A 72,089-nucleotide genomic window follows, 5' to 3' on the forward strand; every position below is an offset into this window, starting at 1 on the left:
ATCGAGTGGAATGTTGTTCCACTCCTCTTCAAAGGTGTGAAGTTGCTGGATAAACTGGAACACACTGTTGTATACGCCGCCTCTCCAATCGAATGTGAGCATTTGCCCACTCAATTGGATTACGATGACAAACTGCAGTCGGGTCGAGACCCCGGGCGACGAGCGACGAGCATGCAGATGAGCTTCCCCAGCCTGGTCTCATTGTTAATACGTAGTTATTAATACGTAACTTTAAAAGACACAAAACGTACATATTTGTACGTTTTGAATGGTGCTAAAACGTACAAATACTGACGTAATTATGGCACCAAAACGTAAACATACTTACGTTTTTACTGCGAATAAAACGTAAAATATTTATCTTTCATGTCATAAAAATATATGTATAAAATATATATAAATGTTCCCTTTTTAACATTTTTAGATGAATTTAATATCCCTAAACCCCACCCCGAACCTAAACCTACCCATTTTATACATAATGTTAAAAGAATAAATCATAATGGACAGAAATGTGTAGGAAAATGACAATTTTAGTAAAAATATGACATTAAAACGATATTTTGAGCAATCCTACACCTACCCCTAAACCTACCCATAACAATTTCTTAAAACTACATAACGTTACTGTTAATAAATGAAAAACAGACAAACAAGCGTAACGTTAATCACAATCATTTATTTTTTGCAAATATGTCAAAAGTGGTACCAAAAGTTAAAATGATGATGAGTTCCAGTCGCAGTCCTCTCTGGCTGTAACGTAATAGTTTTTATAGGGTACAGAGTAGAATATAATTTATTAATCCGTGAAATTATGAATCTGTCTTCTCTCCGTGAAGGCGCGCACTCATTTCAAATGTCAATCCACTGAAACACGGCATATCGCAATCTGCCACGAAGCAGGTGAGAACCAATGAGCGTTCGATATCAGTGCCGTAAATCATGTCGTAACGCTTCTCGAGGGTGGCGCAGGCGCACTGGCGCTATTTTTTAAATTTGAATCATAACGTGCGCGGGCTTTGACTGTGACGGTCGCTGTTGCTGAGAATGAAGGTGAAGATCGACAGATAAAGGGCTGAATTTGAATCTGTTCCTCGCAAACATATGGATTCTAAAGATATGGAGTACAGCAAACAAATGAAATGGGTGTGATTTGTTAATTTATGTTGTGCTTTGGTGTATCTTATGGTTGTATTGTCAGTCACTGCATAGGAAAAAAATCTCACAGCAAAATATTACAAAACGATTATAGAAATGTTATTCATTTTAAGGTTTCAAAGTGTAGTCTCTTTAACATTATGTAACGTTAATGACAATTGAACACAACATATTTGAATCATTAAAGCCACGATTTTAATATTAATACATGGTAATTCATATACATTCACACTTTACGTTAGATGTTTTACGTTTTTTAAGCTGCTAATACGTAAGTATTTGTACGCTTTAGTGCTATAAATACGTCAATGTTGTACGTTTTTGTGTGTATGAAAACGTTAGTAAATGTACGTGTGGTAGAACCACACCTCACGTAAAAATACACACGTATTCTCATGAGATCACGTTGGCTTCCCTGAGACGGTTTCTGACAGTTTGTGCAGAAGTTCTTTGGTTCTGCAAACCGATTGTTGCAGCAGCTGTCCGGGTGCTGGTCTCAGATGATCTTGAAGATGAGGGTTGAAGATGCTGGATGTGGAGGTGCTGGGCTGGTGTGGTTACACGTGGTCTGCGGCTGTGAGGCCGGTTGGATGTACTGACAAATTATCTGAAACGCCTTTGGAGACGGCTTATGGTAGAGAAACATTGAATTCACGGGCAACAGCTCTGGTGGACATTTTGTGCCAATTTCGTGCCAATTGCACGACCTCTGTGGCATTGTGCTGTGTGATAAAACTGACCATTTTAGAGTGCCTAAGGCTCACCTGTGCAATAATCTGATCAGCATCTTGATCTGCCACACCTGTGAGGTGATTGATTATCTCGGAAAAGGAGAAGTGCTCACTAACACAGATTTAGGCAGATTTGTGAACAGTATTGGAGAGACTTTTGTGTACATAGATCTTTGAGTTCAGCTCATGAAAAATGGGGGCAAAAATAAAAGTGTTGCGTTTGTAATTTTGTTCAGTGTAAATTAAACCAGCAGCTGGCAACAAGTTATCATCTTTATTTTTTTCCTCGCTGAGCTGTATTGTTGTATGTGGTTGTTTGATCTGTGTATATTTAAACTGCAGATAATCAGATGTTTCTTCATTCAGTCTCTGTTGATCCACACAGATCTGTAAAGTGTCGATCTGAAGCATGAGCTGAGATCAGGAACATCAGAAGAAATGATGTGTGATGTCTGAAACTACATTAACTCTTCTAGATTAAGGCCTATCCTGGCTTAATTTAAACCCTGTCTGGGAAACCCACACCCCTATATTGAATTAAATGTAAGATAATGTTCAGAGATCATATACTGCAGCTCTGATGATCAGCTGATTCATGTTTTCTTTATATTTCAGCATATATTGAAGACGATGAATCAGCACTCTTTAGATTATTATAAATATTAAAAACAAGAACTCATGCAGTGTAACAATACTGAGAGACGAGGCAGAGAGAGAATCCACCGGCACGCACATGACATACAGGCACATTTGTTGCTGTATATATAGAGCAACAAATGTTGCATTTTATTTATTTCTGTGGCATTTTTGCCCCAAGTTCGTTAATTTGTGACCCCGTGTGTGTGCGGCGTGATGGTGGAGCTCTTTTTGAGCACAAGGGGAGGCCCCTTCTGTCCAGAGGATCGTTTCTAGTGGTGTAGTAATATGTAAGGCCTGACCACAGATGGTTTAAGGACCCTATTATAATTGCTCAATTCTTCTTCTCCGAAATGAACCACATTGAGGGCCTAAAATGTGCTCGAAATCTCATGCAACTTCTTCAGAAGTGTTGAAAATGTATGTCTGATATGGGTCTCAGAATTAGGTGTGTCAAATTAGAATTAGGTGTGCCCCATGCGCAATGTTTCACGTACAAATATGAAATTCGGTAGACACATTGTACAAAAAAGTCTCCCAGTACGAAATGAGATCATTTGAATTTTCTTAACAAAATTGGTGCAGTTTTTGCCATTTTCAAACGTACTTAAAGGGGTAGTTCACCCAAAAATGAAAATAATGTCATTAATTACTCACCCTCATGCCGTTCCACACCCGTAAGACTTTCATTCATCTTCTGAACACAAATTAAGATATTTTTGATGAAATCCGATGGCTCAGTGAGGCCTGAGCAATGACATTTCCTCTCTCAAGATCCATTAATGTACTAAAAACATATTTAAATCAGTTCATGTGAGTACAGTGGTTCAATATTAATATTATAAAGCATTGAGAATATTTTTGGTGCGCCAAAAAAACAAAATAACGACTTATTTAGTGATGGATGATTTCAAAACACTGCTTCAGGAAGCTTCGGAGCGTTATGAATCTTTTGTGTTGAATCATGATTCGGATCGCGTGTCAAACCGCCAAACTTCTGAAATCACGTGACTTTGGCGCTCCGAACTGCTGATTCGACACAAAAGATTCATAACGCTCCGAAGCTTCCTGAAGCAGTGTTTTGAAATCATCCATCACTAAATAAGTCGTTATTTTGTTTTTTTGGCGCACCAAAAATATTCTCGTGGCTTTATAATATTAATATTGAACCACTGTACTCACATGAACTGATTTAAATATGTTTTTAGTACATTAATGGATCTTGAGAGAGGAAATGTCATTGCTCAGGCCTCACTGAGCCATCGGATTTCATCAAAAATATCTTAATTTGTGTTCTGAAGATGAATGAAGGTCTTACAGGGTGTGGAACGACATGACGGTGCACAATTAATGACATTATTTTCATTTTTGGGTGAACTAACCCTTTAAACTTTTCCTAGAGCTTTAATCAGACATCATCATATTTTGGTCAGTCTAATCTTAAAGGCTTTTGCGATGTTAAATTGCGTGTTCGTGGCGGCCTGACAAAGTTCAATGTTTTGCCATGAAACAGGAAGTTGTAACTTGAACATACAATGTCCAATCTGCCCCAAACTTCACGTTTTATTAGAGTCCTGACCTGAACACATCTACATGGCAATATTTAGTTAAGCGCCACCTGTTGGCAGCAGGAAGTGTGGCACTTTGAAATGACTATAATTCTCCTGTATTTACTCACTTAAATGCATGTCGCACACTGTTCACTGTTTTCCTAAGGCCAGCGGGTGGCAGTGAGTCGGGTGCGAAGGCCCTTTCATCGCTGCTTGCAGCTTTAATAGCACTTTTTCTTTTTTCTGATACCGATACTGCCAGCTGATCAAACCTGTGCTCAGGGACTATATTCATAACATCTAAAGCTAAATGTAGATCTAAACAGACTGAATTAGATGGTGATTGACACTAAACAGTAGAAAGTCAGTCTGTCATTAGCTGTTAAAGTCTTTCTAAATTGACATGTTAAACAGTCTTTCAGAATGCTCATGTAGATATTATTGTAGTCAGTGTGGTTTTGCTTATATGGCGTGTTGTCTGGGAGGTGTGAGTATGAGACAGAGGGAAAACCACCGTAACTCTCATGACAAAAAAATAAAAAAAAATAGACCACTACTGGTCCATTTCCTGCTGTTGTGTGTGCGGTTGATTTTTTTGGAGCTGCAGCTCGTGTTTTTGCAGGTTTGTTTAAAGCGATTCACTTCAGTGGCCTGTTGCATGAAGCTACCTGAACAAACTCTGATTTGACAAATCCAGATAAATCCAACCTGGTTTAGATCAGGTTCAGTGGGCTCACAACGCCGGTATAAACTTTCTCTGTGAACTCGGGTTTGATCCAGAGTTTGAGATTAACTCTGAAGCGCGTGAACCTGAAAGTGTGACACGTGCGGCAAACAGCCAATCACACGATACATGGAGAGCGTCAGTTTGCAATTAACTTCTCTTCTGAAGATTAAGAGATTGTTATGAAAAATATCAATTAAACACATTTACAAAGCAGGAATAAACACTGCTGCTGCAGAGAAAGATTGAGAAGACAACTGAATGAATATCTGACGATATCAATGCATGTCAATCAAACAAATGTGTCTCATAATTTATATGCCAAACCTTTTTTTATTTAACCTATCTCAAACTTACCTGGACTGAAACCTGATTTGTGCAACAGGCCACAGAAGTTTCAGAAATGAGGTGAAACTCACACTTCATATACAGAGACTGAATAGAGTACAGTAACTCTGTAGAACTGACACTGACAGAAATGTGCTGTTATCTGTGACAGCACTAATATTCCTGCTGCCGTCTCTATAACAAACACTAAACAGCAAAAGACAGAAAATTCACTCGTTCTTGACTCTGTAACTATATTTGTAATATATATTTTATTTATAAAGTGCAGTTTTATTTTACATTTGATTGCAGTTTCTGTACTCAAACCAACTTATTCTGGATTTATTTGTCCATTTTAATTACGTATTTAATGTAAGTATTTAATAATGCTTGAAATTTACATTAGGCTAGTTTTTGCTATGGTATTTTTAAACCATAAGCAAAGGTTCCTTGTGTACGAGTTCTTTAGCCTGTTGATTTTTGTTCATGACTTGCTCCCTGAGAAAGTCAATAAAAAAATTTAAAAAATAGCAAGAGACACCAGAATAGACCATTATTAAAAATGTGCTTCATGTGCCTTTTTCTATTTGCTTAGAAGCATTTGTAAACTCCAGTACTAAAGTTCAGCAGTAATAAAATAACTTGCAATTTTCAACAACTTTTCACATTATGCACCAAATTTATCGCAACATTTATCAGAGCGCTTTTTTCCTGTTTATACTCACTCTTTGACATGTGAAGAGTGTGCTTATTGTGCGAACCTCTTGACTCGTGGGACTACACCTTCGTTTTTCTTCTCACCTCCTGTTTCTATTATTCATCTGGGCAGACTACACACTCTCTGACACAAAATATACCATCATTTAAAGCTCAATATCATTTGAAGAGACTGATTTACAGTCATAAAACCAACCTTAAAAGGGCACCTATTATGCAAAATTCACTTTTACATGGTGTTTGACCATAAATGTGTGTTGGCAGTGTGTGAGCAAAACCACCCTAGAATGAGAAAAATCCACCCAGTGTTTTTTTTACAATCTCAATAATTCATAAGCACTGTCTCAGAACGCCCTGTTCTAAGATTGCTCTCACTGTGACGTAGAATTGCGCTAAGCCCCACCCACGTGGTTTGATTGACAATCTGGTTTTGGCATAGACCCCGCCCTCGGTGATCTGTCAACCATCCTCCATTGTTTCAACGACAGCCGGTAATGTCTCCTAAGAAACATAAGTGTTCTGTTGTGGGATGTAATAATGAACATAGTAGTTTTCACTTACTTCCGACATCAGAGCCACTGAAAACGCAGTGGATGGATTTCATTTATGAAGGAAAGGCGCCACTCAAAATTCCAAAATACGTTTATGTTTGCGCGAATCATTTTTTGACTGACTGTTTTGAGAACGAGGGTCAATTCAAAGCAGGTCTTGCTTCAAAGTTAATCCTCAAGTGTGGATCGTTGCCTACTGTTCGCGATCCAACGTCACCTCCAGAAGAAGTAAGTGTATTTAATGTTTTTTGAGCAAATAGTCATTTCAGTCGATGTCAGCCAATTCAATAACAAATGCGTCTAAAGTTGTTGTCGTCGTCGTAGAATGTCTGTGTATATAATTTAAACCTTGTTTGTATAGTGTGTATCTAACGTACTTAGCAAACGTTATCACAGTATTTGTGTTTGTTTAAAAAAAATGCGCGAACGTTATCACAGTGTGTGTGTGTGTGTGTGTGTGTGTGTGTGTGTGTGTGTGTGTGTGTGTGTGTGTGTGTGTGTGTGTGTGTGTGTGTGAGTAAAAGGGGGACGTGATTAAAACTCTATAAGTACATAAATGTATCAAACATTCAGAGACGTCCTGCTCCATTCTCAATAGAGTGCCCCAGGGATGACGCGTTTTTGTAGGCAAAACCCGGAAGCGAGTTAGCATTTTAGGGCTTCCGGTTCCAATGCTGTAAAGTCTATGGGTTTTTTGAATGGGTTTTTGCTAAATCGCCTGAAATAAGGTCTGTGGTAAACAAAGCCTCTAAATACTTTCACATTTTCACGTTTTGATCTATCACATAAAACACATCAGTTATAACCCACTTGTGATTTTTTTAAAAACTTTTACTGTGTCTTAAATTCGGCGGTTGCTAACAAATTGCTAAAAGGGACTACTTCCTTTGGCAGGGACTTTAGACGTCATCATGACAAACAGGACATTTGGACAGCATTTCTCATGAAAAAGTGGATAAGTATTCATACACAGCGCAGATCATATTCAGCGAGCATGTTTTTAAATAGAGTTGTTTTCTAAATACAGTTTGAGGACGCTTGGTGGTGACGACGTTGATCCGCGACCATGGTGTGCTGTAGTCCGTTTATAGCCTACTGTTAGCCTTTTATATCTGACGACTTTATTTAGGCTTCAAAATCTATAAATGTTGTGTTCACTTGTAAAGATTATCTTGATAGACAAAACATGTAAGTGTCATAACCCTTTGTTAAACACAGAGCTTATTTTCTGCGATTTTCCAAAAGTCTATGGGAAAAATGCATAGGCTTTCAGTCGAGGGAATCCGTGCGCTGCTAACTTCCGGGTTGGCCTACAAAAACGCGTCATCCCTGGGGCACTCTATCGTGTTTCTTCTGCCGGAGTCTCTTCATCATCTGGGTCTGATTCCGGTTCAAACATGTACGGCTGAATGCCATACAAAACAGCGGGTCTCTCACTCTCAGCCATTCTGCTTCTACCGTATGCAAGTTACGCCCTCATCCAAAGGCAGGGCGGGGATATGCAGCTCATTTATATTTAAGGTGGTACACACCAAAACAGCTCTTTTTAAAACAGGCCCCAAAAATGACATTTTCAAATGGTTATAATAAATTAACTGTGGTGTATTTTGTGCTGAAACTTCACAAATACATTCTGGGGACACCCAAGACCAATATTACATCTTGTAAAAAGGGGCATAATAGGTGCCCTTTAAAGGGTTTATGTAGGTCTGGGGTTCCCAAACTTTTCCGCCCACGACCCCCAAAATAACGATGCCAGTGACTCGCGACCCCCACTATCCTCAGAGGTGGTTAAAGTACAAGCGTTGTGTGCAATGGCACGCGTGCACTAACGCCTGTTTCACACATACTCCGTTTGCTATGGAAGCCCGTTTCTGCCCTTAAATAAAATAAAAACAGAAATTGCAACTTTTTATCTCAGTATTCTGACTTTTTTTCTTGCAATACTGACTTTCTTGCAATTGCGAGTTTATATCTCAGAATTGTGACTTTATAACATGCAATTGTGAGATAAAAATTCAGAATTCTGAGATAAATCAGAATTACTCTTTATTTTTTTATTTAGTGGAGGAAATTGGCTTCCATAGTTTGCAGTGCGCATGCGGTGCATATTTTTTTATGGCAAAGCACTTTCTCATCTGCTTGTAGTAAATAGTAGGCCTATATATAGTGTTGTGTATCTTGTAAAAGATGCATGTTTTCATGTTAAGTCAAATAACCCTGCCCCAGTAATTGACACAGTCTTGTCTGTGTAATGCGCATATAATGCACTGAATAAGTATTTAAACAACAGGACAACCTGAGAATCAATTAAAAATGGTCCCTCTCAAAGCACTCCATTTACCGCTCTCATACACACTTCCTGTCTAGTTCTCGTATATATCCTCAGTCTCATGCACTATTTTTGGAAACCTCTAAACACATTCTCTCCCACAAAAACACACACTGTGATTCGCTCGTGATGCAGAACAGTAAACAGAAGCTGCAAAAGATAATCTTCAACACAGTTGTCATCATTTACACACAACAGCTCAGCATTGTTTCTAATGATGTGATCAAACCAACTGAATGAAATATGAGCCGTTCAGAAGCATAACAGAGGAGAACTGATGATGATATGAACAATCTGAGAGAGAGAGAATGAGGAAGATGAATGTGTGAAAGTGTGGTTAGATCGACACACTTTTCCTCATCATTTCCAGTAATGTGAACAGTGTGACAGTAGAGTATGGGGCGGGTTTATAACACACACAGCCAAACCTCAGTTTCTTTCACTTTTCATCAGAGCGCTTTTATAAAACTTGTTCAGAAGCTCAAGCAGCAGCATCAGCACAGATCAGAGCTGTGTCGATGTTTCCTCTTTTCTGCTCGTCACAAGGTGATTAAAACACTTTTATATTTATTTTTTCATTACAGAAGTTACAGTATTGTGCACTTTAAATGTCAGTGGCAACAAAGCCTAAAACTTCTTTAATGTTTTTTACTCCTTTTACATGATGAATGTAGAAACATGTTTTATCTTGAAGTGTTTTATTGCTGAACTGGAAGTGATGAAGTGTAATTTACTGTCATGTTGTGATGAGAAGGAAAGAGATGAAAGTTCTGGATCTGATTATCAGTGTTGATCTTGTGTAAATGAAGACAGAATGATGTTCTGCTGAAAGAGATCTGTGTTCATGCAGCTGAGAAACATGATTTAAAGTGACGCTCGACTTTAACAACTACAAAAATACAAGAAACCAATTTACAAATTCATCTTTCTGTGATTCCTCCGTCCTTGTTTCTTTCCTCGTATCTATAGAGGGATGAAGAACATGAGGAAAGACTGATGCTGATGGTTCATGTTTACTGCACTTTATTTTCCTCTCTTCTGTCGTTCTTTCAGCTGGACATCTTCATGTTCTGATTCTACATTAATCTGACTTTAATGAATTAGTTCAGTGTCAAATGAAAATTAGCTCAAGCTTTACTCTCCCTCAAGCTGTCCTAGGTGTTTATGACTTTCTTCTTTCTGATGAACACAATCAGAGTTATATTAAAGTGTTAATTCACCCAAAAATGAAAATAATGTCATTAAGACCTTCGTTCATCTTCAGAACACCTGCATAGCCAGCAATGACATTTCCTCTCTCAAGATCCATTAATGCACTAAAAACATATTTAAATCAGTTCATGTGAGTACAGTGGTTCAATATTAATATTATAAAGTCACGAGAATATTTTTGTGCACCAAAAAAAAAAAAAAAAATGATGGGCCGATTTCAAAACACTGCTTCAGAGCTTTATGAATCTACGCATTTCACTGACTGGGAGTGGCTGAACAGAAAGCTGATCTCCCGTAGTACGAAGCTTGATCCTGGAGGTCAAACCTTTTACTCAATCCTGAATGAGACGCAGCCAGGATAAGAGTGATATGATCATATTTGCGCACCCTCATCAGGATCCTTACAGCGCTGTTCTGAATGTACTGCAGCTTCTGGAGGATCCCAATGAGGAGCGCATTACAATATTCCAGCCTGGAGGAGACAAATGTATGGACAAGCTTTTCTGCATCTGCAAGAGTGAGCGATGTTCCTCAGGTGGAAGAAAGAGGTCTTACACAGATGTTTGATGTGGTCCTCAAAAGTCAGATGAGAGTCCATTTTAAAGTTTAAAGTCTTGCATTTCAAAGTTACACTTCGGTTACGTCCTTCACCTTCCCAATTCAACTTACGGATGTAGCTTAATTGACGCCACGCCAGTTAATTCACTTCATAACTTGTGAAATATGGATATTTTTTCACACAGAAGGCCTTTATTAACCTTCCGGAGCTGTGTGGAGTACGTTTATGATGTCAAAATATGACCTTATAAAGCTCAGATGCGTCAGGATATTTATTAATATATCTCAGATTGTGTTCATCAGAAAGAATAAAGTCATATACACCTAGAATGGCATGAGGGTGAGTAAAGCTTGGGCTAATTTTTCATTTGAAAGTGAATTAATCCTTTAAAAGGTGCCAACGAATGTTTTTTTACAAGATGTAATATAAGTCTAAGGTGTCTCCTGAATGTGTCTGTGAAGTTTCAGCTCAAAATACCCCATAGATTTTTAATTAATTTTTTTAACAGCCTATTTTGGGGCATCATTAACTATGCACCGATTCAGGCTGCGGCCCCTTTAAATCTCGCGCTCCCTGCCCCCTCTGAGCTGTTGACTATAATACAGTGCATTTACAAAGTTCACACAGCCAATATAACCCTCCAATGCATCTTTACAAGATGTTCGTCATGATACTGCACGCATACATCGATTCATGTGAGTACAGTATTTATTTGGATGTTTACATTTGATTCTGAATGAGTTTGATAGTGCTCTGTGGCTAAAGCTAACATCACACACTGTTGAAGAGATTTATAAAGAATGAAGTTGTGTTTATGAATTATACAGACTGAAAGTTTTTAAAAATGAAAATAGCGCCGGCTCTCGTCTCCGTGAATACAGTAAGAAACGATGGTAACCTTAACCACATTTAACAGTACATTAGCAACATGCTAATGAAACATTTAGAAAGACAATTTACAAATATCACTAAAAATATCATGATATCATGGATCATGTCAGTTATTATTGCTCCATCTGCCATTTTTCGCTGTTGTCCTTGCTTGCTTTCCTAGTCTGATGATTCAGCTGTGCAGATCCAGACGTTAATACTGGCTGCCCTTGTCTAATGCCTTGATCATGAGCTGGCATATGCAAATATTGGGGTCGTACATATTAATGATCCCGACTGTTACGTAACAGTCGGTGTTATGTTGAGATTCGCCTGTTCTTCTGAGGTCTTTTAAACAAATGAGCTTTACATAAGGAGGAAACAATGGAGTTTGAAACTCACTGTATGTCATTTCCATGTACTGAACTCTTGTTATTCAACTATGCAGAGGTAAATTCAATTTTTAATTCTAGGGCACCTTTAACTAAACTGCTGTCTGTGATTGAACAGATTCAGATGGAGTGGAGAAAGAAAATCACACATCCAGAAAACTGCTGGAGCCTCAGAAATCACAGAGCAGCAGAAAACAAGAAGACAGAGAGAGAAATGGAGACACAAACCAGTGGATCACAAGAGAGAAGAGGACAGAGACTTGAGAGATGTGAGAGTATGGACATTATAAGGCCAAGCTGTGAGTATTTGATCATTATGGATTCTGCTATAGATCCATTATTTTTTTATTATTTTATCACTTTCTGCGGTCTGAATATTGAATCTATCTTACTGAAAGTTCACAGATGTGTGATTGTGTTTCATTGACAGAAAGTGTTATAGATTGAGAACATAAAAACAAACCCAAAACAATGAGATAATCTGATATATATTTGTGATTTCTAGTGTCATGTGATCCAGATGATCCTGTAAAGATTGATTCTGATGTCAAAACTGAGGAGAGATTCTCTCATCAAAACCTTCATCATGATCTCAAGAACACACAACATCACTGATGAAGACCTGAACATCATCATCATCACAGACTACACCCCTATCTCCTGGAAGCTTTTACAGACTACTGACCAAAAAAAAAAAAAAAAAAAAAAAAAAAAAAAAGATTGAGTTTACACTACACCGTTTTCAGCTAAAAATGTAAAACTTTAATGCGTTTTGACAGTGCCGTTTTGGGGGCCTGAAAATGCAAACTTTCTGATTCTCAAAGTGTACGTTTTTGAAAAGAATAACGTTACTACCTCTGTGTCAACTACAAAAACATGAATCTGTGAAGACAGTGACGTCAGGTGCACGTGTTCAGTCTATAGGCACGTAGTTTCTTTACACAGAGATATAGTGCCAATAGACATCATTGTCGTGTAATGTACCCTTATGAACAGACTTCTTCCTCAGGTCAGAGTCTCAATCCTGCACTGCTGCTGCACTTTCACTATCACACACTGGTGTGTCAGTAAACACAAGTTCATACGTACTGTACAAACAAACTTTATGTCTTCAGTTCACTAAGTATTGTATAATGATACTAGGAATGTGGCGTATCAAATTTTCATGTTGCTATAGTTGCTGAAGCTTCTATCACAGGATACAGTATTATCACAATATTGAAATAAGTTGCAAAAAAGTGTTGTCATAGTATAACAGGTTTAAGAACTCTCTTATAACGAAAAGAACTCTGAACATTTAAATACAATAATAATACATAAAATATAGAGAAATGTTTTAAACAGATTAAAGTGCAAAAGTGTTATAAAGAACAACAGGTAATGCTTTACAATAGGATCTCATTATTTAACGTTAGTTAATGCATTAACTAAGATTAAGAATGAGCAAAAGCTACATTTGTTACAGAAATTGTACAGGTATAATTTTTTTGTTAGTAATAACTGTATTATGTAAAATACGTTGCCTTAATCAAAAATGTTCATTAACTTCAGCATTACGTGATATTATTTCAAAGTGATTTATGTAATTTTGTCTGATAATAAATTGTATTTACCTGTGAAAACAAACCTGGAAAGAGACGTGAGGATTTGAGGAGAAAAGCAAGAGATTCTTTGTGCATTCCAGTGAATATTAATGGGATATCTCGTAAATTACATCAGGAGAACAGACCACAAATGTGCAGTATATGTTGTCCTTTTTTATACTATTACAGCAGAATACAAAGAGAAAAAAGAAAATAATCACGAGAAAGCAGCTGGCTTTTCCGGGGTAACCGCTGCATTTCTGCAGTTCCATCAGCGCCCTCAGCTGTCAGAGAGTGAACGTGTGCTTTCATTCAGTGCGTCTCCATTACTCAGAGTAATTCGTAATAAATAATTATTCACAGTATTTTGAAGTGTCCATGATAACAATTGTTCATATTCACGATCATGATATCGTATAGAGAATGTGAAGCCGACGAGTTCTGGGTAACTTTGTTTATCCGCCATGCTGGAAGGATCGCGCAGCCTTTCCGTTATTGAGTTTAGTGCAGTAATCTGTTTCCTGTTATGATGGTGAAAAATGTCACCATTGTATGTCATTAAAGGATTAGTTCACTTTCAAATAAACTTTCTGATAATTTATTCACCCACATGTCATCCAAGATGTTCATGTCTTTCTTTCTTCAGTCGAAAAGAAATATTCCAGGATTTTTCTCCTTATAGTGGACTTCAATGGCCTCCAAACGGTTGAAGGTCAAAATTACAGTTTCAGTGCAGCTTCAAAGAGTTTTAAACGATACCAGACGAGGAATAAGAGTCTAATCTAGAGAAACCAGCGGACAACTATCCGAAAGAACCGGTTCGTGGAAAATAACTTTTTTTTTTTCCATCACTAGTGTTCATGTTCTGTTTATGCAGTTTTTCTTTGACTATCTTGTGAATCGACGCCCCCAGAGCACTTTTGGATAAACTAATTACTGCAAAAAAAAATGAATGCGCATATGCGACCTGTGTGTACAAGTACGTGTGTGTACTCTTCTGATGACAAATTTCACGTCACATGCACTGTGCGCTTACGGGACAGAGTGTGTTTGAGTCTCTACAACGCCCCCCAACTGTGAATCTGTGGTGAAAAATGGAACTGCACTGCATTTGAAACCACCACACTTATTTTCTTGTTAGATTATGCTCCAGAACAAGCTGATATCAGTCCGCTTCAGCTGTGTGTCTGTTATAGTCTGCATCAGGTCAAGAACTAGTTGTCATGTATGTTCTTCATGTCTGTGGAGTAATGAAAGTATAAATCTTTATATAGTTTGACACATGGTGTTATATTAATAATCTCTCTTTGAATGTCACTAAGACTAAGGAGATGATCATCAACTATATGGAAGTAAGAGAGGAAGTACACTGATGATCGGTGGGGTCACAGCTGACAGGGTGAGCAGTTTTAAATATCTTGAGGTATATCTTACAGAAGATCTTTCCTGGAAAATCCACATCACTTCGTAAGGAGGGCAAATCAACTCATCTATCATCTACGATGGCTGGCCAGGTTTAAGGAGATTGTTGTCCAGAGTGGTAAGGTTCGCACAGAAAGCCATCAGGATTTCTCTCCTCGGCATCAAAAACATTTACACTCGGAGATGCAGGACCAGACCAAAAGAATTATTAAAGACTTTCACCATCCTGGATCCTTTTTATCCTCAGGGAATCCGGCTATTGAATGAGGACACTGGATGAGTCTGTAGAACTTTTAAACTTCATACATATTGACACAGACATTATCATATACTGATTTTATTTATACTTATGTTACACTTATGGTGTTATATATATATATATATTTTTTTATTTATTTATTTATTTATTTATTTTTTTATATTATTGTTAGTATTTTTGCAATGAGAACTGAACTGAGCTGGATGATGAAATCACTGTTTACTCCAGTGCTGATATAGATAAATTAATTTAATAACTATTGATTCTTACAACCGAATGAATCAACACTGAACTTAAGCTGGACAATGACACCATTTTCTTTAAGAGCTGCTGTGCAGCAAAATTATATACCAGTTATCAATGTAAAGCTGCTTTGACACAATCTGCATTGTAAAAAGCACTGTTGAAATAACGGTGACTTGACTAGGGAAAACCCATTTCACTACATGCATCACATGTGTCTGTGATAAATAAAGCACTTTGAACCTTGAGTGTAATACCGTGTGTCTTTTACCACATGCTGGTTTCACTCGTGTGTGTCATACATTTATAGGATTAAAAAAAATAAATTAAAAAAAACACTTATGATTGCTCCATTAATGGATATCTTTCTTTAGACTCAACACCAGCCACAGTTATATATAATTTAAGTAATATCTGCCTATGCAGAAACACACTGTAAAGCAGCAGATAAAGATCAGAAATGAACTCCGATCATCTCCTGAAGCTGAACACAGTCTCGTTGGGTGATATGAATGCCAGAGTTGGGGATGATGATAATATTTGGCCTGACTGCATTGGAAAGTTTGGTGTGAATCAATGAGAATGGTCAACGGCGACTTGAGCTCTGCTGCAGAAACGAGCTGTTTTACTAATACTATCGTTCCTGGAGACCACACAGAAGGATAATGTGCACAGAAAGGAAGTCATGAACACGTGACAACACACTGCTGACTGTGACACTGTCTTCAACACTGAACCAAAACCTTTCCATCGACAGGTGAAACTGGCTCAAAAGATTGACATTCACAAAACAAGAGAAAATACTGTAGCAGACATGAAGAAAGGCTTCAGAACAGAAAGCTATAAAACTGCAGCAGGACCTGCCAGACTTGTGCTGTGTTCATGAGGAAGATGATGGTTCATCACTGAAGACAAATCAGGAAAGCTTGTGTGATGGATAGAGCACTTTATACAGCTCAAATATCACCATCTGTTATGAAACTTTAACCTACAAGACTATCATCTTCATAACACTGATAATAACCGTATAGTTCAAGAGCTGAGCAGAGGGAAATCCACTGGAGATGATGAAAAACCAGGTGAGCTTCTCCATGCTGGAATTAAACCCCTTTCCCGCCATCTCCATCAACTCACGTGACACATTATCAGCACCCTGTCGAGAGATCAGGAACACTTCAACTGCTGGATGTGACTATAGGAAAATTAATTAATTATTTTACAGAATGACTTTTCAGAATGAATTTCACTGTAATGAATGTGTACCAAGAATAACACTTCATGTACAAATAAATATGAATAATATTTGTTTACTGAAAGGGTTTGGGTTTATTTTCATCTTTGTGTTTCTATGACTGAAGCTCAGTGAGAAAAATGTGTTTTTCCATCAGTGAAGTTTTTCATAACGTTGAGATCAGACTGATGTTAGTGCTGGTGTTTCTGAAGATCAGACATGATGAACTCCTCCAAAGAAACAACTGCAGCTCAAACATTTATCAGCTGTAGTCTTACAATAGCTTTAGTTAACTCAACAATACAGAATATTATCGCATGAAACAGAAGTAGGGCATTATATGAATCAAATACATTCATGTACTGCATATTTAATATTTTAATATGCAGAAGATCCACTAGACGGCGCAAATAGATTTGATCAAAACCAAGGTGGGAAAAACAAGTACACTTCAATAATGTACTGAAAGTGCTCTATTTTCGTGCACTAATTTTGTACTTAATATACTAAAAATCTTAAAACCTGAAAACTTCGGCCGACCGTCGGCTTGGTGTGTTCCTGCCTATAGATTTTCTATTCAGATTCATCAGATTGACTTCAAACTTTCTACACCAGATGATCCTGTAAAGATTGATTCTGATGTCAAAAGAGAGGAGAGATCCTCACATCAAAACCTTCATCACTGACATCATCATCATCATCGTCATCAAAATCATCATCATCATCATCATCAAAATCAGCATCATCAAAATCATCAAATTCATCATCATCGTCGTCATCATCATAACAATCATCAAAATCAAAATCACCATCATCACCGTCATCACAGCAATCATCATCATCATCATCACCAAAATCAGCATCATCAAAATCATCATCGTCATCATTCTCATCATCATCATCATCATCATCAAATTCATCATCACCACAGCATCATCACAATCATCATCATCATCATCGTCATCACAAATCATTGTCAGCATCATCAAAATCATCAAATTTATCATCATCACCATCATGTGAAGACTGTAAGTGTGTGTAGAGCTTTTGATTACCCAATGGGACACACTTATAGTGTTGTAAAAAAATGCAAGCATTTACAGAGCTTTTATTATTATTTATATTTTCAGTACTTTGCACTTCTAAATGTTCAGTGGTCACTATGTAACTAACAGAAGACATAATATTAAAATTGTGGTGCTTCTTTTAGTGATAAAAAGCAGTTGCAAATGATGCGCAAAATACACACAGCCCACTCATACTGCATCAATAAAATGTGCAACACTTTATATTTTACAAACAAATTATATGCTTTATATAATTAATTTAACTTAAAGTCAAATGTTTTCATTGACATCTTGCAATTTCAGGGCATGTGAGTTTCTAAACATAATGCATGATGGGATACGCTTAGCCTTGAATAGCGCTCCGAAGCAGTATTCAAGATAGTGTGGGTTTAGTGTGCATTAAGGGCATTTTAAGACACTGGACAGTCTTTCACACTTACTTCCTGTCACATGCACGAGCTCTCAAGACCGCAAGTGTGGGTATTTGGACAGGGCTTTAGTTTGACCCACTCGCAGTAATCAGCCTTATTTTTCAGATTCAAATTATGACCAGATTTAAAGGGAAAAAATAGATGACTAACTTGTAAGTGTAACGATCAAATCCACTGAAGATGAAGATGAAGGGAAGCTATTTTTGCCTGATCTGTTTCACTCAGGATTGGATGGTCTTTCTGAACGCTGTGCCCAGATGAAGATGAAGATGAAGATGAAGATGAAGATGAAGATGAAGATGAAGATGAAGATGAAGCGTAAACAACACAAAGACGGCCAACACACGAGACAGCAACAGAGCAAATGAAGGGACTTAAATACACACTGATGGCCAACTAAATGATGAACAGGGGCCGGTTGCATAAACCACTTAGACTAGTCTTAAAATTTAAGACACTTATGTTTTTCTTGAAGAGTGGTCCTAATTTTTTAAAGTCTGTTACATAAAAAGGTAGATTGGTGTAATTTGAATTGGAAAAATAACATTGATTACCCCTTGGTTAACTGCAAGTTGGTCAAACTAGTTCTTAAGACACAGTCTTAATATAGTGACTAAGTTTATGCAACTGGGCCCTGGTGTGTAGAAGTCATGAGTCTCCATGGTAACTGATGAGTGGCGGGAAACTGGAACAAAGGGAACATGTGACTAATGACAACAAACTGAAAGTCCATGAAAACTGAACAGAACAAAACTGTGACAGAAAGACTAAACATTTGATCATAAAGGCATTCTGAATGTTCATATCACTGAATTCACCATCTCTTATAGTCATGTGATCAATCATGTGTGGATCAGAGGACTGATCTAGAATCAGCTGATATATACTGTGTGATATTGCAGTTATAGTTATTTTCAGGTTTATCTAGTGGTTTGATGGAAACTAACTTTGATCTGAAGTGTGACTGACTATCTGCTGGTGTCAGATTCACAAATCCTCCTATTCGCTGTTATTAGTACATTAGCGCCACCTACTGATGAGCACAGACACTACAAACACTATTCAATGATTAAATCATTACTAGAATCGCCCTTTTATAACAATAAAGTCAGTGATTAATAATAAACTTTATTTAGATCTGTATTCTTCTAAATGTTAAATATTAGATTTCATTTTACATTGTAACTTATAGGCTTATATATATTAATAAAACATTACAATTTTACATCTGAATATAATTCTCTTCATTACCTTTCATCATTTTTGTCATAAGTGATGTTTTGTAGCTGCTGTTACTCAATGCCTTTCACATACACTTATAAAATATTAATAATAAAAATTGTACTATTAACAAAACACTACTGTTAGAGGACATGTTCAGTAAATTATGTTTAAAGGATTATATTTATTCATCTTTCTGTTAATGTACCAGAGAGATCAAACTCAACTGAACATAAGTGTGACTTTATTCAGTGGATGTAATAAACTGATCTGTTGAACACAGCGCTGTTGTTTTAATGAGCTTCTAATTAATAAGAGCTTAACAATATTAACTCACATTAACCTGCATTCAGCTGATATTTGAACATGATTATTGAATGCTGTCAATTCTGAAGATTTGTTTATTTGAGACTATAGAATAGCAACTGCATTAAATAGAATTCAGTATAATAAACGTTTGTTTCCATCTTTGTCCAAGAGATGGATCAACTAGATTTCACTATAAACTCAAAAGCCTCTTAGTTCAGATTATAGACAGTGATGAAGATGATGATGATGATGATGAAGATGATGATGGTCAGAGATCTGATATGAAGATGATGATGATGATGATGATGATGATGATGATGATGATGATGATGATGGTCAGAGATCTGACATGAAGATGATGATGATGATGATGATGATGGTCAGAGATCTGATATGAAGATGATGATGATGAAGATGAAGATGATAAAGATGATGGTCAGAGATCTGATATGAAGATGATGATGATGAAGATGAAGATGATGAAGATGATGGTCAGAGATCTGATATGAAGATGATGATGAAGATGATGATGATGAAGATGATGGTCAGAGATCTGATTTGAAGATGGGAGAGAATCATCATGTCACATATAAAGTGATTCTCAATCAAGGGAAATGATGATGAATCATTGAGGATGCTCCTCTAGGTAAGTTAGGCCCAAGATGTGTTTGACTCTTTGTATAGCAGTCGTTTGTTATACATTTTTTTATGTATAAGATACATATTATATACTTATTTTGTTACAGGCCACTGTCATGGTTCAAATCATACTTGTCTGACCGTTATCAGTTTGTAGTAGTAAACAATGGGATGTCATATCGATCACAAGTTCAATATGGAGTACCGCAAGGCTCAGTACTAGGACCGTTGCTTTTCACTCTGTACATGCTGCCCTTGGGAGATATCATTAGGAAGCATGGCGTTAGTTTTCATTGTTACGCTGATGATACTCAGCTCTATATTTCTTCACACCCTGACGAAAATCACCAATTCACAAACTTAACAGAATTTCCTACTAATAAATTCAGAAAAAACAGAGATTCCGAAAACTTCTTCACGTAATAATCTAGAATACTGTCTAACACTTGATGGCTGCTCTGTTAAATCTTCGTCGTCAGCTAGGAACCTGGGTGTGCTCTTTGATACCAATCTTTCATTTGAAGGCCATGTTACTAGCATCTGTAAAACCACATTCTTCCATCTTAAAAATATATCTAAACTATGACATATGCTCTCAATGAAAAATGTATAACATTTTAGGAGGATGTAAATATCAGTACAAAAGCCACTCTTTGCAAGAAGCAGCTTGGCTTTATGTCTGTAAAGAATAAAGTCTAATTTCTGGCATCAAAGATCTTTGGGAAGGATCTTTTTTTTTTACTAAGAGTGGAAACCACAGGAGCCCGCAGAAAGGTAGGAGGAAGGGGAAGAGATGAAGAGATGTAGAGATACAGCACTGCAGTTTAGTAAGAGTGCGAGTGTCAGTTTAGTGTATGAGTCACGACGAGGCAAAACAGCACAGATCTCAGATCACAGTGGATACTGACTCTTCAATGATGATCTGACCCATCAGTCCACAGCAAACAGGCTCTTAAGTAGTAGTAGTGATAAACTCACACCAAACATAGTGGCCAAAATTGATGTGCAAAGGTTTTTTATTTATTTATTTATTTAATAGCCCTACAATTTTGAATTAAATTTTAAATTATTTTTATTTTTTATGCAAAGGTATTTATCTGACAAAATGGTTTGGCAAAAAAGCCAAATTACAGATACAGGTTTCAGAAATACCAAAAAGCTCAGAAAAAACAACATAATCAGTCAATATTTCATTGGTCCTTGTTTTTTTGCAGGTTCATAATTTCTTTGTATGACATGCAGCCTGGCCAAAAATAATGTCTGCACAAATTCACGTTTCATTTCATTTTATTATCACACATGAAACAATTGACTCCAAGCACAGCTACACGATATGCTTACATCTTTTAACACATTTTTTAAAATATTTGAATTAAGTTTGAGAATGTCAGTTTTCATATGGCTGGACATCACAATTGGCCTCTACTCTATGGCAGTTCACTGACTTTCCAACTGACCATCAAACCATGCGGCCAAAGAAAGCCACGTTTCTGTTGACTGTTTTCCTGCAGTTGTTGGAGCCGTTGATGAACTCATGACACATCATTGCTCTAACTGTACATGAGGAGACATATATCAATAGAAAAAGATTCCATCAATACTAATTTGTGATAATTTTGCATAATGCAAAATAATTTTTAAAAATAAATTAAAACATTAAAGCATGTCTTTTTAAATGATTTTTTTCTTTATATAATAAAATTAAATGATTGGTGTTGTGCTGCTGTGACTCGCTATTGGCTGATGAGTTTGAGGGCGGCCATTGTGAGTTGACTTCATTGTAGTCCTTAGTTCACAACATAAGTTGCTTTTAGCTTTTTATAAAAGTCTCCTACTCTTAGAAAACTCCTACTCTTTACTAAGAATTTTTTGACATTTTTTGACTATTCTTAAGAGCATTTCTGAGATGTTTATACTTTCGGGCCCTGATGTGAAGCTGAATGAGGCTCATCATGAAGCACAAATTCACTGACACTCAAACACATTTAGTGTGTCTGAATCTGGATTCTGTTCTATCAGATCCAATTTATCAGTTTTATGAGGAAAGAAGTTTTAGAGAAAAGGAAAGTGCTGACAATGCAAACTTATACCAGCATTAAAATAATATATATTGTCATGAAAACTGGAGTAATACTGGATATCAAGTCAAGTCAAGTCATCTTCAGTTATATAGCGCTCTTCATAATACATATTGTTTCAAAGTAGCTTCACAGAGTCTGACTCTGACTCTGACACTGATCTGTACAGTAAAGAATAAAGAGCAATAACAGTAATCAGCAGCAGATCATTACAGTAATAACACACTCGTGATTCAGTGTAGAAAGGAGAGAAATATGAAGAATAAAAATCTGTTTATGTTGAATGAATCAACTATTTTACAAGGGAAAAAATAAAATAAAAATAAATGATTTAATGCTGAGAGAGTTCAAGGAACTGTTGACAGAATGTGTGAGGCAGCCTGTATACAGGAAGACGACGACTTCCTCAACATCAACCACAGACTAAAACAGAAACAGAAATGCACAGAGGTATTGATGCAAAAGATATAAATGTAACTGCTGAAAAGGAAAACATCTGAACATGTGTTGCCTGTTTCCTGTTTAAATGTTTTACTGAAAAGAAGAACAGCGACAAGACACTGTTTGCCTGTAACGTGTCATGTGATATGTGATGTGTATATTTATAAAATAAAATAAAATAAACATTTTCACACAGAGACATTTTGTTGTCCAAGTTTGAACAATTCATAACTTTTATTAATCTGATTCTTTTTTATAGTATTACGAGTGTCATCTAAAGCTAATCATGATCCTTTAATAACTATGAATATGATCAGATGTGTGTGTATCTCTTTTGATCCAGACAGACAGATTGTGATCCATTCACAAAACATCTTAAGGCTAAAAGTTGCTCCTAACTTGCTGATTTAGGAGAAACTCCTACTTCGACTCCTACATTATTGCTCTAGAGTATTTCATGAAGCATTTTAGCACTAAAGCTAGCTCCTAAATCTGTGAAATGTTAGGAGCATTCAAGAGGACTCCTGAGTCTCTGAGATATATCCTGATGGATATTACCGCAATCTGCCTCAGCAATCCACACAAACACACTGAGGCGATAGTGACAGAGCCTTGAGCGATGAACATTTTCTTCTTTTACCCGATCTTAGTATGATGAATGAATGAATGAGTGAATAATGCATTTATATAGCTTTCATATGTACTACTGTACACCCAAAGCACTTTACAATCGTATCAGGGGTTTCTCCAGCATTTCAGTGATAAAAGTGTAAATCTTTAAAATGCAAGCAAATGCTCTGCAGTGGTCAAAAAGGATTTAAACAGTGAATTTTGAATTGATCTCCTCATGTAAACTCAGAGGTGCTTAACCACCCACATCTTGATGTTTGTCAGAAACGACAGTAATTCTGTGGGGATTTTTACATGAGTGGTAACAGAAAAACTCCTCATGACATCTTGAGAAACATTTACCAACTGAACAGGGCTCTGATTCTATACAACCATTATCAATTCTATTAGTGGTGTTTCTTACATCATACCAATGTCTGCTCATATTACTGTAATGAACATGAACAGTGTTTTTATGGGCATTTTAAAAATACATAATACAATTTTAATATCCCGTCACTGTTTAAATTGGCCTGTCAATCATCTTGTCACAGTAAAATCCTCCACCTTTCCTACCATATTAGAGAGTAATGCAGCAGCAGTCTTGGGTCTTTCTCTCCTCATGTGTTTGTATAATGATGCATTTAAAGTTTAATCACCAAACAGTTCTTTATAAAAATTCACAATGCTGTTGCAGATTAAATATAATGTGGATAACATTGAATAAATCTCTTTTCATCAGGTTAGATACTGATTATTAATCACTCAAACCCCTTTATCATAACCATCAGACTCACTCATCCACCAGTTTATTTGTTATTGATAACTGAATGTGAATTCATTGACATGTTAATGACCATGAATTAAACTATTAAAACTATGATATAAAATGACTTGACAATTCGTGTCACATTATTGATTCTGAGCAAATGGGACTCGACATCATGTTCCTGTATCTGGAGCATCAGAAGAATGTGCTTTTATCCTCTTACATGAGGAATATCACAACAGATTTGTCACAGAGCCACAATATTCACAGTATATAATAACAGATAGAAAGATAGATTAGGAGACGAGCAACAGCAGACAAATACAGACAGGTTTGTTGTGGTAATTAAGCTGATTTTTGTGGAGTGTCGTTGACGGTCTCAGCAGATATGAGTGAGAGACTCATTTCACAGACAGAGGGAGATTCTGTAGAGAAACATCAGAAACTAACTGTTCTTTCGGTTACCATAAAAACTGAAGGAAGTGTGCGGGTGAATGACTGTGACACACAATGCAGACCCCGCCCAGTTCAGTCCTTTATAAAGACTCTGTCTACTGTTGACACTTTCTAGTGTTCTGCAAGACAGAAGAGATTAATATTGCTTGTTTTTCGTTATATTTCTTGTTTCAATGAAATGGAAATTAGGAGTAAACACGGGACAGAGAGGGATGAAGACACAAACCAGTGAAAGCATGAAGATTGTGAGGATTGTCAGATGGAGCAGCTTTTTTGATTTAAGACCGAACTGTGAGTAAAACAATCACTCATAATTCAAACAGGAAATGTTTGAGGGAATCATATCTCTGTGTTTCTGAATTATATAGCATTAAATCCATATTTTTGTGTTTATTCTGTAAACTGAAGTTGCTCTGATTAATATTGTGTGGGCTCTTCATATATGATAACAGTTCCTCTCATTAAACTGAATGATGGCAGATGTGGCAAACACTATTGACCAGAAACACCCATCGTTTAATACATATATAAAATTAACTAGGATGTCGAGAGATTATCTTCATTTTATTGCTTTTTAAACAACTGAAAGAAATTATTAGAATCAGAATCAGAAAGAGCTTTATTGCCAGGAATGTTGTTTACACATACTAGTAATTTGTCTAAGTGACAGAAGCTCCACAGTGCAACAGAGTGACAGCAACAAGACACATAATAAAAAGAATAAAATAATAATGCACAATATAAATGATTAAATTAGTCCATTAACAAGATTTTTTGATTTTTTTAGATTCAGAATATATTTCATAACTATATTACTGTAGAAATGTAGCAAATTGCTGTCTTATTGAGTTTTGTATGATGTTATTGTTTTGAACATAAGTTTAACAGTTTTGAAAACAGTATGTAAGCGTGTGCAGGTTGGTCTGTACGTACACAGAGTTTTGGCAGTTGTTGTGTCTGAGTGAGAAAAGAATTAATGAAATTTGAGAGATGTAGTCATTGAATGCATTTTGTGCCAAAGCAATGATAATTGATCCTCAGTTTAGCCCACATAGACTTCTGTTGTGCTCACTGTGTGAAGAGTTTTGCAAAAGTGACCTAAGTATTGAGAAATGTGTCCTAGCGTCTGTAAAAAAAAAACTGTAATTTCACATTCAAAATGCACTAAATCTACCAAAACACTTTATTCAGGTCTCAAATCAACTCATTCTTCCAAAACACTAGCAAAATTGACAGCCGACAAACACACTTTGTCACCCACAAAACAATGACCTAAAAATACATTATACATTATGTTTTCTTGTGTAAAACAAGTACACATTTCTGTTTATAATTCACTGCAATATATGTTACTTGAATAAATCAGACATGATGCAGAATTCGTCTACATTTTATGTTGTTTATTTATTTTTATTTTTTTGCACTTTAATTCCAAAATACAAGAATTTGTAACACACCATCCACTGATACAGATACAATTCAATTGTTTTTATAGCATTTAATTTTCAGATTTAAAATATATTTCATTACAATATTACTGTAGGAATGTAGCATATTTCTGTCTTATTGAGTTTTGTATGATGTTATTGTTTTGAACATAAGTTTAACAGTTTTGAAAACAGTATGTAAGCATGTGCAGATTGGTCTGTACGTACACAGAGTTTAGGCAGTTGTTGTGTCTGAGAGAGAAAAGAATTCATGAAATTTGAGAGATGTAGTCACTGAATGCATTTTGTGCCAAAGCAACGATAACTGATCCTCAGTTTAGACTTCTGTTGTGCTCACTGTATGAAGAGTTTTGCAAAAGTGACCCAAGTATTGAGAAATGTGTCCTAGCGTCTGTAAAAAACTGTAAGCCATGTTAAGCGTTTTTCACGTTGAGCATTTTGGAATGTCCCTAAGACTCGCACTAACAAAAAAACACCAAAGGGCTCTCCAAAGGGCTCTCCAAAGGGCTCTCCAAAGGGCTCTCCAAAGGGCTCTCCAAAGGGCTCTCCAAAGGGCTCTCCAAAGGGCTCTCCAAAGGGCTCTCCAAAGGGCTCTCCAAAGGGCTCTCCAAAGGGCTCTCCAAAGGGCTCTCCAAAGGGCTCTCCAAAGGGCTCTCTAAGCGATATCCCAATTCGTCGGTCACTACTGACGTATGTCTCCATTCCCTCTTTCAGGGAACGAGGGTTACATACGTAACCGAGACGTTTTCTATCCAACATGAACATATAGTCAATCAAAGCACAATGACTGTTAAAATACTAACAGTTGATGGCATTATGAAAACTGCATTACTTGTCATGTTTCGGTTCAACCTGCAGAAAATATGAAATTCATAGTTTTTAAAATTCAGTTTCCTTTTACTACGTGAGTTTATATCTCACAATTCTGAGTTTTATTATTGTGAGATAAAAAGTCACAATTACCTTTTTTTATTTTCTATTTATGGCAGAAATAAACTTTCATAGGTTCATCATGTGTAAGGGGGAAACCATAGAGATTCACAATCCAGCACACATTCTTCTTCCTCCCAAATAAGATGAGAAAGATCCATGATTTTGGTATGGGGTAAACTTATATATATTATATGTATAATACATGTTAATTGACTGCATTTTGTGTGAAAACGACATGAATTGTGTTAATGGTATGATCACAACAGACAGATGTTCTGCTAAATGTGTTTAGAGTTTTCAAAATGTGACTAAAGTTTGGACAACAGTATGTTAGCAACTGAAAAAAACTAACACCACGTGGGCCCGGGATGTTCAAAATAGCTCTGTGGCCAATCATGTTTCTCCCTCTCCCTCTTACTGCAACATTGCCTTCCATTAAGTTGAAGACACAAACTCTCCTTTTGCCTTTTATAGTCCTTGCACCTGATTGTTGAGTTCACAGTTAAGCACCCAAGTGTCTGCACACCTGACGGCTGTGTTTGATCAATTGGTTTATAGGGGTGGTATTTTGGTACTTGATATCCTCCTGACTACCAAAAAAAATAGTTTTGTGAATTTAGTATTTTTTTTATGTCATTACATTGTTTAGAGCATAAGAAAAAAATGTAAAAATAAAATGATATTTTATTCATATGTTATGCCATGTCCTCTGTAGTGGACACCTGGACTCAGTTTTTAAAAAATAAAATAAGGCATGAATAGACATGAAAAGGCAAAAACAATGGGATTTTTTAGTAAATTTTTAGGTTTCATGATTTTTATTACTAAACTTTGAATAAAGATTATTCTCAACTATGTTCTGAAATATATAACAGAATGATTTGATATACCATTTTGCTTTTTGCAATATGTGTGTAAAATGGCCATAAATGTATACAATGTATTTTCATGCTGTATAAAATTTGTATGTGTTCTTCGAGCAACATGTTGTAAGGGTGATAGACTGTAGGGTCGCTGACTGACTAAAGAAACATTATCAATGAGAAAACTGTACATTTCTTGTCTATTACCCACTGCATCGTATACCAATGACAGAAATAAGTGCAGTTACAATAGCAAAATATGTGGGAGAGTATTGCTATAGTGTGATGATATTGTATTGCAATAGGGAGCACATTAATGTTACTACTAAATCACAACTAGTTAGCACATCATTTGTAATTGAAAGGGTTTAATGACAATATCTGGTTATGGTTACACTTAAAATAATTACAAAATAGATGTATGAGATGATAAAATCATATACCATTAAACGTACACAGCATGTATGTAAAAAAAAAAAATATATTTTTTCCAAAATACAAGAATTTGTATACACACCATCCACTGATACAGATACAATTCGATTGTTTTTATAGCATTTAATTTTAAGATTTAAAATATATTTTATTAAAATATTACTGTAGGAATGTAGCAAATTGCTGTCTTATTGAGTTTTGTATGATGTTATTGTTTTGAACATAAGTTTAACAGTTTTGAAAACAGTATGTTAGCATGTGCAGATTGGTCTGTACGTACACAGAGATTTGGCAGTTGTTGTGTCTGAGAGAGAAACGAATTGATGAAATTTGAGAGATGTAGTCACTGAATGCATTTTGTGCCAAAGCAATGATAACTGATCCTCAGTTTAGCCCACATAGACTTCTGTTGTGCTCACTGTGTGAAGAGTTTTGCAAAAGTGACCCAAGTATTGAGAAATGTGTCCTAGTGTCTGTAAAAAACTGTAATCGTACCCAGCATGTACGTAAAAAGTTACCTGAGAGATAGAGTGTGAAAGAGAGAGAGAGAGAGAGAGAGAGAGAGAGAGAGAGAGAGAGAGAGAGAGAGAGAGAGAGAGAGAGAGAGAGAGAGAGAGAGAGAGAGAGAGAGAGAGAGAGAGAGAGAGAGAGAGAGAGACCAAGGAAAGAGTCAGAGAATAAAAGAGTCAGAGCAACAGTTACAATCTTCTTTTATCCCTTCCTTGACCATGTGACTAAAACCCAAACGTGAGACATTCAAACTGACCAATCAGAAGATTAAAACTTACCCCAAAGGTGTGACCATTCGTAGACCCCTGATGTACACACAGGGCTTGATCACTATCAACTCTTTCTCTTCCAAATGATCCTTATAGCAGGAGAGAGGGGGTTAAAACAGTGAAGCAAATGTCTTTGTTCATTTTAAAATATCTTACAAATTAATGAAAAAGTGTAATAATGGGAGAAATAATTGGCAAGATTTTCATAATATTTAATATTTTTCATAGGAATATGGATATATAATTTCTTTCCCTATTCACTTGTGTCTCCCAGAATGCCTGATAAACATGATTTCAGTCCTGGTGTCCTCTAAAGTGGACATGTATAAAATCAATGTCCTGTTTCGTAACAGAAAGTCACCCCATAACATTTTCCTGAGGTGTTGATTTATGAAAAACAATTTGAAAATTAGTCAGATGTAAAATATAACAAATATTATCATATTTCCATAAGGGCGTTAAATTTGGTCACTAAAAAACAAACATCTGGAAACAGCAGATGAAACTGGCAGATGCAAAATGTAAATGTAGCTGCACAAAAGGTAACCTGTGTCATCACCATATTTAACCTGAAGATAATCAGCCGTGTGTTTCTTCATTCACAGTCTCTGTTGATCCACACAGTTCTGAAGAGTGTCGATCTGAAGCATCAGAGACGATCGAACATGAGCTGAGATCATGAAGAAATGATGTAATGTCTGAAACTACATTCATGAATGTAAGATGATTTCTGAAATCATGTACTGACAGTTCTGATGATCAGCTGATACATGCTTTCTTTAATATTTATTTCATATATTGTTGAAGATGAAATGTGTGATTCATGTGTCTCTTTTTAAAGCACAATGAAGTGTCTTCTGGACTCTGAAGATCCTGACAGCAGCTTTATTCAGAACAGATCATCATGAAATAAGATGAACTTAAATCTTCCCTGAGAACAAACCAGCGGGAGAAATGAATGTTGGATAAACTGTGTCAGTATAATCTAAATTAGGCTTTGTGGGGGAAAACAAAATGTACAGGAATAAATGTAAATAGTGTATAAATGCTATCATATTTGAGCCCGATCACACGAAAATGCGTATCAGTAGTACGAGTGTGTAATCTCGCAGAATATATGGTATATATGGTGCTTATGGTACGTAGTTTTTCGCGTGCATATGATACGCACTTTATGGTGTATTATACGTACGAACCACACCCCACCCCCCCAAAAAAATGACTGTTGTGGCAAAAATCAACCGACTCTCACTGCATAAGAGACAAACACGTCCAATTGTCTTTCAAAGTTTTATTTCTTGCAAGAAAAGCGAACAGAAACACAAGTAGCTGCAGAGTGTAAGACCAAGAACGAAAGCTTCCTCTCACTTTATATCTCTAACCTCAAAGGCTGAAGCCTCTTTCCTTTTACCATATTAGGAACATGTTTACCACTTCAGTGTTTTTCCACTTGTCACCCTAAAAAATACATGCTTAAGTACTTCTGAGAAGAACAAAATCATTTAACCATAAACATGTAAGTAAAATCATATGCAAATTATACAGAAACTCAATTTCCTCACAATGACACCTGCAGATATTTGAATAATCTGTCATTTAGAGTTCTCCATTTAAGGTTCTTTGTCTATATCTACTTTTTCATTTCTGTGAAACATTTACTGTAACAGCACTTCAGTAGAAACTGAATTAAACAATAAAGTCCGTCCTGGAGATGCAGACACACTATTTTAAATAAAATACATAAATGATCACGTGTTTGAGCATTAACTCTTTCTGAACTCATTTTCTCCACGGTTCATTCATGTTCTGTTACACGCATCATGACCTTTAGTTTGAACACTGATGCAAACACTGCCTTTCTTTATTGTGCTTCAATTAATAAATATTGTATTCAGTTAGCTTCTTGTGTGGGGTCTCATTCTTTCAAGTTCCCAGCAACAACTTCATGACGTTACTTGAATGAGTTTTGGGTCGGGTAAAACATTTTTGGCGATTACTTTTGTTTGAGGAAGCATGATTATCGTGTTCAGGCTTATAAATAGTTAGAAGACAGAACTGTTGTGCGCTGACATAGAAGTGGTTCATTGGCTTGTAATCATGAGAGCCACTTTAAATGCTGAACAGGACTTTTGTCAAATGGCGCCATGTAGAACAATAAGAGTTTAATGAAAACTTTACTTACAGAATGTTTCAGTAACACAACATCAATATATCCTAATTATTTGACTATAAATAAAAAGCAGTTCATATATGAATATAGCCTTTTTATTGAAGTTTGTGACAATTTCAGTATAACTGACTTCACAAACACCTACTGTCGAGCCTTTAGTCAGTTTATTCGTTCAGAGACCCCCCACACTGTAAAAAATGACCGTGATTTTAACAATAAAAGACTGTAAAAATGCTGCGGTGAAAAACTGTTGATTGGTTTACAGAAAGTTTCCGTACTATATACGGTGAATAACTGTAATAGATCTAACGGTACATTTAATGTAATTTTACGGTAAAATACCATTAAATTCACAGTTTTTGGAAGTGAAAAACAACAATTCATTGTAAAATTTACAGTGAAAAACCGTAAATTGACATTCCCACAATTCCCTGCGTGACACTTCACATTTGATATATTTTCGTTGAAATAACTCTGTTTCTTCTTAGTTTTTCTCATTTTTCTAATCACTTATGTACATTAGGGTTTTATGTGACATCTAATGTTGTTAAATTGGACCCCTCCTCTTCTCCATTCACACTACATCACTTGGTCCCATCATTCAGGCACATGGTTTCTCCTACCATTGCTATGCTGATGACACACAACTCTTCCTTTCATTCCAACCAGGTGATCCCACAGTAGCTGCTCGAATCTCAAGCTGTCTGGCGGACATCTCGGCATGGATGAAAGATCATCATCTACAGCTCAACCTGGCTAAGACTGAGCTTCTCGTCTTCCCTGCCAATCCGACTCTAAAATCACGATTTCAGCATCCAGCTAGGCACATCCTCAATTACCCCATCAAATTCGGCCAGAAATCTTGGAGTAATCCTTGATGATCAACTGACCTTCAAAGACCACATTGCAAAGACAGCTCGGTCATGCAGATTTGCACTATACAACATCAGGAAAATCAGGCCCTTTCTAACAGAACATGCAACACAACTTCTGGTCCAGGCTCTGGTCATTTCTAGGCTTGATTACTGCAATGCACTTCTGGCTGGACTGCCATCATGCACAATCAAGCCTCTACAAATGATTCAGAACGCAGCAGCACGTCTCGTCTTCAACGAGCCCAAAAGAGCCCACGTCACGCCTCTCTTCATCTCTCTTCACTGGCTACCACTGGCTGCTCGCATCAAATTCAAGGCGCTGACGCTTGCTTACAGATCTACCACAGGCTCAGCACCTCCTACTTCCACTCACTCTTACGAGTCTACACTCCTACCAGAAACCTGCATTCATTAAAGGAGCGAAGGCTTGTGGTACCATCACAGAGAGGCACAAAATCACTTTCCAGAACATTCTCGTTCACTGTCCCTTGCTGGTGGAACGATCTTCCTGCCTCCATCCGAAATGCAGAATCCCTGGCAATATTCAAAAGACAGCTGAAAACCCATCTCTTTCGTGAGCACTTAACCTCATCTTAAAAAAAAAAAAAAAAAAAAAAAAACTTCTTATTCCTATCCTTTCACTTCCTCTAATCCCTCTCTACTGTAGCTTATGATGATCTGAGCACTGCCTATAACTTGTATTATGAGCACTTCTTGTCTATTTGCTTCGTCATGACGACTCGCTTGTAGTATTCCTCACTTGTAAGTCACTTTGGATAAAAGCGTCTGCCAAATGAATAAATGTAAATGTAATGTAAATGTAAATTAATGTTTATTGCATTTTTAAAATTTCATGCATGTTACCATGACGGTGTTTAGTGTGTGTGTGAATGACACTGTGTGCACTTTCTTTATGTTAGTATTGTCCTCCACAGCTTGTGATGAACTTTGATTCATCATGTGACTCATCACCACTGTGTTTGGTGACTGTCAGTGTATTATAAAGGTACAAAACAGATATTAGTACTTCATTAGGTTGGTAAATTAACATTATATCAGTTAATGAAATACGGTATTTTACCGTAAATTTAACAGATTTAAAATGTAAAATTCACATGTAACTCCGTAAGTATGTTTACCGTTTGATGTCATTTTTACAGTATTGTTCTGGTAACCACAGCTCTGAGCTGCAGGTATTTTTCCGTAGAAACAACAGGATTTTTTTTTTACAGTGAATGTCCTCTCACATCCTACAACTGTATTCTTTCACATCATTCAAACTAACTACCGATTCAAGCATCAAACAAGAGTGTTTCAAATCAAGACACTGAGTGTGTGTTTATTCAAAATGTTGCACATTAAAGCTTCAGCAATTTTGAGTGTGAATCATGCATTTCTATGTAGGCTAGAAATCACTTCTGAAACTGCAGAGTGCAATTGGTCATTGGTCCTCTCGCATGAAAAACAAAACTTATAATACTTTCAGAATTTTAATATAAAGCGTGCAAAGAGAGTCAGTGTGAGATATAGGAGTATTGAGTAGCTATACATTTGAATATTGTATTTTTTTATATAGTTTACCAAATAAAACACTATGCTTTGAAATCGTAATTGTAGTGCATTGCTTTGTTTTAAACTCCAAACATCTTACTTAAACATTCTTCATTAACAGTTATCCAGTTATTTGTAATATGCTGTGTCATTAAAAAAAAAAAAAAAAATTAAAAAAATTAAAAGTAGTTTCAATGTAGCTAGCTACTGTTTGATAGTAACTTGTAGGGTAGCTTGACTGTAGTTTAACTACTTTAATTCATGAGTAGCTTGTAGCTTATTAAACTTTTCAGGGTAGCTTCCCCAACACTGGGTATTTCCCTCTCTTCAGCTCATCACGAGGTTATTCTGAAGCTTAGGTTTTTTTTGTGTGTGTCTAAACAAGTTTGCTAAATGTTCTGACACTTTTAATCCAAATATTGTCATAACTGAATGTCATTCACAATGTGAAGTATTCTTTTATTTGTCAGACTCTTATTATGATAATAATAATAACTCATTTTGATAAATGTGACCTGTGAGTTGGTGTATTTTTCTCTCCTTATGAATTTGCTCCAGCACTATGTAAAAGTGTCTTTAATGACACATTAATATTTCATAACATTAAATGGTGGACATTTTAAACAGATTAAGGATCCATTAGTTAATATATTAACAAATTTTGGTAATTTTGGTTTTTAGCTTGCATATTACTAGAATATTATGTTTATTAGTACTTATAAAGCACATATTAATAGCTTATTCATCTAAAATAAATCTGTTTTAAATGTAACTACTATCCCTCAGGAGAGAACAGAAAGACAAAGCTCTTTACCGGTCACGGATGCACCGAACCCAGCACATTTCATCCTCCTCGACGAGTCAGACATCACGTCCCACAGCTGTAGAAATAGGAACGATGCTATCAGAGCTTTCATTCAGCTCCCTCGAGAACTAAATGCACACGCTCCTCAAAGTGCACAGACGCATGCTTCATGAAAACGCTTGGCAGAGTGTTTCATCATGATATTCACGTTCACAAACAAACGGATCCTGAACACAAAAGAAAGCTGATGACATCTAACACAGGTGACCTGTTACCCTCACGGCCGCACCAGTAGTGTCATCATGAATCGTCTCATTTGAACAAGAGCTTCAGACACCGGTCATGCTGGAGGTGTTCCCCAAAGTGTCCTCTAGAGGGCGCAGTGCCAGTTCTCATTCAAAACACGGATCAGTTCTAACTCTCACTCCATTTAAGAACAGAACAGAGAATTCTCTGCCTCTCTGGCTGACTATCACAGGCTTTAATACTGACAAACAAAACATTTAAAACAGTAACATGAGTGAATGTATGATCTGAATCTGGAGCATCAGTCCAGCTGCTGCATTTAAATGATGATAACCAGTTTTGTTTCGAATCAGACTCCTGACGCAGACACACATAAAATCACATTTATATATTTGTAATTTATCAACATCACATACTTCAACATCTTTATTAAGATCTATTGTGAATGTTTCAATATCAGATGTTGTAATAACACTGATATTAACTTTAATTAAACTCTGTGTGATTGAACAGATTCAGATGGAGAAGAGAAAGAAAATCACACATCCAGAAAACTGCTGGAGCCTCAGAAATCACAGAGCAGCAGAAAACAAGAAAACCAAGAGAGAAATGGAAACACAAACCAGTGACTCACAGGAGAGAAGAGGACAGAGACACAAGAGATGTGAGAGTCTGGATGGAGTAAAGCCACACTGAGTCATTACTGAACTTCAATCATGATATTTTAGTTTCACTGTTAGATTTACTGTCATTTTCTCCTCACATTCAGATTGACTTTCTGAATTCATTTACAGATTGTTTAATTGACAGAACGGTTATTGATCAAGAACATTATAAATGTGTTAATTAAAGTAATGTATCTGAGGATAATCTGATATATATATTTGTGATTTCTAGTGTCATGTGATCCAGATCAGCTTGTAAAGATTGATTCTGATGTCAAAAGTGAGGAGAGATTCTCTCATCAAAACCTTCATCATTGACATCCATCAGCAACTGAAGACCTGATCATCATCATCATCATCTTCATCATGGTCTGTTCTCTCCTGTCGTCTGGAATCTTCTACAGACTTTAATGAATCTCTGTGTGAGTGATTGTACTGTATATCAGACATTCAGACTCTCTCTCACTACAAACACTCAGTGTGTTCAGTTCACTGGAGCAGCAGGAGTTTGATCGTCTGAGAAACTCCTCACAGAAACATCTCCACTCCAGACTTTCTTACTGCAAAACATCAGCAACTTTATGTTTGGATGTTGCTTTTAATGTATCAAGTTTTTTCTGCTAGACTGACTTGAGACAATCACCTGAGCTGTAAATGCCACATGACTCACTCTAGAGCTGCTGGGAAATGACATCATGTCATCACTGATTGGTTGATGACAAGAACAGTTTCAAAGCTTCATTACTGACAGCAGACAGACATATATCGGATTTTAAATTTTCTTTTAAAACTATCAACATCTGTTTATGAATAAAAGTGTGTAGTGTGAATCCAGTTAAGTGTCTCCCTCTACTGGAGATCATCAGAGTTACAGATCTACACTGACATGAAAAGACACACACAGATCTTCATGAATTGTGTGTGCGTGTGCGTGTGCGTGTGCGTGTGTGTTGGTGGAGCTCATGTTTGATGATCTGACAGAATCATGTTTATTCTCAGATTGATTCATTCTTCATCATCATCACACTAATCCACACAGAAGATCTGATTCTGAACATCACTTTCTTTAAACTACAAACACTGAATGAAGTGAAGAATTCATGTTCTTACCAGAGATTTCTGGATTCATCTGATGATGATGATTCATATCAAATCTCCATCATCTCCAAACTGTATAATCATAAAATCAAGGATTAGTGATGAATGCTTTACACTGAGTTTCACATAATACATTTTTCTAATAATCATTTTTTTTCTGTTTAGAAGATTAAAGATTAAGTGTAGTTTCAGATTCAGCTTCAGTGTAAATAATATTTCACTCATTAACAAAAACATCTTCTGTGAGGATGAGGTAAATCACCTTGTGATGATCTGTGATGATGTGAAAGTTTTTTCTGATTGTTTATGAGTCTCAAACATAATTTCCCTGTGAGAGAGGAATCATTTTGTTTCTCAGATCTGGTCAGATCTACAGGTTTGTTTCATCGTCTCTTCATGCTAAACTCCAGCAGCTGCACAGTTAAACGTCTCTCATAACCAGACCTGATTTCCATCAGCAGATCGTTAGTGACTTCTACAGACACAAGCTCAACACTGAACACTGAAAACTGGTGTGATTTTGAGTCAGAGCTGAGTTTCAGTATGTCAAAGCAATAAATAAATCAGCATATCATCATCTCAAGAATTAGATGGTTTGTTTCCAGTCATGACTCAGAGAAACTTGTTCATGTTTAATCTCCAGCAGGGTGGATTATTGTAATGGACTCCAGAAACACCATCAGACATCTGCAGCTCATACAGAACACTGAACAGAAGCAGAAAACATGATCATATCACACCAGTCCTCAGGTCCTTACACTGACTTCATTAGAGCTGATGTTAAAGTACCGTTACATGTTTATTAATAATAGTCTCAAAACATTACAGAAATGCTCTGAATATAAACTATAAAACACATCACTCAGGCTCAAAACTGCATTGAAAATCTTGTGCCAAATATAAATCAGTTATACTCTGGATGAACTTATTCATTGGGGAAACTACACAAGAGAATTTATAGCCTGGATCTCATGAATAAAGGATGAAGCTATGAATTGTTCTTGTGTTCAGATACATTAAGTTTTAATAAACTTTAATTGAAGTAAAATATTAAATAATTAAGCAGCTGCAATATAATGCAATATTAATATTGTTAAACTTTATTGTAAATTTTTTATAATGCCTTCAATTCTATTGAATGCAAGTTACATTTTGAATGTCTCCCTTATCTAAAGGTAATCTGAGTAACTTTTGGCCCTCTAGTGATTAAAAATGAAACATGTATTTTGCAGAAGAACATTGTTCTGGTTGTGCTTATAGGCTCTGTGCAGATGAATATTATCATACTGATCATAAAACATTCACTACTAAGGTTCAGAGATATAAGCAGATGGAAAGGATACAGGGTTTCCTTGAAAATAAACTCCACCATATGTGGAAACTAATTTCACACACTTTTAACCAGAGCACCAACATTAGTCTAACAGGTTCACTCAAGCATAACCAGCATTAATCCTGCTGATCTGAGGTCAGTTAGCGCGGTAAACGCAGTCAGTCGGTCAGCAGACAGTCAGATGGAGGGCTGTGAGTGTGAGAGCTGAACCCGTGACGGTCATGAGAACTTCTCAAGGGCTTTCAGAGCCGCTCTGAACCTCAGCAGATCCACAGCAGACGCTCTCACAATCACATCACACACTGCAGGTAAGATCCGACTCTCTTCCACTAACTCATTTACTCTAGATCAGCTGCAGAGATCATGACACGTGTGTGTTATACTGTAGATTAGTGTGCAAACACAAGAAATTTATGTTTGTACCTGGAAAAATTACTAGAATAAAAAAAAAAAAAAAGTTCAGGTTATAATTTACCCTAAAATCAAAAGAAATTATTAATAATAAAAAAGGTTATTTTGCATCGTGACATTATTTAACACCATAAATTATTGTTTGTAATGTTACAATTTATTTTAAAATAATTTTTAAAAATTGTTATTTTTTTATAATCAAACATGTACTTGTTTTTTTTAGTGTAAAAAGCTACTATATTACAATGAGAATGAGAGAGAGAAAAAAAAAAGAAAAAAAAAAAACGGGAAAAAAAATTGCAATAAAACATCCAGACATTAGAATGATGTTAAAAATATCTTAAATAAATTACACTTTAATTTTATTGTACTATAATAATTACAGAGTTCTAATTAACTACACATACTTACTATAGAATTAAAGTTTGATTTGGGGTTAGTTACTTGTAATTATACATAATTTACTGTTAATACTACAGTAAGTGCATGTAGTAACTTGTAACTGTGTCACAAAAAAAATATATATGTTAATGTTATGGAAAACATGCTTAATTTTCATTCAGTTTTAGGGGGGTTTGGTCTGGTCGTGTTTTCCTGAGATTGATCTCTGTGTTCATGAATATCTCACTGTATATACTGTGATGAAGAACGACTGCAGTGTTCCTCATATCTCAGAGCTGTTCTTGTTGTTTTCAGTGTTTGGCGATCATGTCTTACGGCGGATCAGGTTCAGCGTCTAGAGGAGAATTCAGTGTTCATTTCTCCAGCAGACGAGGAACAGGATTCATCCGAGCTGAAGAGTGAGTGAAGAAGATTCACAAACACCTGCTTCAAACCACAGATACACTCCATCTAACATTGTGTCAAAAGCAGAAGAAAGGTCTAACAGAATTAAAGGTCAGAATTAAAATGCTAATGAGTCAGTTGACAAAAGGAGGTCATTGACAACCTTGAAAAGTGCTGTGGTAAGTGAGATGACAGGTGCACAGTTTTTAAGTAGAGCAGTAAGAGCAGGATCAAGACAACAGAAAGATGCATTTGATTTCTTGATTAGCTCAGAGATAAAAGCAGGGGTTGGAGGGTTAAAGTCAGTAAAAGTACCAGGTACAAAATCAGAGGGGAAGTCATGTGAGGGGAGAAAATGGTCTTCAGACAAGGCTCAACAAAAACAACACACAAACATTAATTTAAAACTGGAATGAAGGTCTTCCTAACTTAGCCTTTTTAATCAAGGGTACTTTGTACCGTCTACCTGATGGAAGTACTGGAAAGTAGGCAATAAGATGCACATTCAAACTGGTTTTCCTGTGAAGGTGTTCAAGGCGGCGACCAGTAGTTTTCTGCTTTGACACAATCTGCATTGTAAAAAGCACTGTTGAAATAACGGTGACTTGACTTGACTAGGGGAAAACCCATTTCACTACATGCATCACATGTGTCTGTGATAAATAAAGCACTTTGAACCTTGAGTGTAATACCGTGTGTCTTTTACCACATGCTGGTTTCACTCGTGTGTCTGTGTAATACGATTAAAAAAAAAAAAAAAAAAAAAGCTTCTCAGATCATCTCCTGAAGCTGAACACCGTCTCGTTGGGTGATATGAATGCCAGAGTTGGGGATGATGATAATATTTGGCCTGACTGCATTGGAAAGTTTGGTGTGAATGAATGAGAATGGTCAACGGCGACTTGAGCTCTGCTGCAGAAACGAGCTGTTTTACTAATACTATCGTTCCTGGAGACCACACAGAAGGATAATGTGCACAGAAAGGAAGTCATGAACACGTGACAACACACTGCTGACTGTGACACTGTCTTCAACACTGAACCAAAACCTTTCCATCGACAGGTGAAACTGGCTCAAAAGATTGACATTCACAAAACAAGAGAAAATACTGTAGCAGACATGAAGAAAGGCTTCAGAACATAAAGCTATCAAAACTGCAGCAGGACCTGCCAGACTTGTGCTGTGTTCATGAGGAAGATGATGGTTCATCACTGAAGACAAATCAGGAAAGCTTGTGTGATGGATAGAGCACTTTATACAGCTCAAATATCACCATCTGTTATGAAACTTTAACCTACAAGACTATCATCTTCATAACACTGATAATAACCATATAGTTCAAGAGCTGAGCAGACGGAACCAGATGAGCTTCTCTATGCTGGAATTAAACCCCTTTCCCGCCATCTCCATCAACTCACGTGACACATTATCAGCACCCTGTCGAGAGATCAGGAACACTTCAACTGCTGGATGTGACTATAGGAAAATTAATTAATTATTTTACAGAATGACTTTTCAGAATGAATTTCACTGTAATGAATGTGTACCAAGAATAACACTTCATGTACAAATAAATATGAATAATATTTGTTTACTGAAAGGGTTTGGGTTTATTTTCATCTTTGTGTTTCTATGACTGAAGCTCAGTGAGAAAAATGTGTTTTTCCATCAGTGAAGTTTTTCATAACGTTGAGATCAGACTGATGTTAGTGCTGGTGTTTCTGAAGATCAGACATGATGAACTCCTCCAAAGAAACAACTGCAGCTCAAACATTTATCAGCTGTAGTCTTACAATAGCTTTAGTTAACTCAACAACACAGAATATTATCGCATGAAACAGAAGTAGGGCATTATATGAATCAAATACATTCATGTACTGCATATTTAATATTTTAATATGCAGAAGATCCACTAGACGGCGCAAATAGATTTGATCAAAACCAAGGTGGGAAAAACAAGTACACTTCAATAATGTACTGAAAGTGCTCTATTTTCGTGCACTAATTTTGTACTTAATATACTAAAAATCTTAAAACCTGAAAACTTCGGCCGACCGTCGGCTTGGTGTGTTCCTGCCTATAGATTTTCTATTCAGATTCATCAGATTGACTTCAAACTTTCTACACCAGATGATCCTGTAAAGATTGATTCTGATGTCAAAAGAGAGGAGAGATTCTCACATCAAAACCTTCATCACTGACATCATCATCATCATCGTCATCAAAATCATCATCATCATCATCATCAAAATCAGCATCATCAAAATCATCAAATTCATCATCATCGTCGTCATCATCATAACAATCATCAAAATCAAAATCACCATCATCACCGTCATCACAGCAATCATCATCATCATCATCACCAAAATCAGCATCATCAAAATCATCATCGTCATCATTCTCATCATCATCATCATCATCATCAAATTCATCATCACCACAGCATCATCACAATCATCATCATCATCATCGTCATCACAAATCATTGTCAGCATCATCAAAATCATCAAATTTATCATCATCACCATCATGTGAAGACTGTAAGTGTGTGTAGAGCTTTTGATTACCCAATGGGACACACTTATAGTGTTGTAAAAAAATGCAAGCATTTACAGAGCTTTTATTATTATTTATATTTTCAGTACTTTGCACTTCTAAATGTTCAGTGGTCACTATGTAACTAACAGAAGACATAATATTAAAATTGTGGTGCTTCTTTTAGTGATAAAAAGCAGTTGCAAATGATGCGCAAAATACACACAGCCCACTCATACTGCATCAAAATGTGCAACACTTTATATTTTACAAACAAATTATATGCTTTATATAATTAATTTAACTTAAAGTCAAATGTTTTCATTGACATCTTGCAATTTCAGGGCATGTGAGTTTCTAAACATAATGCATGATGGGATACGCTTAGCCTTGAATAGCACTCCGAAGCAGTATTCAAGATAGTGTGGGTTTAGTGTGCATTAAGGGCATTTTAAGACACTGGACAGTCTTTCACACTTACTTCCTGTCACATGCACGAGCTCTCAAGACCGCAAGTGTGGGTATTTGGACAGGGCTTTAGTTTGACCCACTCACAGTAATCAGCCTTATTTTTCAGATTCAAATTATGACCAGATTTAAAGGGAAAAAATAGATGACTAACTTGTAAGTGTAACGATCAAATCCACTGAAGATGAAGATGAAGATGAAGGGAAGCTATTTTTGCCTGATCTGTTTCACTCAGGATTGGATGGTCTTTCTGAACGCTGTGCCCAGATGAAGATGAAGATGAAGATGAAGATGAAGATGAAGATGAAGCGTAAACAACACAAAGACGGCCAACACACGAGACAGCAACAGAGCAAAGGAAGGAACTTAAATACACACTGATGACCAACTAAATGATGAACAGGTGTGTAGATGTCATGAGTCTCCATGGTAACTGATGAGTGGCGGGAAACTGGAACAAAGGGAACATGTGACTAATGACAACAAACTGAAAGTCCATGAAAACTGAACAGAACAAAACTGTGACAGAAAGACTAAACATTTGATCATAAAGGCATTCTGAATGTTCATATCACTGAATTCACCATCTCTTATAGTCATGTGATCAATCATGTGTGGATCAGAGGACTGATCTAGAATCAGCTGATATATACTGTGTGAAATTGCAGTTATAGTTATTTTCAGGTTTATCTAGTGGTTTGATGGAAACTAACTTTGATCTGAAGTGTGACTGACTATCTGCTGGTGTCAGATTCACAAATCCTCCTATTCGCTGTTATTAGTACATTAGCGCCACCTACTGATGAGCACAGACACTACAAACACTTCAATTATTAAATCATTACTAGAATCGCCCTTTTATAACAATAAAGTCAGTGATTAATAATAAACTTCATTTAGAACTGTATTCTTCTAAATGTTCAATATTAGATTTCATTTTACATTGTAACTTATAGGCTTATATATATTAATAAAACATTACAATTTTACATCTGAATATAATTCTTTCATTACCTTTCATCATTTTTGTCATAAGTGATGTTTTGTAGCTGCTGTTACTCAATGCCTTTCACATACACTCAAAAAAAGATGAATAATAAAAAATGCACTATTAATAAACACTACTGTTAGAGGACATGTTCAGTAAATTTATGTTTGAGGATTTATTTTTATTCATCTTTCTGTTAATAAACCAGAGAGATCAAACTCAGCTGAACATAAGTGTGGACTTTATTCAGTGGATGTAATAAACTGATCCATGTTGAACAGCAGGTTCTGATGAGGTTTTTACAATCAGAAAGGATTTTGCAGAGACTTTGACTTAATTCTTTCTGAAGAAGGACAAATAAACCCTTTCAATCCTATATATATATATATATATATATATATATATTCTATATATAACCACATGAGAAATGGATAAACATGTATCCAATTTCCCTCTCATGATTTTCCTTTTATTTGTAACATTTGTTTCCATCTTTGACCACCAGATGGAGCAACTCGATTTCACTGCAAACTCAAAAGCCTCTTAGTTCAGATTAGAGACAGTGATGAAGATGATGATGATGATGAAGATGATGATGATGATGATGAAGATGAAGATGATGGTCAGAGATCTGATATGAAGATGGGAGAAGAATCATCATGTCTCGTATAAAGTGATTCTCAACAGCTTCACTCTGATTAACTGGAGGATGAACATTATCTGTGCAAAGATTTGTCAAGTTATGAGACAAAACCATGTGAAAAATTATATGTATGAACTTCAAGAATGCTAATAATAGTGAAAAAAATATTTTATGTCATATTTTATTTTATGTTAGTTGCCAAGGCAAGATTTCTCATTTTATTTCAGTTTATCTTGATATATAAATAACTAAAATAAAAACTGATTAAAACTATACAGATAATTAGACATTAAAAATATTTTTAAAATGACAAAAAGACAACAAAGTTTCTTCACTCCATTTCCTTCTTTGTTGTCTCCTCACATATACTCTCCCTAATGTCATTCCACACCCGTAAGACCTTCATTCATCTTCAGAACACAAATTAAGATATTTTTGATGAAATCCGAGAGACTCGTTCATAGACAGCAATATAATCAACACTTTCAAGGTCCAGAAAGGTACTAAAGACATCGTTAAAACAGTCACGTGACTGCAGTGGTTCAACCTTAATGTTACAAAGAGACGAGAATACTTTTTGTGAGGTTAATAAGGCGAGGCTGTAAGTAGGTCATGCACTAGTGATTTAGAAAGGGCCTGCCAATGACCTACGAATGGATAAGAAATGAGCTCATGTGGTATCCTGAATGAAACAGCCCCTCCTAACTTTACTTTTATGAGTGTCTGCAGAGCTGTTAGGAGAGGTGGAGGTGTAGCTGCTCTATTTAAAGATGTCTATCAATGCAAGCAAGTGTCATTTGGCGATTTCTTGTCTTTCGAATACTTGGGTATTGTATTAAAAGGTGCTCCTCGCATTCTACTTATAGTTATCTACAGGCCTCCAAAATACTCTCCAGCCTTTGTGGAGGACTTTACAGAACTGTTATCAGCAACTTCCTCAGAGTTTGACTGTTTTGCTATTACTGGGGACTTTAACATCCACATAGACAATGCAGAATCCAATATGGCAAAAGAAATCCTAACAGTTTTGAATACTTTTGATCTGACTCAGCATGTACATGGACCTACACACAATCGTGGACACACTCTAGATTTAATTATCAGTAAGGGTCTAAACATTTCATCCATTGTCATTAAGGATGTAGCGCTATCTGATCATTTCTGTATTTTCTTTGAAATATTGATCTGTCTGACTGTTGAAGCTAGATCTGTCTCGGTCAAAAAGCGATGCTTAAATGAGAACACTAGTGCACTGTTTATGAAGGCTATATCTTTAACACCAAGCATATCTGCTTACTCTGTTGATTTTCTCCTTGATTCTTTTAACTCAAAAGTACAGAATGTTATTGATAACATTGCGACAGCGTAATTACTTTTCTTCTTATTAATATATTAGCAAATATCCTATTTCTTCAACTTCATTCTTTATATTCAACAATTAAATTGACTGAATGTACCATGGTAATATAGATGTTATAAAAAAAATAGTTTTAAAACATTTGTGTAATCAATTTTAAAAAACTAACAAATGCCAAACTTTAACTCTAAACTGTATCAATATGTATACAGTACAGTCCAAAAGTTTGGAACCACTAAGATTTTTAATGTTTTTAAAAGAAGTTTCGTCTGCTCACCAAGGCTACATTTATTTAATTAAAAATACAGTAAAAAACAGTAATATTGTGAAATATTATTACAATTTAAAATAACTGTTTTCTATTTGAATATATTTGACAAAGTAATTTATATCCAGTGATCAAAGCTGAATTTTCAGCATCATTACTCCAGTCTTCAGTGTCACATGATCCTTCAGAAATCATTCTAATATGCTGATCTGCTGCTTAAGAAACATTTAATGTGTACAATTGTACAAAATATTTGTGTAGAATATTTTTTTCAGGATTATTTGATGAATAGAAAGTTCAAAAGAACAGTGTTTATCTGAAATCTAATCTTTTGTAACATTATAAATGTCTTTACTGCCACTTTTGATTGATTTAATGCATCCTTGCTGAATAAAAGTATTCATTTCTTTAATTTCTTTTCAAAAAAATAAAAATAAAAATTCTTCCTGACCCCAAACTTTTGAACGGTAGTGTATAATGCTACAGAAGCTTTGTATTTCAGATAAATGCTGTTCTTTTGAACTTTCTATTCATCAAAGAATCCTGGAAAAAAAAGTACACAACTGTTTTCAACATTGAAAATAATCAGAAATGTTTCTTGAGCAGCAAATCAGCATATTAGAATGATTTCTGAAGGATCATGTGACACTGAAGACTGGAGTAAGGATGCTGAAAATTCAGCTTTGATCACAGGAATAAATTACTTTGTCAAATATATTCAAATAGAAAACAGTTATTTTAAATTGTAAGAATATTTCACAATATTACTGTTTTTTACTGTATTTTTAATTAAATAAATGTAGCCTTGGTGAGCAGACGAAACGTTTTTTAAAAACATTAAAAATCTTAGTGGTTCCAAACTTTTGGACTGTATTGTATATATCGTATATATTTGTATATCGTATATATATATATATATACACGAGTCAGACAGAGAAGCAGTGATGACAGACCAAACTGATTTTTATGATAAAACTCTTTACATATTTTCATCACTAATTCTGTTTCGTCACTTACAGGTGCATCTCAATAAATTAGAATGTTGTAGAAAAGTTCATTTATTTCAGTAATTCAACTCAAATTGTGGAACTTGTGTATTAAATAAATTCAATGCACAGTGAAGTACTTTAAGTCTTTGGTTCTTTTAATTGTGATGATTCTGACTCACATTTAACAAAAACCCACCAATTAGAATACTTCATAAGGTCAATAAAAAATATATATATTTTAAACAGAAATGTCAGGCTTCTGAAAAGTATGTTCTCTGCACTCAATACTTAGTTGGGGCTCCTTTTGCCTGAATTACTGCATCAGTCTGTGGCACTGCTCAGGTGTTATGAGAGCCCAGGTTGCTCTGATAGTGGCCTTCAGCTCTTCTGCATTGTTGGGTCTGGCATATCGCATCTTCCTCTCATAGATTTTCTATGGAGTTAAGGTCATGCGAGTTTGCTGGACAATCAAGCACAGTAACACCATGGTCACTGAACCAGCTTTTGGTACCTTTGCCAGTGTGGGCAGGTGCCAAATCCTGCTGGAAAATGAAATCAGCATCTCCATAAAGTTGGTCAGCAGAAGGGTTTGGGCAAAAATACATCAAAATGTATTTTAAAATAAATTACCTTAATTTTAAGTAATAAACTACAAAATACAGCAGCCACTCCGTGTATCAAAATAAACTACTGTATTTTTGTATTTTAAAAATACTAAACAATACTTTTACAAGAGAGCATGACATTTCTTTGCAAACTTTCCATCAATTGGCCTGTTTGATCGATCCCTTCACCATCACACTGACTTAGATAATTAAGTAAACAATGTTTGAAAGCAACAGCTTTTCTCCGCCTGAGTCATGTTAATAAATCTGATATATGCAATTAGTTAAAGGCACAATATGTAGGATTTTCAGATTAAAATACCCAAAAATCACTAGAACAATGTTATGTATTTTGTTGACTTGTGTATTTACATTATCCAAAATGTTTCCAAGAATGTTTAACTTTTTTGTGTTCAAAATTTTTAAATATTATATAATTGAGAATGTACAACCTGAATCCATTTTCCAAATTGTGTTTTTGTCTTACCCTGAATTGTTTATATTCAGACTATTTTAGACTGGTCTGGTAGGAACTGCTGCAGAGTATCACAGTAACTGCGTGACTCGTCATAGACACATACAGAGAGAAGTAGCTCCGGCTAGTGTTCTTCCACAAGATGCATGCAATTCTGTTTATTAACCGCTAGAGGGCCAAATGTTACGGACTGCAGCTTTAAATCCAGAGAAATAAGCGATTTTAATTTTAAACTCATCATGTTACATAGTCAACACAGTAAGTCTTTTAATTTGAATCTTGTTTTCTTGATTTAGACACAGCAACCTCTAGTGGTGAAAATGAACATATTGTGGCTTTAACAGATCAAATATTTACAACTCCCTGTGATCTCTCAGATGAAGGTTAGTTTTAAAGTAACCAACAGTATAATGTTTGCAAATGACTCAATTGTAATGACTCATAATTGTTTCCTAATTTAGTTACTTGGTGTTGGTAATGAAGGGCCTACTTTGCATCAGCAACACTGACTCAATGACAAACAAGTCATTCATAAGAAGACAACTGATGGCTCCTGTATTCATAGCAACTAGTTTCTAACTCTTAATCATTTGATTGTTAAAAAATTATAGCAATTTATGCAAAAGACTGATGGAAAGCTGGCAGCCTGACATTTCTTACCTTCACCACCTTCTTCCATATGGATCAATTTTTTGTTCTGATCTTAACAAGCAGGCACCAATCAAAATGCAAAATGCAAAATTTACTTTAATCTGAAAAGAGGACTTTGGACCACTGAGAAACAGTCCAGTTCTTCTTCTCCTTAGCCCAGGTAAGATGCTTCTGATGTTGTCTTTGGTTCAGAAGTGGTTTGGTTCGTGAATGTGACAGTTGTAGCCCATTTCCTGAAGGCGTCTGTGTGTGGTGGCTCTTGATGCACTGACTCCAGCTTCAGTCCACTCCTTTTGAAGCTCTCCTAAGTTCTTAAATTGGCTTCGCCTGACAATCTTCTCAAGCCTGCGGTCATTCCTTTCACTTTTCCTACCACACTTTTTCCTTCCAGTCATCTTTCCATGAATATGCTTTGGCACAGCAGCTCTTTCAGCAGTGACCCTCTGTGGCTTACCCTCATTGTAGAGGCTCTTGATGATCATCTTCTGGACAACTGTCAGGTCAGCAGACTTCCCCATGACTGCTGTTGTGATTACTGACCTAAACCCAGTATTATACCCTGAGAATGGTCATTTAATAGAACTTAACACTCTGAGGTCTAAAACGCGCCGGCGCGTTTTGCAGTTTTATTTTCACATTGCAGCAAAACAGACTTCAAATACTCCGTCATTTTTTGTCATAGAGACATAAGTAATATATCAATTGAAACTATAGAATATCTTCTTTTATTTATATACACTCAAAGTAAAAACAAAATGTTGTGCTTTTTGTAAAATAAAGAAAACTAACATGATGCGTGATCTCTCCTCTCCCTCTGAACGAAATCCAATCTGATAATTCTCAGAAAATTAACTGTAACTTAGTGAATACTAAACACAGAAAAATTAAACTTATGTCTAAAAAAACGTTAAGATGTCAGGTTTTAAATCATGTAAGTCAAATCAAATCGAAAACAAACCTTCTGTGTTTATGTAATCTGTATGAAAAGAGAGCCATGTCAGAAGTCTGTGATTCAGCTCATTATCCGCTAATGCGGCCACGCCCACGGAGCCAGCGCTATTCAGACGCAAATTCAGAGGCAATACATGCATTCATCGTCTCAATCGTGTATTTATTGTCTTGAAAAGTGTTTATCTGGATGTAAAAGTCATGGTTAGCGATCTCTAGAAGACATACAGTTAGTTCCTGTTTACTTTTCTTCTATGGAAGAATTTTAGATGAGTTTTTGTTTCTTTAGCGCCCTCCTGCTGCTGTATGAATTGGAAACTCCATTCATGGAATAGCCTCTTCTTCTTTTAGATGGATTTGTGGCCTAAAAATGCATAGAGCGCCCTCCGACTTCAAGGATGAATTGAAAACACCAGCGCTCATAGTAATGACAGTGAATATTAAATAAAAATAACTCCTCTGTATAGAAAATTGACATAAGCATATGAGAATCCAATATTTCTCCAAATGTGCACACTTTTAAACTAAAAGCCTATATTCAGACTCTTTGCATCACAGAAATACATTATATTTTAAAGTATAATATAAAACCATTACTTTATATTGTAATAATATTTTTCTGTATGTTTCATATATCATAATGAGCTTGAGACATCACAGAAGGTTTTTTTTCACAGCCTACCTGACTGAAATGCCTCATTAATATGCAAGTCATTTCAGCTCATTACTATCCAATTATTTTGTCTTCTCAGGTGAGAATGGCCCATTATTCAGTGCTGATTCACGCCTCCACGCATACTGTGTTTCTTGGCAAAAAGTGTCTTACAAAAACTAAATGAATATATTGTTTTATATGAAGGAGTAGGCAGCATAATTTTTACATAATTCTGAAGCAAAAATTCTAGTCTACAACCTCCAATACCCAAAAGTCTTGTGAACACAGATTTACTATACTTTTTTTGGCCTTATTTCAGTGACTTAAGTTTTTTGTTTTTTCAATAACCACGCATAAATGTTATTCCTTCAAAAACACAAACATGTACATACATGTTCCTCAAATATTATTGTAGCCTAGTTTGTGCTGAATACAGTGTAATGAAACTTTTTCCATTAATATGATTATGAACAACTGAAAAAAGCACAAATGTCAGGGCATGTCAAAACTTCTCCAAGCCCCAAATCAGCCTCAGACTCCAGAGGGTTAAAATTAAATATTCTAATTATTTGAGATACTGATTTTTTATTTTGATGAGCAGCAAGCTGTAATCATCAAAACGAAAAGAAAAGTCTGGAAATATTTTACTTTGTCTAATAAATCTAGAAAATAGATATTCAGATGTTTTACTTTCTGAATTAAATTACAGAAAAAAAAGAAAAAAAACTTTTTCATGATATTCTAATATGTTGAGATGCACCTGTACTGTCTTTAATTGAATGAAGCTTTTAAGTAATGTCTGTTTCATAGTTTCTCATGATTCAGAGATGCTCACAGATGCCTAAAGGTTAGAGATCTGACTTGTAACCCAAAGGTTGTTGGTTCAAGTCTCAGTACTGGCAGTGTATATCCAAAGATATTTTAAAATGAAAGACATTTGCTTTACTGTTTCAACCCCTTCTCTCTTGCTACAAGGGCTCTTTGAAAGGCTCAGTTGTGTGGATAGTGATCAAGCCCTATAGTCCAGGATGTGTTGTAATGGATGGCTAACCTGCAAAGGAAAGTTTTATAGTCTTTATCGATCCATTTGTTTTAAGCTGCCTTAAAGGACTTTTATTTTGATATGGACTTGATGCACAACATTTGTACACACACCTTTACTACAGTGCGGGGAAGTTTTAATCTGATTGGTCACTTTGAGTGTCTCACATTTGGGTTTAAGTCACATGGTCAAGGAAGGGTTTTTGTTGCTCTGTCTCCTTGTGGCACTCTCTCTTAACCTCCTCTTTTCTTTGTCTCTTTCCCTCTACACTTTCTCTCTCTCTCTTTCTCTTTCACTCTCTCTATCTCTCAGGTAACACTTTCCACACATGCTGTGTACAATTAATGGTATATGATTTTGTCATCTCATACATCTATTTCAGTCAGGCCATTTTCATCGAATGTATATTTATTATAATGATAAATGCATACAATTAGTGTTAGCAGTTTGGTTCTTTTCTGGGCAAACTCCACACGCCCGTCCATGCAGCCCTGCTTGGAGAGCAGCGAGTCAAACCCCCAAAACAAACCCTATGCCAATTTCCCCCAACATAACTGATGCTGACAGAAGGTTGATAACATCCTGACGCTAGCCGTAACTGGTGAGCACTATAAAGTCAATCTTATGGGGGAAGTATCGCCCCTAGCTGAAGACATATTTGCAACAAGCGTGTTGCTGTAGCCAAATTTACAATAATATAGGGGATCTAGGGAGAAGGAAGCTAAAAAATTGCTCCGATTACCAGTGGTGTGTGCATACAAACATATTAAGAGAAGGGGGGAAAACAACAGATGATTACAATGCTACCTTATAATAAACAGAAGGAATCAAAATTAGGAGAGACAAATATGTCAGATGGATCCCATTGCTTTTGCGCATCTAAACTGTCCATAACTCCACACTCTTAAAAGAGGTCGAACCTTTGGAGTTCAATAAAGAACTTTATAGTGCAAATATGAACTTCTAACTATCAAAAAGGTTCAAAGTTGAACTTACAGGTATTTGGAAGTTCTTTTTAGAACCTTTGTTGTGGTAACAGGGTTCATATTAGAACCTGTTTGTAGTTAAGGTTCATTTATGAACCTTTTCTAATATGATTGGATTCTATGGAGTGTACAGTCGATACAGTGTTTCATCTGTACCCCCGACCTCCCCGCACATTTCTATAAATTGCATCTTAACATTGAAAGACACCATGTTTTTTGTCCATTTTTAAAGCATAAACTAAGAAGACCAAGAATAAAAATTCAGTTTTACATTCATAAATGGACAAGAAGCTGTTCAATGTCAAATGGAGAGGTGACGTGAAAATCTTAGCCCTAAAAATAGACTGTGTTCAATATCTTCCGCTTAGACAACCGTATAAATATTCCCCAATTGAAAAGGACACTATGCAGTTTTGGAGCAAAAATCACAAGTAAGGTGTGATGCACAGGCAATTTATTTTACGTGTTTTATCTCTCCTTCTGTTCCAACTTTATCTACTTTGTTATTAGCTCATGTTTTAGAAAACATTTCATAATTGTATTGTACAAGGTTTCATCAGGAAGATTATTTTATCTTTATTTAGTTTATTATTATCATCATTACTAGCCTGCTACTACTACTACTACTATTGCTTTTACTACAACTGTTGTTAATCATTTATGTGCTGAGATTGCTTGTGCCTAAACGTTTTTACAAAATAAGAATACTGACAAATAACTAGCAATTCAAAAGTACATTATTTTCACTAAAAGTAAACGAGATTATTAATATTGTTTCGTTTTTAAGCATGAATAAGCAAATCCTTCAAAATGCTTTAAATGCTTTCATCTGGGCTTTGGTACGCAACGCAATGCACTGAATCTCCACAAGTCTCTCTCGCGCAATGATGTCAGTGGTCACGTGGAAAAAACCGTTACAAATTTTGAAGCGGCAGCAGCGGGACCGAGTGGGAAAGAGCGGAACGACACAAAAATCTGAGGTAAGACAACATAACGTCTCAAATAAACTATTAACTTTTTGAAAAAGCTATGAAACACCTATTTAATGTCATAATAACTTTAAGGTGTGTGGTAATGAATACATGACGATGGGCCTAAGCAGACACGTCGTGTTAATGCGGCCACAATATTGTCAATTTAACGGCCTGGAGAAATAATTCCGGGTGTACCACTTACTACACCTTTTCCACATGTTACTATTTCAAGATATTTCCCGTTTTTTATCCTTACTGTGTGTGCGCGTGTGTGTGCTCGCGCGCCCGAGAGAGAGAGAGAGAGAGAGAATTTAGTAAAAATGAAAAGTTTATATTTATTCATATTTTATAACGCATTGTTTTCTAAATTGCAATATTTCTCTGCATATAGAGGCAAGAATGAGCTCAGAGCTGATTCACTGGAAAATCCATGTGGCTGACTGGTTGATGGCAACAGTTTCCAGGTGATCATCCCTACATTTCAAGGTTTATCTCACAAAAATGCACGCTCTGTTTAACTTCCCCATTGCAGCAAAACAGACATTTTCACAATTAAGCAGATATGACATTCTCCTATTGAATCCTGTTGTTTTAACAGACAATGGAATTGATGCGGACACTTGAATGAACCTAACTGAAAACTATGATACCTAAAATATTCCTTAAATTGAAGGATCAAGTTAAATTCATAAGATTAGAAGAAAACCTAAAGACCTAGATGCCTACCAAGACCACAAACACCATTCATGTGTAAGTTTATTACATCTACTCTTAAAGTTTTAAAAAAGTTTGTGGACACCTCTATTAATTATTATTAACATTTTTTAATTACTTAATAGGTTGTACTGAAGATTTCAGTGACTAGCATTTTCTCACATGTATGTATTTAGTTGACACTGTTATCCAAAACAACTTACATTGCTTTAAACTTATATTGCATTCCCGTTTTGGAATGGGATGCCCATCAACTTGTATAGGTGTGATGGTTAGGTTTCCACATACTTTTAGCTAAAAAATTGCTATCATTACAAATTACTGAGCTGTTATTACCATTATAACATGAACCTCTCTGCAGTTTTTTGTTTCTTTAAGACTTGATTTGGTATTTCACATGGATCAATCTCAACACAACGTATTGCTCAAACTGGGTGACCAGAAATTTATCAGCTACCCCACTAGCAATACAAAAAAACTTGAGGAGAGTGGAGATTTTTTTTTTCTTTATAAAATTTATTTATTACTTTTTTGGAGTTAAAAAATAATCTGTTTGATCAGATGTGCACATATATATCTTAATTCCCACAGTGAAGTACAGGTAAGTGCATAATTTTAAAGAAAGATGGAGGGTAAAATTGCCTTTCTTTAATTTCAGGTAAAACAAGCAAACAACACAACAAGGTTAGTTTAGCCCTGGTTAGCAAAAAGTCTTAAGTGACAAGACTGGAAGAGTGTATGTAAGAACGTGTCAAAGAGCCCTGCAGTTTCATAAAGCCTTTGATAGTATTTTAAATAATATTATTTTTAAAGGAGTCATGGTGTCACGGACAGAAGGAGACAACAGAGGTAATACAGTTCATAAAGGTTTATTATTGCAGGTGGCAGAGATGGGGAGAATAAACAGGTTAGTAGATTGAATGATGACAGGTTGAATGAACTTAGCTGGATGATAACAGTCTCTTTGTATTTGTAGATGATGGTAAGCGGATTGGTCTGGACTGAAGACAAAGGACGATGAAGGTGAGGAATCTCAATTATGAGACGAACAGGTAAGAAGCCAGGTAAGTGACACATGGCATGAGATACTTAAAAACTAATTCAAGAAAGATCACATTTGACTGGTATTGAAAAACTAAATGAAGTTCGTAGCAGGTTTAGCAAAGTAAGGAAATGGGTTATTTTACCAAGGGTCCAAGGACTTGTGACACTAAAAATTTGGCAAGTATTGTAGATGTAAGTATGCCAAATGAAATAACACCTTTTCACTTACATAGCTAATATATATAAACTGAAGGTCTCTTTGACATGTTCTTACATACAATCTTCCAGTCTTGTCTCTTAAGAACTGTGCCCGGTCGCATAAAGCACCTTAAATGAAAATAATGTCATTTATTACTTACCCTCATGCCGTTCTACACCTGTAAGACCTTCGTTCATCTTCGAAATGCAAATTAAGATATTTTTGTTGAAATCCGATGGCTCAGTGAGGCCTTCATAGCCAGCAATGACATTTCCTCTCTCAAGATCCATTAATGTACTAAAAACATATTTAAATCAGTTCATGTGAGTACAGTGGTTCAATATTAATATTATAAGGCCACGAGAATATTTTTGGTGCGCCAAAAAAAAAACTAAATAACAACTTATTTAGTGATGGCCGAATTCAAAACACTTACTACAAGCCTGTGTAGTATTTTTGGCACAGAAATACAGTACTCCGTCATTCGTCCAACTTGTGTTTTGAAACTTTGGCCACGTTTAGCATGAGAATCCAATTCTTTAACAGTGTAAATAAGTCAGAATATAGCATTATACCCGTGTCGAATCATGATTCGGATTGCGTGTCAAACTACCAAACTGCTGAAATCATGTGACTTTGGCACTCCGAACCGCTGATTCGACACACTCAACATCACTATTTTAAGTCCTTATTTTGTTTTTCTGGCACACCAAAAATATTTTTGTCACTTTATAATATTAATATTGAACCATTGTACTCACATGAACTGATTTAAATATGTTTTTAGTATATTTATGGATCTTGAGAGAGGAAATGTCATTGCTGGCTATGCAGGCCTCACTGAGCCATCGGATTTCAACAAAAATATCTTAAATTAGTCCACTTTCAAATAAAATGTTCCTGATAATTTACTCACCCCCATGTCATCCAAGATGTTCATGTCTTTCTTTCAGTCGAAAAGCTGTATGCTGTATGTCCTACGCCTTCCCTATTCTACTTACGGAAAAAAAACGGAACTGGCGCTGCATTGGTTCCATAAGTTGAATAGGGAAGGCGAAGGACGTACAGGGTATGCTGTTTGAAGAATACGGAAGTGGCAGAACCACTTGAAGGAGATCATTTGTTTATATAAAAGCATATACATTTTAAAAACAAATTAGAAAATGACCGATCGTTTAGCTAGATAAGACCCTTATTCCTCATCTGGTATCATTTAAAGCTCTTTGAACCTGCTCACTCCTTGTAACACTTAAGGTGAAGTTTTCCAAACCTTATGTTATACTTAGGGAAATGACAGTTAAGGGGCTTTATGCAACACCATTTTTAAAAGGAAAACTTAAGGGAAATTCTTAGGGTTTATGATGTTTCACCTAAAGAAACCCTTAAGTAACACTTAAGGGTGTTGCAGAAAATAACCGTTAAGTTTAAGGGAAACATAAGGGCGATCTTATGGGAAAATTACACTTAAGGTGCTTTATGCAACTGGGCACTGGTATTTTGTAACAATGGCTGAACACACCTTGTTGAATTGTTCGCTTGTTGGAGACCTGGAAATATAGAGAACTGTTTTTACTCTCCAGCATTCTCTAAAATTACGCACTTGCTTAATAATATATTTCTTTTGTTTTTGTAGATGGACAATCTGTCTTACCAAGATGTGTATCAAAAGAGGTCAAGGGCAGTAGGGGTAAGTGTCCCAGACAGAATCAACTTAAGTTTTTTAAGAATAGCAGACATGTTTTTGTGGGTAGATTTATTCAGGAGAAGATGATTACAGCGTTGGGATCCACTTGGATAAAATGAAAACCAAATGCTTGATGATCACCAAATCCTTTTAGAGGACTAAATGACACGGACAAAGAGTGAGAGGACAGACTATATGAAACATCACTCCACAAAGGAAATATTATCATGATATCCAGCCCTAAATGTCCCCTCAGTTGTGAGTAAAATTGTGTTTCAAATTATGACTTAAAAGCAAATAATAATGGAAATTATGTATCATTTAATACGTTTATATTGAATACATACATATTATATTGAATATAACATTATTCTCTTCTTGTTTAGGAACCACGTACACCTAACCCTGTGCTGTATATACTGTAAATGGATGTGCCTTGGATGCAGTCTGTTTTAGAAATAATGATGCAAGGGGAGAAGGTCTGTTAATTAGACGATATGACCAGGTCACCACAATGTACTTCATCTTCAACCTTGAATATGCTTCAAAGCCGAGAAACACTCTAACATTCTTTGAAAAAATAAAAATGTCCTGTTTAATGTCCTGTTTAAACATTATCTTAAAAATTATATATAAATTAAAAATTAAATGATTAAAAATAATATAAAAATTATAGATATTCAGCTACATTCTGTTAAAGGTTGATGGAAATTTATAGATTAATGAATGAAATGATTTATTTGATTATTTATTTATTTGAATGATAAAAAACAATATTCCTTTTTTCTCTGTCCATTGGTGCCTGTGCTCATTATATTTATGTATTAAACATTTTATAGACAATCATTGTGTTCTGTATTCAATGTTTTGAAATGGGATTAAGATATAGTTATATAAGTTATATATAAGACATATAGTTAATGTATAATTTATATTATATTTTAATAATTATTATTAATATATGTTATTGCTATCTAAAAGGAAAAGGTTCAAAGTGGAACCTTAATGAGGCTTTAATGCACCTTTAAGTGAAGGTTCCAATTAGAACCTTTTTAAAAAGGTTCAAAAATGAACCTTTAAGGTTCCCCCACAGTTGCAATCGCCAGGAACCTTAAAAGGTTCATTTTTGAACCTTTTCTTCTTAGAGTGCAGGACGAACATAACATTCGTATGCTACAGAAGACCATCGTCCCAGAGCTTTCAGTGTGGGAATTGCCGTAATATCATTGCGCCCTGCTGCGATGAACACCAAAGCATCTTGTCAACTTGTTTTTATGGTCCAAAGAGTTTGAACATTTTATATCTGGATGTTTTAGACGTCATGATTCTACAAAGACAGTTTACCAGGTTATGGTTTCATTAGTTATACATTAACAAATTTGTAGCAGTATTAATTTTTGTAAGTTAATACAAGTCATTGTTCATTGTTAGTTTATATCAGTTAGTTCTTTCATCTCCAGATCCTCATACTACAGTAAAACCATATAAAAATTAATCTGACAAACAAAATACAGCCTTAGTGAGGTTTAAAACATCTTAAACTACATCAAATCAAAGATAAAAATAAAATCAACACACTGTCCTTTCTGTACTAACAGGAGAAAAGAAGAGTACAGAATAAACAGCATTCATCTCCCTACAAAAGAATGAAAAGATGACAGCCCTGATTAGTAATCCAGGAACTCTTTATAACCACATTCAACAGTATATCTCAACAACACTGTTCATTTCTCACTTCCTCTCAATCTCTCAGCTGTTCATACCTCAACACACTTGAGCATGCCTAGCAAAACCTCAAGCTCTTGACATGCTGTATCACACACTAATGCTGTTCTCAATTCTGTTGCAGATGAAATATAATGTGGATAACATTGAATAAATATCTTTTCATCAGGTTAGATACTGATTATTAACCACTCAAACCCCTTTAATCTAAACCATCAGACTCACTCATCCACCAGTATATTTGTTATTGATAACTGAATGTGATTTCATTGACATGTTAATGACCATGAATTAAACCATTAAACATATGATATAAAATGACTTGACAATTCGTGTCACATTATTGATTCTGAGCAAATGGGACTCGACATCATGTTCCTGTATCTGGAGCATCTTAATCAGAAGAACTGAATCAGTGTTTACTGTAGATCTGATAGTCTTAATACACAAAACTAAAAACACACTAATAATGAACAATTGAGTAAATACAAAGCACGGATATTAATAAAATAAATAGTGAAATATTACATGAAATACAGCACATACAAAATAAAATAAAAAATTACATTTACTTTAATTTAGCAGGTGCTTTTATCCACTTATATGAGGAACATCACAAGAGATTTATCACAGAGCCACAATATTCACAGTATAATAACAGGTTTAATAGAGAGATGCAGTTGTGTTTAAAAGTTTTCACCCCCCGACTCTTAATGCGTCGTGTTTCCTTCTGGATCATCAGTGAATGTTTGAACCTTTTTTAATAGTTGTGTTTGAGTCCCTCAGTTGTCCTCAGTGTGAAAAGATGAATCTCAAAATCATTCAATCACTGCTGGAAAGGGTTCAAATATGCAGAAGATGCTTGAAAACTGAAGAATCTGCAGGAGCTGGAGGATTTTTCTGAAGAACAGAGCTCAGTTTAACTGCTCAGAACAAACAAGAGACTGATGAACAACCATCACAAAACACAAAAACAGTCGTGGATCATCAGGTAACCACACACAGTATTGAGAATCAATGGTATGTAAATTTTTGAACAGGTCATTTTTATAAATTCAGCTATTTTTTACTGTAAACATGTTTTATGCAAAATATCTTATTCAGGACAGAACTAAATAAAAAAATAACACACATTTTGCTAAAATAATTAAGATTTTGCAGATTCTGCAAGGGGGATGTAAACTTTTGAGCACAAATGTAGATTAGGAGACAAACAAGAGTAGAGGGGAAATACAGACAGGTTTGTTGTGGTAATGAAACTATGCAATGAAATTTTTGGTTTGAGATTGTGGAGTGTCATTGATGGCCTGAGGAAGTATACGTGAGATACTCGTTTCACAGAGTGAGATCCTGTCGAGGAACATCAGAAGAAAAAAAAAAAGATTCTGCTGTTTCAGTGACTATAAACAGGATGTATTGTGGTGGGCTGACAAACTGTGACGTGATATTCCTGCAGTATATAAAGCGCTGTTCTCACAGCCCGATATGATACTGCAGCAGCGATCAGTGGAGGAGTTTAACCCGTCTGACAGTCTTCGTACCGTAAAAGCTGAACTTTCTGAACTCTCAGAGCTGCGCTGGATGTTTCCTCTTTTCAGCTCATCACAAGGTAATTAAAACACTTTCTTAAATTGTTCTGTAAACGGTGATTAACTATTATTTAAAACTTCACTGAGAACATGTATGGAGAATCACAAACTGCAGAATAATTAACATTATGACAAGAGAGACAAAGCAAAAAGTACAAAGTTTCAATCTAAAACAGGAAATGCAGAGTCTATCAGACAAAACAGCATTAACAGCAGAAAACCACACTGTGAGTATTTATGATGTTTACGATCAAACTGTCATATTTCATCATCAACAGTGTTTATTTCATCTCTGTGTCTGAATGTGTGAAATCAATTCTAAACTCTAATCACTCTTTATATATGAAGAGCATCATTTACATTATATAGGTAGAATATTCACTCAAACTATACAGGAAAATCATCATTTACTTTTACACTTGTGGTCATATGTTTACATACTGTATATACTTATTATGTTGTCTTTTGGATGGGTGTGTAAACATATGTTATGTGAAATTATGCTTATTCAGGCCAAGACTGTACATTTATATTCACAACTAATTCATGCAGAATGACACTGAATCAGTTCATGTAAATTTACCCATGATATGAATTATGATCAGATGTTTGTGTTCTTCATTGCCAGTTTTTGGATTTCATGATCACAGTACTTTTTTAATGCATCTGATCTGAATATTACAATAATAATTTTACAACAAGTCTTGTGCAATAATCATTAATGTAATCAGTGTTTTTACTATGTTGTTGTACTGTAAAGCCTACAGCAAAAGAATCTCTATTAAGGTGATGATGCACATGGCAACTTTTTGAGCAATGTTACCATCAACGGGCAACCTGGTGAGACACGGGTCAACTAATTATGGCAACGGACAGTTGGCAGCAACCAATCAGAGAGGAGCAAATCTATTGCCAATCCAATAAATACTTTATCATAAACACTTTTTAGTCACTTTATTTCAACTTTTGGAACTATAAACGTTGTTTTCACTCCACTGCCGCTGAGAGGCTGCCATCTTAAATCTCTAAGCCGGTCACATGGTCGGCTGCTACCACGTGTATCGATAACGTGTTTGAAATGAAATCAAATTAAATTAAATTAAATGCTAGCATTCTGATTGAAGGATCTCAAAAAATTGCTTACGACCGATCTAAAGTATCCAGATATAAATTTGTCGCTCATTCAAGTGCCCAAGCAATATTGCTCAAAAACTTCCCCCGTGTATCATCACATTTTCTATTTTTATTACCATAAATAAATCTGATTAATCAATTAATCATCAAAATAAGTCAATTGATTACTAGATTCCAAAAAGTGAAGTGTTTCATCATGATATTCACGTGCACACGTACACAAACAAACTGATCCTGAAGACAAAAGAAAGTTGATGACATTTAACACAGGTGCCCTTTAATACTGACGGTCACACCAGTAGTGACATCATAAACTGTCATCGGCCAATGACATCGTCTCATTTAAACACGCGCTTCAGACACCGGTCACGCTGGAGGTGTTTCCCAAAGTGTCCTCTAGAGGGCGCAGTGCCAGTTCTTATTCAAAAGGAACATGAATCTCTTGTAACTCTCACTCTATAAGAACAGAACAGAATCCTGCTGCTTCTGCTGACGATCAGAGGCTTTAAAACAAAACATTTAAAACAGTAACATGAGTGAATCTATGATCTGAATCTGGAGCATCAGTCCAGCTGCTGCATGTGAATAACCAGTTTTGAATTCAATCAGGATTCCTGACACAGACACACAAATAAAATTCACATTTATATATTTGTAATTTATCAGTCACATACTTCAACATCTATTATGAATATTGTAGTGTTAGTATGAGATGTATAATAAGACTGAAGCTGTTGATCTGATGTCTCGTGATATGATGTTATATCACTTTAACTAAACTCTGTGTGTGATTGAACAGATTCAGATGGAGAAGATTCAGAAAATCACACATCCAGAAAACTGCTGGAGCCTCAGATATCACAGAGCAGCAGAAAACAAGAAGACAAAGAGAAGAAATGAGACACAAACCAGTGGATCACAAGAGGAAAGAGAAATGAGAGTTGTTAGATGTAGCAGTATGGAGAAAGTAAAGCCATATTGTGAGTGTTTGATCATTACTGAACTTCAATCATCATATTTTAGTTTCACTGTTAGATTTACTGTCGTTTTCTCTTCACTTTCAGATTCATATATTAAACAATACAGATTGTGTTTAATTGACAGAAAAGTTATTGTTCAAGAACATTATAAATGTGTTAATTAAAGCAATGTATCTGAGGATAATCTGATCTATATTTGTGATTTCTAGTCTCAGATGATCCTGTAAAGATTGATTCTGATGTCAAAACTGAGAAGAGATTCTCACATCAAAACCTTCATCACTGACATCCATCAGCAGCTGCTGAAGACCTCAACATCATCATCATCATCATCATCGCTCTAGTCCAGGGGTGGGGAACATTGATCCCATAGGGTCATTGTCCTGCAGAGTTTAAATCTAACTCTGAAAAATAAAACACTCACCGGCCTGTAACTTTAGTAATCCTGAAGACCTCAATTAGCTTCAGGTGTGTTTAATTAGGGTTGGAGCTAAACTGTGCAGTACAATGGCCCTCCAGGATCAACGATCCCTGCTCTAGTCTAAACTTTCACACACACTGTTTCTGTGCCTTTCATGGTTTTGATTTATGATGCTTTCAATGTATATAATACAGAGAGAAAGATGTCATCTACAAGCGTGAATTATTCATCTCACATTTAAGGCAACATTACATTTTATAGTGTTCAGATGATGTATTTGATGTATAAAGCTTTGTGTAAAGTTAAACTGCTAAACTGACTTCAGCCAATCACCTGAGCTGTAAATTTCACATGACTACTGACTGCAGGGAAATGACATCATGTCGACACTGACTGGCCAATGACAAAAGCGTCTCAATGGTTCATTACTGACAGCAGCAAACAGACATATATCTGCTTTTGTTTTTAATAAAGGTCTTTTAAGAGCCTCAAAAATACATCAAAACATCTATTTGTGTGTTTTTTCTGAATGGCTGCTAATGGACATCAGATGGAATAAGTGCTATTTGATCTAATATTTGCCTGTTGTGTCAGTGATATATTAATGTTTCAGAAGTTTGACAAGATGAATCAGTATCATTATCATCAACATCTCAGAAATAAACCAAATCCAGATGTATGATTGTGAAGGAATTGATCATTTCTCTGATAAAGTGCAGTACAGAGTGAGATCAGAGCTCCTGTAACACAGTGAAGTGTCTCCCTCTAGAGTTACAGATCTACACTGATATTCACACTGACATGAAAACATGTTTATTCTCAGATTGATTCATTCTTCATCATCATCACACTAATCCACACAGAAGATCTGATTCTGAACATCACTTTCTTTAAACTACAAACACTAAATGAAGTGAAGAATTCATGTTCTTACCAGAGATTTCTGGATTCATCTGATGATGATGATGATGATGATGATGAATATCAAATCTCCATAATCTCCAAACTGAAGAGTATTCATAAATCATAGATTAGTGATGAATGCTTTACATGGAGTTTCACATAATTTATTTTCCTAATAATCGTTTTTTTCTGTTTAGAAGATGTTTTAAAAAGAATGAAATAATTTCATTTAAAGATATATAGTATATTTATACTAGTACAGTTTCACATTCAGTTTCAGTGTAAATAATATTTCACCCATTAACACAAACATCTTCTGTGAGATATGAGCTCAACACTGAACACTGGTGTGATTCTGGAGTCAGAGCTGAGTTTCAGTAGTCATGTAAAAACAGTAACTATATCAGTAAGAACACACTTCTTCATGTTTCATCTCCAGTTCATGTTCATGTTTCTGGATTATTGTAATGAACTCCAGAAACACCATCAGACATCTGCAGCTCATACAGAACACTGAACAGAAGCAGAAAACATGATCATATCACACCAGTCCTCAGGTCCTTACACTGACTTCATTAGAGCTGATGTTAAAGTACCGTTACATGTTTATTAATAATAGTCTCAAAACATTACAGAAATGCTCTGAATATAAACTATAAAACACATCACTCAGGCTCAAAACTGCGATGAAAATCTTGTGCCATCTAGTGGACAAAGATGATAACAGCACTTAATTTACTATGCATTACATTAAAGGGTCATGAAACCCCAGAACACATTTTTTGAGCTGTGAACAGATATGTATAGGGTGCACATCATTGAAAACACTAAAGGTACCAATTAATTTTATTTAAAAGTTAAAATTAGTTATTTTTGCCCCTATTATGCCTTTTTTAAGGTTCCTAATATTTTTTGGGGAGTCTCCTACAACAGGTTTATATGCATGCAAGGTCAAAAAACACTTTTGTTTTATCATAATATACATTTAATTTCACTAATTTTGAGATTTAAAATAAGTAAAATAATCATTTAGTAATTAAGCACATGCAGTATAATGCAATATTAATATTGTTAAATTGTTTGTTGAAAATTGTTTATGCTGCCTTCAATTCTATTGAATGCAAGTTACATTTTGCATGTTTCCCTTATTTAAAGGTAAACTAGCGGTTAAAAACAAAACTGCATGTATTTTTCAGAAGAACATTGTTTTAGTTGTGCTTCTGCTCTGTGATGAATATGATTATCATACTGATTATATATCATTAGATGGAAAGGATCTCAAGCTGAAGACGTTACTGTAGTTTTACCCATTAATAGATACAGTATTTCCTTGAGAATAACAACACCATACGTGGAAACTAATTTCACACACTTTTAACCAGAGCACCAACATTAGTCTAACAGGTTCACTCAAGCATAACCAGCATTAATCCTGCTGATCTGAGGTCAGTTAGCGCGGTAAACGCAGTCAGTCGGTCAGCAGACAGTCAGATGGAGGGCTGTGAGTGTGAGAGCTGAACCCGTGACGGTCATGAGAACTTCTCAAGGGCTTTCAGAGCCGCTCTGAACCTCAGCAGATCCACAGCAGACGCTCTCACAATCACATCACACACTGCAGGTAAGATCCGACTCTCTTCCACTAACTCATTTACTCTAGATCAGCTGCAGAGATCATGACACGTGTGTGTTATACTGTAGATTAGTGTGCAAACACAAGAAATTTATGTTTGAACTGGAAAAATTACTAGATTTTTTTTTTTTTAATAATAATAAAAATTGCATCAGGATTATTTTGCATTGTGACATTATTCAACACGCCTAAATTATTGTTTGTAATGTTACACTTTATTTTAAAATCATTTTTAAAAAATGTTAAAAATATATCATAGTATTATTTATTGTAATGCCTTTATGCATATTTTATCATTAAAAAAAATTGTGAAATGAAAATAATTGAATCGAAAATAAAAACTGGTAACACTTTATTTTACGGTGTCATTGTTACACATATTACAGTAGTAACTACATGTAACAACTATAAATTATGCATAATTACATGCAACTAACCCTAACCAAACCAAAACCTAATCCTAAACCTATAGTAAGTACATGGAGTTATTTAATATTTCTCAGTACTTAAATGTATAATTACAGCGTAACAAAGACACCTTAAAATAAAGTAACCCTTTCATTCAAGGTGTCAGAGTGACATTGTACATAAATAATTAGAAAGTTCTAATTAACTACATTTACTTACTATAGAGTTAGGGTTTGATTTAGGGTTAGTTACATAATTTACTGTTATTACTATAGTAAGTGCATGATGTAAGTTAGTAGTAACTATGTCACAAAAAATATATATTAATGGTATGGAAAACATGCTTAATTTTCATTCAGATTTAGGGGGATTTGAGGTGGTTGTGTTTTCCTGAGATTGATCTCTGTGTTCATGAATCCATCTCTCACTGTATATACTGTGATGAAGAACGACTGCAGTGTTCCTCATATCTCAGTGTTCTTGTTGTTTTTCAGTGTTTGGCGATCATGTCTTACGGTGGATCAGGTTCAGCGTCTAGAGGAGAATTCAGTGTTCATTTCTCCAGCAGACGAGGAACAGGATTCATCCGAGCTGAAGAGTGAGTGAAGAAGATTCACAAACACCTGCTTCAAACCACAGATACACTCCATCTAACGTGTGTGTGTGTGTGTGTGTGTGTGTGTGTAGGGCGGCAGGAATCGCGTTACTGGCTGTGATCCTCACAGCGCTGCTCATTCTGGGATGCTGGTACTACCGCCGACGGGGCGGATACAAGATGATCCGGGTGAGTCATGTGACAATGACATCATAATGACAGCAGTAGATGATGATGGTCATGGGTCTGTCATAATTTATACCTTAATCACGATGCAAATCACTTTGCATTAATGCATCTGCCAAACGCATGAATCAGCCGTCATAATAAGATGCTGGACTTCTCAATTAGGATTTCCAGCTGTGATGAGTGTGGGATCAGATCATGTGACTCTTACCTCTCGGGTGTGTTTGTGTTTCAGAGCGGACGAGGCAACGGTCAGTCATGGAGGGAGATGATGAGGACGGGTCAGCACAGCGAGTCCGGATCCGGAGAGGAAAACAAAGTGGCCTTGAATGAATTCAGCAACCTGCAACCAGCGGTACAACACACACACACACACACACACACACACACATATGATATAATATAATATTTATATATATATAATATTTCACCTGTGTAATACTGTTTATTGCTTGTTTCTTAATGTGCATCTCTTTAGGCAATCAGTCTTTTATTTAGATTTTAAATAACATTTTTGTATCCGCTTTTCCAGTCCTTAAAGAACAAATCAGAGTTTTTCCTTCTGCCACATTTAGTTTCAGAGAATAACCAAGCTCTTATTACCCAGAATTCCAGAGGGGATAAAGGAGGCATGTGACCAGCTGCAGGGCAGAAAGACCTTTAGTTTGCGTCATTAGTGATGTGAGGATTACAAATGACTGGAGTGTGTGTGTGTGTGTGTGTGTGTGTGTAAGCTCCTGGTTCTCATGAACACTACTGCTGCTGTACATCGACCTGTGTGACTAAAAACCAAACACTCCTAAAAATAAAAGCATTCAAGGTTCAATGAAAAACATTTTAACATTCATGGAACTCTTCTATTGCACAAAAGGTTCTTTATAGTGAAAAAAAAGAAAAAATATTAAAATGTTCTTCATGGTAATAAAAAAATGAAAGGTTCTTTGAGGAACCCAAAATGGCTCTTCTATGGCACTGCTGCAAATGTAGTTCCCTCTTCAGTTTTGTTTACTTACAGATGTTGGCGTCTCTCCTCTCTTCTAGATTCCCAACGCTCCTCCAGCCTATGAGAAGATCGTCTCCGGACCGTCACCTCCTCCTTACTCTCCATGAAATCAGACCCTAAAGAAGAATCTGTGGAAATCTGTAATGTTTGGGATGAACAGTCACATGGCAGAAGTAATGCATCTCAACACCTGATCCTGAGGATTCTTACCAAAGCTTGAGGACTGGAAATCTCTGACACTAAAAGTGCTTTTTTGAGTTTAAATAAAGTTCTAGTTTAGTTCAAGGTATAAATGTCAGGAGTATTGCCTTCTGTTACTGATGATTTACTTTTAAACTATAATTCTTTTCAAACATGTATTTCTTTTCCAAGTGTATCATTTTAAAGGTGAATAACAGTAATGAAACTTGTACCTACATATTCCTCGAGCAGCAGGGAATCTCTGACTCGGCTATACGAGACAAACTACATTTCTATGAGGAGATGCTGAGCTTCTTATGCAGTGAACGGGCATCACTGCAAACTGTTCAATAAAACATTGATGTAAAGCACAAAGACTGCATCTGTTTTCATGACCATCTCAAGAGAAAAATCCATGTGTAGAAATTTACCCTTTAAAGGATTAATTCACTTTCAAATTAAAATGTCATAATTTACTCACCTCCATGTCATCCAAGATGTTCATGTCTTTCTTTCTTCAGTCAAAAAGAAATGAAGGTTTTTGATGAAAACATTCCAGGATTTTTCTCCATATAGTGGACTTCACTGGACTCCAAACGGTTGAAGGTCAAAATTACAGTTTACAGTGATCCCAGACGAGGAATAAGAGTCTTATCTAGAGAAACCATTGCTCATTTTCTAAAAAAATAAAAAAATTATATAAGTTTTAACAATAAATGCTCATCTTGAACTAGCTCTCTTCTTCTTCTGTATTATAATTCCGGACACTGCTAAGTGTATTACTGCCCTCCACAGGTCAAAGTTTGAACTAAATTGTCATATTCAATATGCTAGTGCAAGTATATAACAATTAGTTCAAACTTTTTGAGCATTTATGGTTAAAACTTATATTAGATATGATATGACCCTCTAGATATGACCCTTATTCCTCGTCTGGGATTGTGTAGGACATTTTGAAGCTGCACTGAAACTGACGTTTTGACCATATAGTGGACTTCAATGGAGTCCATATGAAGAAAAATCCTGTAATGTTTCATCAAAGACCTTCATTTATTTTCCACTGAAGAAAGAAAGACATGAACATCTTGGATGACATGGAGGAGAGTAAATTATCAGGACATTTTAATTTGAAAGTGAGCTAATCCATTAATGCAGGCTTTCCAAACTGGGGTTCATGAAGGAACTGCAGGGGGTTTGAGAGCTGAAGAAAAGCTAATTAACTAAATCATAAAAAAAATATTTGATGAATAAAAACACTTGCTGAATATATACAGTGAACATGCAAGTGGGCTGTTGAATTATTGAGATATTAGCTTACAATCTCCAGGGGGCTTCAAGAAAATTTAGTTCAAATAGATTCATAAGATAAAAAAAAAGTCTGGGAATCTCTGATCTAATATGTTTAACAAACTCAAAAGACAGACGCAGTATAGTTACTTCAGTCATAAATATGCCAAGTTTATTGTCATGTATATAGAGGAAACACAAAACCAAACAGTTATCAGATAATGTCTGATACCTATGCCTGAATGTACTACTTTGCCAGACATACTCTTAAATAGACCGAAGACTGTTCTACAGAACAATATTAATCATTTAATGGAAAATGCTACAAAAACATTCAAACCTTTGCATACAAATGGAGTAGAAAAGAGTCAGCCAAACAAATACTGTTATGTACATTACTGGCCAGTTGGAATCTCCAAATTTCTCTTTTATTTACAACTCTAAGGACCAATTTCACCTCAATATGTATGGTAAAAGAGCAAAATGCACAAAATATTAATTCAGTTTAGCCTCCAACATTTGGAGAAATGGAACCGAAGGAAGCCCGCACAATCCAACTTGTTCTCAACAAAGCCCAAAACAATGAACAGTGGATCATCCTCTATAATCACAATGGAAAACAACAGATTAGGTCTTCAGTGATTAGGTCTCTCCAGGGTATCTGGTTTTCTCAGAGGATCATTTGTGTTTAAAGTAGGTACAGTAACACTACTTGAGGAGGAACCAACCACTTGGGCGGCCATTGGCTTTGCCAACACTTGTATGCTTGAGGCTTGAACTATATTTAAAATAGCCCCATCTGGGCTCAACAGCAGTTTACTAGGGCTGGGAATTGTGTTTTGTCCTTGTAGTGGCTGGGGTAAAATAGCAGGCTTTCCGATTGTCCCAGGTTGCACAGCTCTGATGGGTGGACAAGGGGTCATTATAACTGTGTTCATAGACGGAGGAACACTTGCAATAGGAGTGGCTGGACTTGCGTTGGTTGGACCACCGATTGGTGGAACCATTGCAACTGGAAGTTTCTGCATCCGTGATATCGTGCTGCTCATGGGTGGAACGGTTACCATTGGTGTATGCCGTGCAACTGCGGTTTTCATTGGGGGCACGGCCGGGACCACTTGGTTTAGGGATGGTCTTCCTTGCAAGAGCATCGGAGAACTTGTGCTTAGTAAACCCCCTTGAGGAGCAGAGGTTTCTTTGGGACAGCCGGCCATACCGTGTGATGGTGTAACTGAGACGTCGGAGGTTTGAAAGATCGGAAGTCTCACAATATCAGATGATACACCAGGACAAAAAGCTGAGAGAGTAGTGGAACCAGACACATTCAGTGGAGTTCTTGTGCCTAGTTGTTGATGGACTCGATCAGAAGGTGAGGGTAGCCTGACTGGTGTTACCAATCTCATACCCTGCACAACTGAAGGAACGGTCTGAGGAGTTGAACTGTTTGGACCTCGCAATCCTCCAGGACAAGAGTTGATGAGCAGAACATGGCTCCCAGGTCCAAGGCCTTGAGAAGGTACAACAAATCTGGTGTTGTTGATCAGGAGCTGAGTTCCAGGTGCAAGTGGGGCAGTGGTGTTGATCACAATTTTTTCCTGGACACTCTTGGCAGTAGAGGTCGGAGGACGAAGCCCAGAGGTCATGACCACTGGAGGAGTTGAAGCGTAGCTCAATGCAAGAGGACTGGAGACTCCAGAAGAGGTTGTTTTAATCAGAGAGCGTGAAGTGCAAAAGGATGTGATTATTGGTGTCTTGTTAGTGGTCACATTAACTGGTAACGTAGTGTTTTTGGTTATTAGGCCTCCTGAATAAGAGGAAGATATTGTCGAGCTGCCTGTCGTTAACTCTGGTTTACAGTGAAGAGCTTTTAACATTGAAATCGATGAAGGTACTTCCGGTTTTACAACTGACAAAAGTGCGGAAGAAGCCATGTGGCCGGTGCCTAGCGTTGAAAATGTGAGCGTTTTGCCATCAAGAGTCCCAGGAACTTTCAGAGAGCTTCCTGTATTCCCTGACGGACTTCTGCTTGCAACCAAACAGCTTTTTTGGCCAATCTGCAGCCCACTTGAAGTTGACATCGCAGGTACTCTGGAGACAATCACAGAGGCTTCTGTTGCTGATGGCATATTCTTGTTTGTACTGAGTATTCTTGACATTAACCCTGGGACACCGATGCTCTGGATGTTACCAGAAGAAGTGCAGGATAAAGTTGTCCCCAACTTGGGAACGACCGTCATCGCTGGTGTACTAGTAGAAGAAATGTTGACCTCTGAAGCAGATGCCTCTTTTGGAATGGTAAGTGCTGAGTTGCTTATGAACATGACCCGTGATCCTGGTAAACTACAGGTTGCAGAAGTAGTAGTGGTGACCTTTGTTGTTGGCGAAGGGATATTTGGTGAAGGCGAGACAAGGAAAACCTTTTGGAAAGCAGATTGCTCTGGAGTTCTGCTTCCTGGTAGAGGCCTCTTTTGTGGGGGTTTCTGCTGAAAGCCTTGGATGTCTTTTGCAGTTATAAGGACGCTTTCACTGTCTTTGCTTGTGGCCAGGAGTGCGGATTTGCCAGGGATTGGCGTTTTGGCTGAAGTGCCATCATTGCTAGTTTGATTCAGGGTTGAAGATGCGACAGTTCCTGCCACAAAAGTAGATGAGCTGACCGGAACGACATCCGTGACTCTAGGTAAAGATTTAGCAGCGAGGGTGGCCGAAACACCTTGTGTAGTGGATGTGGAAGACTTTGACACCAGGAAGGCTTGCAGTTGCGGCGAGATGGTAAAAACCGGGCTAGCTGGCAAAGCACCCGTTCCACTCTCTGACGTCTGCACCTTGACCACCCCTGTGTTTCCTCCTCTCGTAGTGACAAGGATGGACTGCGAGTCTCTAATGCACACTGTCCTGAGCTCCTGTTTAGCATCAGGTTTGGTCGGACTGGCTGATTTGTTCACGACCACCTTTGGCTCAGTAGTCTTTTTAGGTGCAGCAGAACCTCCAGCAACGCTCCTTAAATTGGGTGTAACTACAGCAGATGGTGTTCTGGCAGTGCTGGTGTCTTTCAATGGTGCCACCTGCTGGACAGGAACCTTGTTTTCCGGTATGGTGAAGCCTGAAGCATTGGACAAGTAGGTTGTGGTCTTAGGGAGAGATGCAGAGGTCTTGGCTGCCTTATTCTCAGCACTTTGAATCAGTAGATTTGAAGGCAGTATAACAACTTGTTGCATTACATTCCCCCCTGATTTCTGATCTGATATTGGTTGCGCTGAAAACTTTACACAAGTGCTTCCTTTCCTGAGAAGCCCCACGCCGCCTGCCGTCTTGTACACCACCTGTTCAGTGCTTTCAGTTGTGGATGCTGTAGTTGGTGTTTCTGTTGAGACAGGTTCAGTTGGTGGACGGGTAGTTGATAATCGGACAGGCGGCAGAGTAACAGAAGTCTTATTATGATCCCGCAGAATCTGAGCCATCACTGCAGCCTTAGGATGACTTATTAAGGTCACTTTGTTTCCAACACTCTTGGCCAGAAGTGCCTGGATGGGTTTGCAAGAACCCTGAAAGCTACTCAAAGGCTCAGGCAACGCTGATGCTTGTGGGATCACTGTTGCTTGTTCCCTGGATACAACTTCCTTAAATTCAGAGGTCAAAGAGCTCTCTTGGTCTATTTTTCCTCTTTTGCATGGACTCAGTTCATCACTGATTGCACCGCTTTGGCGGCGTTTTGAACTGCGTGTGAAGGGTCCAGACTCTGACGAATGCATGACAATCTCAGGTCTGTCAACTAGGCATCTTGACTCTTCTAGCTGATTCTCTGCAAAAAGAAAGGGCATTCATGCATCAGTCTAAACAAATATCACATCTATACTGCCTTCCAAAAGTTTGGAAACACCCTAGAAAAGTGGGGTTTTGGACAATAT

The 72,089-nt window shown here is 36.2% G+C and overlaps 2 protein-coding genes and 2 long non-coding RNA genes across 5 annotated transcripts in view; 3 read left to right on the plus strand and 1 right to left on the minus strand.

The window, feature by feature from the left end:
- The first annotated feature begins 24,614 nt into the window (after positions 1-24,614).
- On the plus strand, positions 24,615-32,665 carry LOC137013072 (uncharacterized). Its single transcript, XR_010893649.1, has 3 exons — positions 24,615-24,808; positions 29,581-29,693; positions 29,817-32,665. It is a non-coding gene; the product is annotated as an uncharacterized lncRNA (long non-coding RNA).
- Positions 32,666-59,348: 26,683 nt separating this feature from the next.
- LOC137013219 (uncharacterized) lies at positions 59,349-62,656 on the plus strand. Its single transcript, XR_010893680.1, has 3 exons — positions 59,349-59,477; positions 61,391-61,571; positions 61,781-62,656. It is a non-coding gene; the product is annotated as an uncharacterized lncRNA (long non-coding RNA).
- A 1,725-nt stretch (positions 62,657-64,381) lies between these two features.
- On the plus strand, positions 64,382-67,261 carry mlana (melan-A). Its single transcript, XM_067376875.1, has 5 exons — positions 64,382-64,513; positions 65,428-65,531; positions 65,621-65,717; positions 65,950-66,069; positions 66,756-67,261. Exons 2-5 carry the CDS (start codon positions 65,440-65,442, stop codon positions 66,822-66,824), a joined length of 378 nt encoding a protein of 125 aa, XP_067232976.1. The 5' UTR covers positions 64,382-64,513; positions 65,428-65,439; the 3' UTR covers positions 66,825-67,261.
- A 1,094-nt stretch (positions 67,262-68,355) lies between these two features.
- The window catches only part of LOC137013016 (uncharacterized bromodomain-containing protein 10-like), a 19,510-nt gene continuing 15,776 nt past the window's right edge, over positions 68,356-72,089 (minus strand). For both annotated transcript variants that reach the window (XM_067376577.1, XM_067376576.1), the window contains exon 10: positions 68,356-71,983. In XM_067376577.1, coding sequence (XP_067232678.1) covers positions 68,820-71,983 — 3,164 coding nt within the window. In that variant the 3' untranslated portion in view covers positions 68,356-68,819. The remainder of the gene's footprint in view (positions 71,984-72,089) is intronic.

The sequence above is a fragment of the Chanodichthys erythropterus genome, chromosome 22 (assembly GCF_024489055.1).
Source record: "Chanodichthys erythropterus isolate Z2021 chromosome 22, ASM2448905v1, whole genome shotgun sequence".
In the NCBI taxonomy this organism is placed as follows: Eukaryota; Metazoa; Chordata; class Actinopteri; order Cypriniformes; family Xenocyprididae; genus Chanodichthys; species Chanodichthys erythropterus.

What these genes read in the sequence shown, in the direction of transcription:
- mlana (XM_067376875.1), top strand. Translation starts at nt 65,440, where the DNA reads ATGTCTTACGGTGGATCAGGTTCAGCGTCTAGAGGAGAATTCAGTGTT. An exon ending in GGATTCATCCGAGCTGAAGA is followed by an intron (nt 65,532 to 65,620) that starts GTGAGTGAAGAA and finishes GTGTGTGTGTAG; the next exon opens with GGCGGCAGGAATCGCGTTAC. An exon ending in GCGGATACAAGATGATCCGG is followed by an intron (nt 65,718 to 65,949) that starts GTGAGTCATGTG and finishes TTTGTGTTTCAG; the next exon opens with AGCGGACGAGGCAACGGTCA.